The 71,203-nt window shown below is 60.7% G+C and overlaps 1 protein-coding gene across 1 annotated transcript; it reads right to left on the minus strand.

Annotated features, from left to right (window-relative positions):
• Positions 1-4,761: 4,761 nt before the first annotated feature.
• LOC119110843 (CLIP-associating protein 2) lies at positions 4,762-50,154 on the minus strand. The gene is made up of 25 exons (XM_037234721.1): positions 49,636-50,154; positions 37,929-37,969; positions 30,343-30,445; positions 27,737-27,808; positions 22,389-22,543; positions 21,469-21,578; positions 19,028-19,154; positions 18,070-18,323; positions 17,569-17,702; positions 17,272-17,409; positions 16,542-16,902; positions 15,292-15,298; positions 14,469-14,497; positions 13,064-13,172; positions 12,444-12,551; positions 11,517-11,594; positions 10,995-11,162; positions 10,497-10,660; positions 9,844-10,021; positions 9,078-9,209; positions 8,644-8,828; positions 7,919-8,041; positions 7,717-7,860; positions 6,279-6,666; positions 4,762-5,979 (listed from the first exon to the last, which is right to left on the minus strand). Exons 1-25 carry the CDS (start codon positions 49,910-49,912, stop codon positions 5,779-5,781), a joined length of 3,786 nt encoding a protein of 1,261 aa, XP_037090616.1. The 5' UTR covers positions 49,913-50,154; the 3' UTR covers positions 4,762-5,778.
• Between the last annotated feature and the right edge of the window lie 21,049 nt (positions 50,155-71,203).

A 71,203-nucleotide genomic window follows, 5' to 3' on the forward strand; every position in this document is an offset into this window, starting at 1 on the left:
CCGCAGCTTTTTTATTCTCCACCCACCGCACCCAAGGTCGTAATTCACCGTACTTCGCCAAACATTGAGCGTTTTACGACTGATGAACGCAATTTCATGGAATCGCAACAACTACGCCAAAGATGCCGCCAGCTCAGTAACTGCCAACTTTTGGTACAGCATTCCAACTCTAGATTTGATTCCAATTCTGGTATACTTATAGTATGCTTCGATACCTACTAGGCAAACACTTTTGAGAAGCTAGTGCCCTATTCCCCTGCCCAAAACTGGCTCATTCTTACTTGCGGCGGTTTTCTTTATGAGCACGGCTCAGCGCTACCGCTTCCGCCCTGGTATGTAGTGCGTTCCAAGACGCGTTTCTGGGCTGGCGGGTGGAGAAACGGTTCTAAAAAAATATGAATGCTTAGTGTGATACGAGCCTTCGCCTGGGCTGCACCAACCCACGAGAAGACCCTGTCTTGATAATTTGCTGTTGGGTTAAGCGCAAGAAAGGGTTTCATCCGACATTTGCGAAATCCTATGCCATAAGTACAGAATTGTACGGAACTGGGCTATGGGATGCAAGGCACGCCCCCCCCCCCCCCCCCCTCCGGCTTATGCGGACGTGACTTGAACACCAATTGTTCGGTATCGTTCGATCGTTCAACACGCATCCGTCGGCTGCTGCTATATTTTGAGGTTTGAATATCGGGCCAGGAAGAGGACATACGCGTCCTCTCCTTGGCGTCGCTCGCGAGACAACTGCCCCCGGTTACCGGGCGGCGCGGCCCCGCACAGGACACGACACATGTGGCGCAGTTTCCGGGCTGGCCGTAGGGCCGGGGCCGCAGGGCCGGTAAACAAACAAAACAAATCTAAAGGGAAACTCGACAGGGGACCGAGAAATGGAGAAAAAACAGAAGCTCAGAGACAGGACAGCAAAACCGACCTTTCACAAAAAAGGAAACCGTGGTAAAGGCGATTTGTACGGAACACCAATGACTGTTCAGTTTGTGTCCAAATGACAGTTCGGCTTGATACCGAACTGACAATAATTGGTGAATGATACTTGTAAAAGCGGTGAGAAAGTTGCCGGAATGATATTAAGCCGATATGCTGCAATGACGGTGGCAAAACGGGGGGTGCGGCGCTCGTAAAAAAAAAAAACTTCTTAAAAATTTAGTTAATGCAAAACATTTCATCCCCCATGGTGGCGGGTACGACTTCGCGTTTCGGCATGAAGCGCTTGTGGGTTTCGGCACGTGCGTGGGCGTTTCGGCCGGACAACGGACCAGTAGCATCCTTGGGTGGGCACGGGTTCCAGGAGCGCAACCAGAGACGTGGGCAAGGGGGGGCAACAGGGTTGACAAAGGGCCCCGCTGTTAGTAAAAAAAAAACACATATATATGTGTATATATATTATATATATATATAGATATATTATATTGGCTATAATAAACACAAGACTGATAACATATAGCATATATTACCTATTGTTACCTTTTATAACTGAAGTGGAGGTAAAAAAAAACCGCAAGATCAATTCTGCCTGACGTTTTTAAATTCAACGAACCGAAGAAGTCATGCATTAAATGACTGCATGACATAATCGATGGTGCTTTTCGTCTTACGATAGTCTGGTGGACTGTTTTTAAACCGATATAGGACGAAGAAACTTTGCCAGAGTTTTTTTCTGGATTTTACAGATATACTAGGGACCATGTGAATATAGATCATAGCTAAAAATTGGTCAACATCTTTTATTGCCTTGATTAAGCCATGCTTGTCTGCAAATGTTCAGCATTCAGTCAGAATCGATTGGTGGTACAAATTTTGTACGCAGGTTTGAACGTGCCCGCTCGCAAATCTTACAAAAACCTCGACGCCAGGCGTTGCAGCCTCCTCAGGCCGCGCAGCATCGGCCCCGCGACCAACACTAGGCTGTAGCCTACAGGTGGACGAAAAAGATGATGCATTTGAAAGAAGTACCTTTGAGCGCTTTAGGACACAAAATAGCACATATAGAGATATTCCGGGTGCACATTTCACCTATGTCATTTTTAGATTTATGATAATAAGAGGTTGGCTTGTACAACACCGCGAAATGGTCCTGGAATCTGGTGGTGAAATTGGAAGAGTAAAGCTAAAATTTCTTTTTGTCTTGCTACTGTAGATGTTAAGCTGTCCGCAGGACAACCACACAATTGTAAAAAAATGATTTGCTCAGTGTAATCTTTGAACCGTACGGCTTGATTTTGAAAGGAATTTAGAGACATCATTTTGCGATGGTCGTTGTTGCGCGATCCTCTGGCCGATCCGGAACCCCGTAGAGGGATGCATTATATCGCATTGGTCCACTCCCTGACGCGGGGGCCTTCTGACCCGCGCAGCTGACCCCGGACCGACGTATGAACTATCATTGACGCAACAACATCCCTGACAGCCGCAGGTGGTCAAATAATTGGCACATAGATCCGCGTTCGGCTTAACGGGCCCATTCTGCAGTTGGGTCGGAGGGACCAACGTTTGGTACGGGGGCCCTGACTGGCACAGCACCCTTCATTGCCTCAGCATGACCACTCATCAAATGTTTCATTAAATCGTCAGGAGGCCCCAACCAACGCGGGAGGCCCTTAGTCATTCGGGCTCCCGTCCCCGTCCCTGCTCGCAAATCTTCCCCTGGCCGATTCGAGGCCATTTGTTGATACAGATACCCTGTTGGGCACTGTGGGCCCCTGAGCGATATAGAAGTCCCGACTGATGTAAATCGCCCGCCCGGCATTGTCCCTTCTTGGGAAATGGGCCCCCAGGACTCAAATCAATTGGGAGCCCACTGTTCGCTGTTCGTGACTTCTGGCCGAAGTAAAGGAGCGCTCTATCTCAGGGGTCCCTATCGGTGTCAGCCATCTGTTACTAACATCTGAGATCACTGCCCCAGGATCGGGCATTATTTGCCCCGGGACCACCGCCCCAGGATTGGGCATTATGTGTCCCGGGATCACTGCTGCGGGATTATTTGATTGGGAGGTGGGTCCTCAGGACCATACCGACACGGAGCCAACTATGCGGTACTGGTGGTACCTGACCGAGACATGGGCCCATATCGATTTAAGGGGTCCCCGATCGGTGCACAGGGTCCCTGGCCGTTATTTGAGAGTCCGCCTTCATAGGCTGGGGCCTCCGAATCAGACTCCGACTAGCCGTTTGTGCCCTTAGACCCTGCAATCGGGCCCTTGATCATCGGACCCTCTTCGGCCCTCCTCAGTCACTGCCTGTGGCCGACTCGGGGCCCTTGCCAACACAGGGCCCCTGTAAGGCTCTGTAGGGCCCCGACGAAATATAGGCTCGTGTCGACTCAGTGGGACCTTGACCAGTGCGCAGGGCCTTCTGACTGGCATTGGAGTGCCCGGCCCTGCGGACCGAGGTCTCTAGATGCGACCTCCGGCCGGTCTTCCGGGCCCTTAATCGTAGGTTCCGAGGGCGCCGAAGGGCCCCGCGGAACCCATAGCGGGAGCACGTGCCTCCTGTGCCCCCCCCCCCCCCCCCCCGCTGCCTGCGTTACCGCACAGGCATTGCTGGGGTTCAGGGCATCGCTGTATGGAGGCGCCGCGCCCCTCGCCGGCACCGTCTGTCGAGCGATGTTCTAGCCCGTAGGCGACGGCGGGCGCCCCCTCCGATCTCTCCTGTTCGCGGGAATGACCGCCGTTGAGGCATGTGACCTCTTAACCGCGGGGCATGTGAAATCCGGAGCACAGATTTCGAGTCACTTCATGCTGTGGCGTCCCCGGAATAGGTCCTTAGCAATGTTGGCAAAATTCACAAAGAATGGACTCTAAGACGCAGCATGGATTCTGCAATTTCTCCTGGGCAACGGAACAACTTAGCGCTGCAGCACCTCAGGCGACGTCTCAGTTTAACATATATTGTTAATTTCAGTTCGTCATACCCGTACCAGCCTAGTTCTGAGCACAAGGCCAATGCTGGATCGTCCTGGTTGACACCACAACTGGGTAATGACAATACTTCAGTTAGCGGCAGCTCACTCGACGAAGAAGCACTAGGCAGCACCACAAACGGGATCTCACAGAATCCGAACCGGGATGGCGAGGCGCAAGCTGCCTGCGTTGCGGCCGTCACCTGGAAATCCGTCCCTATCGATATCGCGGGAAAGCTCAGAGGGCATGAGGGTGTCTGTTAAAGCGTCATCTAATCTCAACATCGTTTGATTATGGTGTGCGCGTGCGTGCGTACGTGCGCGCGCGCTTGTGTGGGGGAGGTTCTCATGCGTCGTCATCGTTTGCATATAATCACGGAAGTATGGCAAGCTTTTAAGCAAATGTAGCATTACAACTTTACTAGTTCTATTATCGATGCGGGTCTCGCTCTTTAGACAGTGAGGACCGTGTAAACCAGCGGGCCAAATAATTATAGGTGACGATCTCTTATGAAATGCTCTCGGTTAGCAAATAACTCGAGCTGCTTTGCAAATGTGCACCACTTATCTGCCCGATCCGCCGCGTATCTCCCTCTTTCTCTGCGATTCGTGGCCGGCTAACCTGCGCGGAGCACGGCTGAGGCCCGCCGACAGTTTGTTATACTGATCTATTTTCATAATACTCCAAACTTGCATTTCCATCGCGCCTCTCACCGGCTTAGCTGGGCGTATCCGTGTGTTTGCTCTCGGCGGGCGAGGGGCGATGTACGTCCGGAGCGTTCGTCAACGGTCCAAAGCGCTGCACAGCCAAAACTGTCGACTGCTTCCCACTCATGGGAGAAACCGGCGAGTGGGCATTCGGTGTTTATTATTAGTCCATTCGGGTCCGCTACATAGCTTAGCTCATTGAAAAGGGGTAGTCATAACGATCGAGTGCTTCGATCAGCAGATGTAGCGCTCCACGTCTGCGACAATGCTGCCTGTCGGGGTCGGGCACGACCCCTCACACCGAGCCGGCGCATCAACTGACCCTGTCAGCTGATATGTCAAGGCCACCCTGTGCGTCGGCGCCCTCGGCCAGCACGACCGCGCCGCGCGCCTGGACGGGTGCCATCACAGTCAGTTGAGGGCGCGCCACCGTCATAACTCCCGCCCCATCCTGCGCCTCTCTCAAACACTGTCCGAAACACCACCGTCGGATTGCATACTCACAATGGCGCGCTCACACGTTCGTGTTCGCTATCCACACTTCCTTCTTCCATTCGCATAACTTCCACCTGTCCAGCATTACGGGATCATCGAAAGCGTGTCAGGCCGTGGCAAAGTCGCACAGCAACGTTAACGAGTAAGCCAGCAGTTCCCAGCTGCACAGGAAGCTGCCTCGCACGCAGACACCCGCCTACTACGAACAACGGGTCAGCGCCTGCCCCAGCACACGCACATGTCTCGTCAGCCATCGCTGGAGCGGACGGCGACGCGGTGCCAAGCTATCATGCGTGGAATGGAACGCTCCCGCCACACACCGACACGCCGTGTGGCTCTCGAAGGGCCCCCATGTGTCATGTGTGGGTTAGAACACACAGCCGAGTGGGCCCACGGTGTCATGTGTGAGTTAGAACACACAGCCGTGTAACAAATCTCCGCCGGGAATGTCCTCCCAGGAATGTACGTCAGTTCACGCGCACGAAGCGCCTTCGGAATGACAACACCACGCCGGCGCCTCGCCGACGCTGCTGCGGCGACCAGCGGCCGCCCGGCGCTCCAGCGCACACCGGCGCCGTACCTCCGCTCATACCCGCTATGGCAGACGTGCGCTCACCGCGCGCTGACCCGCGCCATGCGCGCCCCGGCGCGGCGGCCAGCCGCTACTTGGGCGAGCCGGGCTGGCCGGTGGGCGACTCGAGCGAGCCCTGAGACCGCTTGATGTACAGGCTGAGCAGCTTCATCTTGGTGGCGTTGAGGGAGGCGAGGTGGGGCTGCATGGCCTCCTCGCCGCACAGCGTGTGGATGGTGACCATGCAGAACACGGCCGCCTTGCGCACCGACGACTCGCTGTTGTCGTACGCCTGCGACGGGAGGCACCGTCAGTGGGCAGCGGGGAATACAGACTCGGTGTCTGACAGAAGAGTGCAGACCATCCGCCCAATGACAGCCCGCTGCTGAAGGTCAGCGTGAAGGCCAGACAACAGCAACTCGAGCGAACGGTACAAGTCCAAGCCCACACTGCGCGCATAAACTCGACCAGGCACCGGGCAAATGAAAACAAGACCACGCCATAGGTAACGTCGCACCCACCTCAGCACACCCGGCCCATCAACCCCTCGTCCTTCCGTCCCCTTCCAGCGCCCACCCCCACCCGCGTCACCTTCAGCAGGCTGGGCATGATCTCGGGCAGGAAGCCGAGCACTAGCTCGCGGTTGTGCTGCTCCACCAGACGCGTCAGAGTCTTGATGGCCGCCTGGTTGACCGGGTAGCGGCCCGTCTGCACCAGGCCGTTCAACACGCGCACCACGCTGTCGGGCGGCAGGCGCCCGGCCATGGCGGCGGCGCACTGCTCGGCAGCGCGCACCACGTCCCGCTCGCTCGGCTCACAGTGCGCGTCCAGCACGCGCACGAACACCAGCTCGATGTACGGGTGGAAGAGCGGCGCCACGCAGTCGCGACGCAGCATCTCGGTGAAGGCCGAGAGCACGAGCTCGCGCGCCGGCCCGGCGCCGTCGCGCAGCGTGTCCAGCAGCGGCCGCAGCAGATACCTGTCGTCAGACGGCGGTCAGGGACGTGGCCGGGGCGCTCGGAGCCAAAGACCGGATGAGACAGGACAGTACGACGAAGGGACACATTGCGGGTATTCTGAACACAGTAGACAGCAAAACGCACTATAGCTAGACGCAACCAAGGTGGATATTCGGGAGAACAGAACGGGATTGTAATGGACGAGCAGTGGTGGGAAAAAGACAGCGAACAGCAAGGACCTCGCATGGAGAAAGGACCGCACCACGCCACGTAGCTCAAAAGAGCACACATTTATCACAACCGGCTTCCAAAGATTGCAACTCGTGATGGCTGCTTACACCTAATGCGGGCCACGCGGCGCTCAAGAAATGACTTGCAACAATACTGCGTTAAAGGCACCAAACGACGCATGAAAACTGTACGGCCGTCCCTCCATCAGCCGCCCACCTGCCCGGCTCCCCAGCCAGCTACTGACGGCCTCGGTCTGTCCTCGGCTTTCAGCCAGCTGTGGACCGCTCGGTCCGTTCCCCGGGCTCCCCGGCCAGCTGTGACCGCCTCGGTTCCGTCCCCAGCTCCCGGCCAGCTGTGGACCGCCTCGGTCCGTCCCCGGCTTCCTCAGCCAGCTGTGACCGCCTCGGTCCGTCCCCAGCTCCCCCGGCCAGCTGTGGACCGCCTCGGTCCTCCGTCCCCAGCTTCCCCAGCCAGCTGTGGACCGCCCTCGGTCCGTCCCCGGCTCTCCGGCCAGCTGTGGACCGCCTCGGTCCGTCCCCGGCTCTCCGGCCAGCTGTGGACCGCCTCGGTCCGTCCCCAGCTCTCCGGCCAGCTGTGGACCCGCCTCGGTCCGTCCCCGGCTCCCGGCCAGCTGTGGACCGCCTCGGTCCGTCCCCGGCTCCCCGGCCAGCTGTGGACCGCCTCGGTTCGTCCCCGGCTCCCCAGCCAGCCGTGGACGGCCTAAGTCCGTCCTCAGCTTCCCAGCCAGCTGTGGACCGCCTCGGTCCGTTTTCAGTTCCCCAGCCAGCTGTGGACCGCCTCGGTCCGGATGCCGGCGGGTGCGGGTGCCGCCTTCTCACCTGAAGTGCTCGCTCCAGAGCCGCTCGGAGCCCAGCTTCGCCAGCCGGCAGACGGTGATGAGGGCGGCGCGCCGCTCGGGCGCCGCCGGCTCCGGCGGCCGCTCCACGTTCAGCTCGGCGCGCACCGACGCCACGAGCGCCTTGCTCGTCGGCCGGCGGCTCGCCGGCGGCGGGCGGCCGGCCGGCCGGCGAGCCGCGTCGCTCCAGCGGCAGCGACATCTGGCTGATACCCGAGTCCTGCGACGTCGAGTCGCGCTCTCGCTTCGTACCGTCCGGGCCGTCCAGGCCGCCGCCCGGTATCTCGGCCGGACCGCGGCGCAGCGACCTGGGCAGTACAGAGAGTTAGGGTGGCGAAAGGTGGGGGGAGGCGGTACATGACCCCGGGTTAGCGGTACGGAGGGTCAGGGGTGGCGGGTCGTGAGAGGGGGCAGTACAAGACTTCGGGTCAGCGATACGGAGAGCCAGGGTGGCGAAGGGTGAGAGGAGGCGGTGCAAGACCCCGGGTCAGCAATACAAAGGGCCAGGGGTGACGAGGGCGAGAGGAGGCGGTACGAGACCGGCGAGTCGGCGGGCCTCCATAGCCTGGATGGGGCTGGGGCCGCATACCTGCGGGCAAACGCTCAATACCAATGAGAGGCGTGGAAGTGGCCAATTCGGCGGGGACAGCACCTGCTGCTCCCTGCCTCTGCTGGTGGCTACAGGTGGTCCACGCGAACAATAGGTGGGCGAGGCTAACCGAGAGGACCGCTAACCCAACCAGCCCAACCCAACTGGCTGATATCAGCTTTCCCGCTAACCATTGTTTGTGTATTACTGCTTCAGGGTGCATCAAATATTTACATACCCCAAGCTGAGCAGGATGGGCGATGACATAAGCACGCCCTCCGAAACGCGCCCAGGCCGGCGCCCTCCGCTCCAGCCGCCCACCTGCTAATCTCCTCCGGATGGAGGTTCTCCGCGTCGCTGGGCGCCAGGCGCGGCCGCGCGGGACCGCGCGGGCCCGGCGAGCCGCCATTGGACGAGCAGGGCGAGCGGGCGCGCATCAGCGCCGCCGATTGGTCCACGCTGGCCCGCCGCCGCATGTGCTGCTGCATGATGTCGGACGCCGTGTCCTGGCCGAGGCAGCCGCGTCAGAGGTGGGGCGGCGCAAACGTTCGCAAGCGCGGATTACGCGGACAGAATCTGAGGCTTGGCAAGCCGTGGACGTTCGCAGGTACGGGTTGCGCGACGACGTAGAGCCTGAGGCTTGACAGCAGCCAGCCGTGGTGAGTCAAACGCTGCCATCAGTGGACATGCCGACCACCCTCTGTTACTTGGAGGGAGAATACTACTGGCCCGTAGCCCCAGCCGTTCCACCTCACCTGGTACATCTTGGATAGCTGCGACAGAAGCATAGTGAACTCGGCTGTGTTCAGGTCGAACATGGCTACGATCACTGCTTTGGCACCGTTGCGTGTCTCCACCGACTTCTGGTCGCTCGTCCAGCCGATGATCTGCCGACAGTAAGCCACTCCGGTCAGGGCGCTGTACACCACCCAGCCCAGTGACACATTTAACCACGAGGAGCCGCCAGTGCTCCTGGTGGTTAAATGTGGAGCTACCGAAATGCTGAAATGCTCCGCAAGGTGGAACTGCCGAAATGCCGGTGTCACTTTCCCGTACCCTAGCGGCAGCCCCTGTCACATCTCGTACCCTAGCGATAGCCCCTGTCAAGCCCCGTACCCTAGCGACAGCCCCTGTCACATCCCGTACCCCAGCGATAGCCCCTGTCATGCCCCGTACCCTAGCGACAGCCGCTGTCCCATCCCGTACCCTAGCGATAGCCCGTCATGCCCCGTACCCTAGCGAAAGTTCCTGTCATGTCCCATACCCTAACGACAGTCTCTGTGAAGTCCCGTACCATAGCGACAATCCCGGTCATATTCCGTATCCTAGCGACAGTCCCTGTCATATTCCGTACCCTACCGACAGCCCCTGTCACATCCCGTACGTTAGCGACAGTCCCTGCCACGCTCCGTACCCTATCGGCAGTCAGCAGCAGTTTCCGCGCCTCAGCGACACCCAGCGACCAGCCCGTGCCTCGGCGACGGCCAGCAGCAGTGTCCGCGCCTCGCGACCAGCCCGTACCTTGGTGACGGCCAGCGGCAGGTCAGCGTCGACAGCGAACTCCGCCGGGTCCATGCTCTCGAGCAGGGCGCGCAGGTACCGCAGCGTGGCCGCCTTCACTTTCGTGTTGGGCGTCTGCGTCTGGTCCAGCAGGAAGCGGCACAGGCAGCGCAGCTGCATGCCGGCCGGAAATGACACCCTGCGACCGCCGGTCCACGTCAGACCCGAGCTGTCACTGTATATGTCTGTCTGGCTGTCTCCAGTCTCCGGGCGTGGCAGTTGTCATGCAGCAGCATCGGCGAAGCACACTGAGTGTCATCGGTGAGTTGTGCAAGCATGCTTTTGGCCGAAGAAGATTGTCCGTCCCCAAATCAGTACGACGCCCAATTTATCACAATGGTGGCGGGTTGAAGCTGATGCCACTGAGCAGCATAACGATCCACCGACGACGCAGACGCTCTGCCGCGCATCACACCACATCCCTGCCGTTTCCACCACCCCTGGCGGCGGCCAAACCACCAAGCAGCCGCAGCACGCCGCCGCCGGCCGCACAGGGCCGTGCCGGGCCGCGTCGGGCCGCACCGGGCCGCGCCGGGCCGCACAGGGCCGCACCGGGCCGCACAGGGCCGTGCCGGGCCGCGCCGGGCCGTGCGAACACACAGAGCGCCGCCCACCTGACTGTGTCGAGCGTGCGCTCCAGCTTCTGCACCACCGAGCCGAGCAGGTCGGCGCCCAGCTTGTTCAGCAGCCGCGTGATCAGGATGTACAGCCAATCGGCCAGGTCGTCGTGGTGCTGCACCACCAGCTCCTGCACCGCCTCCAGGAAGATGCTGAACACCTGCGACGGCACACAGACCGCATGATGATGCGCAGGGCCCACGCGGCACGGGGGAGGAAGGCATGGACAAGGAAGACAAGTATCTGACATTAACAGCAGCATGGTAACGGAACGGGAACGAAGTATGGGCAAACACCGACGTGGCCACAAATAACTTAAGACGGGAGAAACGGCAAAATGAACGAAAAAACTCCACTTTGTGCGTCTCCGTACAGGGGAGCATGCTGTTCACAAAGGCACGCTCGTCGCTTCCACTTCCCTGAACCACCAACTGCGCCAGCTCGACCCGTCAGCGCGTGCGCCCCAGACGCGCGGCCGGCCGCTGGGAGCCCACCTTGGTGTGCGTGTCCATGAACATCTTGGTGAAGAGCTCGGTGACGCGATGCAGCTCGGAGGCGGTCAGCATGCGGTTAGACCGCAGCACGGTGCGGAACGAAAGCAGGCCCTCCTTGCGGTCCGACCACTCGGTCGACGCGATCAGGTTGATCACTTCACTGACGTCCTGCGGGGCGGAGACGGCCGGGGATGAGCCGAGCTGGCCGGCTCGCCGCCCGTGCGCGCGCGTCTCGTACCGCTCGCCGGGTCCGCGGAGGGCCGGCGCTCTGGTCATGGGGAGCACGGGGCATCGCGGCGCGGGTCAACATGCGAGCGCGACGGCAGACTTCACGATCCGCGAGATGGTGCTGTCGGCACATGACACGCCGTTACGCAGCAGCCACTGACAACGCGATGAGCCTGGCGAGTTGTCTCACGGTGTGACGTTCTGTGACCTGTCCAACGCAGGCGGGTCCCGCCACGCTGAAAGAGGCGGGGGTCGGCGGACTGGGGGCCGGGGGTCCGAGGCAGGGGTACGTACCCGTCCGCTGGGCTCGCGCACGCTGCGCAGTCGGTTGGACTGCTGGCCGTAAGGCACCCCGGACCAGCCGCCGGCGTACTGCCGACGCCGCGCCGGGAGGCAGACGAGACACGGTCAGGCGTCGGCACACAGACTCCCGACAGCGGACCTCCGACACACGACACACCGACAACGGACACACCCGCGTCATACGAGAGACGCAGCGTTTCGGTCCGGCCGAGATCGGCCAGAGGACGCAATACAGCGGGCGAGGACTTCCTCTACAAACGGTGGGTGAGCCGGTAAGACCACGCGGATGGGTGGCGACACATTCAGACGCAAAACATTGCACGATGTAAGATGCTCACATCAGCAGGCGCTAATACCTGACGGAGTCAGGCTCAGCAAACGGCACAACCCGACGACAAAAACAAAAACCATCGCGTTAAGACTAGCAACTCGCCTCCATGACAACAACCAACCGTCCGCCGGCTCTGGAAGCCCCAGTCCCAGACAGACATTCGGTGCGGAGCAAGCCGAGCCCGGGAAGCCCAGCACGGCCTGGTCGATCGCCCCTCCCCTCCCGTCCCTTAATAAGGTCAGCACGAGGCAGAGCTGGACGGAAGGACAGAGGGAGGTCAGCACCGCCCAGCTGCCTCTCAGAGGTCCAGTGATCGATCGGCCGCGGCCGGTCCGACTCTGCGCGAGACGCCCCGCCGCCAGCACGGGGAGAGCTCGGAGCGCGCACAAACGACACGGACAGCGAGACGAGGGAGAGCGCGTGGGGGACGGCGAGAGCGAGAGAGGTGAGAGTGAGAGCATGGCGAGCCCGGACGAGAGAAACGGAAGCAATGGGGGCGAGTGGGGCGGAGAGAACATGCAGAGATGGGGCCCGGGTGAGGGTAGCGCCAGCGGGCGGAGAGAGCGAGGGGAGCACGCGCTACTCACATCGCGTCGGTGTGCCGAGTCGTAAGAGCGCTCCGAGCAGACGCTGCTCGTCTCGCTCTCGTCCGAACGGTCGTCACAGGAGCGGGCCGGCCGGGAGCGCGTCGTCGCCTGCGGACACATGGCCGCCCGTCAGTCAGCGGGGAACGGGGGAGGGGAAATGGACTGGGACCCGGACACGGACACGGACACGGACACGGACACGGAAACGGACACGGACACGGACAGGGACAGGGAAAGCGACAGACAGACAGGGACAGCGACAGGGACAGGGCCAGGGCCAAGAGACTGACAAGCGGACCGTTTCATCACAACCAAGGACAGGAACCGTGATGCCCCAACAGTGCGACGAGAGAAATGCTCTGCAGCTGAGTGCTGGGCTTTGACGGATGTGACAGAACATAGCCACAGCACCGCTGTGACAAACGTACATGGTGCGCCCCTGACCGAGACGCAGGTACAGAGCGTTCCCCAACGAACGCCTCTGCCGGCCAGCTCGCGAGGCGCAACCTCCGTAACAGTTGTCAAACAGACGCCGCAGGGCCCAGAGTCTGTCCTCGGCCGGTGTGCGGGTCAGCCGGGACCCGGCCGGGCCGGCGGCGGAGGCAGCGGGCGAGCCTCACCAGCGCGTCGGCCAGCGCAGACTCGGCGTCGCGGCTCTGCTGCAGGATCTTGTGACTCATGCCGGGCCGACCGGTGCCACCCAGGCCGGCCCAGCCGCCTGTCGACGGCCTGCCGACAGAGGACGGGTCACGCCTCCAGCCGGGGGGCGGCAGGTCGGTCATCAACGCGCCACCCAGGCCGACTACAGCGGACGCCGGCTAACGGTATTTACCAGGCGGAGTGAATGGCATATAGAACTACCTACGTCTTTCGAAGCGTGAAGTCGCGTCGGAATATCAAAAAGCCTAGCAGCCACGCCGTGCAGACCCAATACATAAACAGAGTCATCAGACGTGCCTCATCCCATCCGCCCGAGGCCGCTGATGGAAAAACCGGCCTTCGTACGGCCACTGAGGGTCGCAGACCCCATGCACACGTGACTGCAGCATACAAATTGAGCCAATTGGGGCATCCTGTGAGCAACAGGCTGTCTGAACAATCAGCCCACAGCCGTAAGCTGACCGTCGAGTGCTGTAATCGGCGTCATGCCTGACGGCCATCGCTGTGCCGCGGGCACAGCACGCTCCCCAGCCCGCTTGGCGGCAGCCTAGTCCCGCGACTGCACGGCGCCCGCACCTGGGCAGCGGCCACCGCCAGCTAACGTCCCGTCTCCCCTCCGCCGTCCGCCACTGACATCCTGCCCCCCCCCCCCCCCCCCCCCCACCCCACCCTGCCGCCCACCGCCTGCCGCTGACAGCTCGCCTCCCCTCCGCCGCCCGCCGCCCGTTGGAGACACCCAGCCTCCCTCCGCCGCCTGCTGCTGACACCCAGCCTCCCTCCGCCACCCGCTGCTGACACCCAACCTCCTCTCCGCCGCCTGGCGCTGTCATCCTGGCTCCCCTCCGCCGCCCGGCGCTGTCACCCAGCCTTCCCTCCGCCGTCCGCTGCTAACACCCAGCCTCCCTCCGCCGCCCGCTGCTGACACCCAGCCTCCCTCCGCCGTCCGTTGCTGACACCCAGCCTCCCCTCCGCCGCCCGCTGCTGACACCCAGCCACCTCTCCGCCGCTGTCACCCTGGCTCCCCTCCGCCGCCCGCTGCTGACACCCGGCCTCCCCTCCGCCGCCCGGCGCTGTCACCCAGCCTTCCCTCCGCCGTCCGCTGCTGACACCCAGCCTCCCTCCGCCGCCCGCTGCTGACACCCAGCCTCCCTCCGCCGTCCGTTGCTGACACCCAGCCTCCCCTCCGCCGCCCGCTGCTGACACCCAGCCACCTCTCCGCCGCTGTCACCCTGGCTCCCCTCCGCCGCCCGGCGCTGCCACCCAGCCTCCCCTCCGCCGTCCGCTGCTGACACCCAGCCTCCCCTCCGCCGCCCGCCGCTGGCGCCCTGCCTCCAGTCTCTCTAGCCTCCAGTCTCGGCCGCTCACCTGGCGCGCAGTGCGGCGGCGCCGGGCCCGGTGGCGGCCGCCCGGTGCGGCGACGGCTCGCGCGAGGTGCCCGTCGAGCGTGGTATGCCGGAGCGCCGCCGCCGCCGGCCCAGCGTCTGCGAGTCGACCGGGGACGCCGCCGCCGTCGTGTAGGTGGCGTAGCTGAGCCGGGAGGATGGCGAGCCGCTCCGGCTGCCCGCTGCCGAGGTCAGGTCAGGTCAGACCAGGGGGTACGGAGACGCACCAAAGGTGAGATGCGGCACACACAGCGTCCGCCGTCTGGATACATCGGCGTTCTTCCCACTTGGCAACATGCTTGCGGCATGGAGCCACAAATACGGGAGTCGTCTGCTGTACTATTCCGGAAACTTACTTTCCATGCCCGACTAAAGTAACGGGGAAAACGAGCCTTTCGGGTGGCGCAAGGCGCCAACCGACAAAATGCACTGACAGGTAAAACGTACCCGACACGGCATGCTCCAACACGCGGCTCTGGCTCACACCGAGAGTCCCGACTGAGCACAGCCAGCCTGGCATGCTGCCAACGCGCGAGGAGCACTCACAGAGTACACGAATCGTGCTGAAACGACCTATGTGGCCATAACGGTACCTGTGCATCGATGAAACCCTACGTGCGGACTGGGACTCTTGAGCCTCAGGACAGGCGGGGCCTGGCCTGGAGCTGTTTGTGTGACATCAGCGCGCGGGGTGCCGCCGATCAGCGCGGCCCGGTACTCACGCTGACTGCGTCACGTCGGGACGCGAGCTCTCTGCGTGATATCAGACCGCGGGGTGCCGCCGATCAGCGCGGCCCGGTACTCACGCTGACTCTGCGTCACGCCGGAGCGCGAGCGGGTGCGGGGCGTGCGGGCGGCGTCCGGCGAGGCGCCGACAGGAGGCGGACCGCGCGGCGGCGGCGTGGCGGCCGACAGCCTACGCGGCCGAGCTGGTGGACAGACGCGCCGCGTCGCGGTCAGGCGCGCGCGTTGACGTCGCCGCCGGCTCGCCCCGGCGGACGCAAGCGAGACGACACGACACTGAACAGGCTGGAGGCGGCCGGTCCAGCCGTCAAGTCAGCAGTACCAGCTGACAACGAGTGGCTCGGACGTTCAGGCCAGGCGTCGTGCCGAGGGAATTCCTCCAGAAGCGTTCGCCACATCGCACTACAGCTACAGCATAGCTACTACAACCTGTGTTCTGCGAGTGCAAGGAGCCAGCCGAAAACGGCTGGAGGTGCCAAGCACTGGTAGCTCATGCAGAGCGCGTACTTGCAATGCCGGATGGGTACTAATTGGGCGGATAGTCGCAACATCCCAAGGCCCGCATCATCCTCATACACCGGGCAGACACAAACATGAGCGCTCTTGTAACGTTGCGTGCAAGCCGTACGCGACACCAGCTCACATGAACATTCGATACACCATGCATACACGTTTCGCGCACCCACCGTCCTTGCTGCCGCTGTCGCCTAACAATCCCGGCAGCGAGAAACAGATGCATGGATTGTCACGGCACCCAGACGGCCAGCGACACTCAACATCTTTATTAAAAGATCGGTACGGCTCACGTGGACCCTCGATCTTCACAAAAAAGTAAACGGGTAAACGAGAGCAAACGGCCAATTCCGTCTAAAGCCAAGTGCGCATCACAACATTGTTTACGAAACTCATGTGCTCAGGCGACACAAGGCCGCCGCTTTATCGAATTGGGGCAAGGACGGCAGCATCTCGATTGAGGCGGATAGAATCAGCAGATAAGGATGCGCACGGCGCCAGCACAGGGTGGCCTCCCTGCTGGCTGTCGCTCAGAAATTTCGCGAGATTGCTTTGGTCGGGCTGCACAATATGACGCCGCCCTCTGCAGCAGCGGGGAGCCGGACTCCGGCCACATCTCCCACCCAACGGGCCGGAGCCAGGGTTCTCCTCCCGATCCCCTCCGTGCCCGGGCTCTCCTCCCGACCACTCTGACCTCGGGCTCTCCTCCTGACTCTATCTGAGCCCGGACTCTCCTCCCGACCCCCTCTGAGCCCAGGCTCTCCTCCCGACCACTCTGAGTCTGGGCTTTCCTCCCCACCCCCTCTGATCTCGGGCTCTTCTCCAGACTTTATCTAAGCCCGAGCATTCCTCCCGACCACTCAGAGCCCGAGCTCTCTTCGCGACCCCTCTGAGCCCGGGATCACCTCGCGACCGCCTCTGAGCTCGGCCCCTCCTCCCGACCCCCTCTGGGCCTCCACCCTCGAGGTCAACACTCCAGAGTCTGTCGGCCCCGCGTCCGCCGGCGGCGGCCGGGCCCCGGCGGTACTCACGCAGACTGACGCCGGAGCCGACGCGCATGCGCTGTGCGGCGGCGTACTGGGCGCGCGCGCGGGCCCGCTGCGCCGCCTGCAGGTCGATGGCCGACGTGGAGCGGAGCGACGACTGCGACGGCGACTCGCCTGCGGGCCGCGGACACCGCTGACACGCGCGCTCTCTTTCTCTCTCCCTCTCTAACTCTGTCTGTCCCTCGAACGGGGGAGTGGCGACTGAGCCGGTGGGTGTGGGGACGCGGCAGACGGGACAGACAGGCGGAGCTGCTCACCATAGGGGCTGCGTGTACAAGGAGCCTCGCGCGGCTCGCTAGAAGCAGCGGCGAGCAGCAGCGGACACACAACGACCGCAATGGCCGGCGAGCCCTGCGCACCAGCAATCGATCAGCCCGATCAGCAGCCAGACAGAAACACGGGAGCTGTCCCGACCGCAGGCGGCCGCTGGGGACCGTGACGCCACATGGCAGCGCCGCCGCCGGCCGCGGCCGTGCACCGTACCGCGCTCGTGTCGGCCGGCCGGGCTGGCCAGCGGGATGGCCGAGCGGCGCGAGATCGAGCCCGTCCGGCTGAGGTTCTCCTGGCTGCCGGAGCGGGACGAGGTGCGCGAGCGCGAGCCCAGCGCGCTGCGACCTGACACTGCCGAGGACAGAGCGGCTCTGGTCAGCACAGGCCATCACACTACAGTTTGTCCGAGAGTGTGACGTTACGCCGCTGGCGCGGCAGCACCATCTCCCTACGTTACACCACTTCCCCACCGCGCGACGTGGCTTCAGCTCTATTCCGGCGTTCACTCACCCGGCGCAGTGAGCGAGTTGTTGCTGCCAGACTTGCTCATCTCGCCGGCTAGCGTCTTCTTGTGCTGCGCGTCCAGCGAGTTGAGCAGCGAGTCCGCCTGCTCCTTGAAGTGGTCGGCGAATCCCCAGTACGCCCTGGCCACAGCCCCGACTGGTCAGCACAGGCACACAGGCAGCGGGTGTGCCCGCGTCCAGACGGGCTGAGGCAGAAGCGGTTGCGGCCCCCGCATGACCAGCGCCCGAAGCGGTGGCCGCATGACGCAGGCGTCTGACCCAAACCAGACCCGCTCCGGTTAAAAAAAAGATATTTAAGATGAAGCCAATACATCAAGACCACCAGCCCGCACCAGAAGGCTCACTCCACGCGAAAACGACACAATTCAGGCGGAAAATGGGCAACAGGCGACGTCAGTGCAAACAACATTTCCAGCGCCTCAAAGCACGCCGCCGTGGGCGTCAGCAGCACGTAGAAGCCCGTCCCTCCCCGGCCCCGCGCTCCCACCTGCGGCTGATGGCGCGCACTTCGTTGTCCGCGTCGCCGACGCCGCGCCGTATCGCCTCCTGCACGGCGGCCACGTGCTTCTCCAGCACCTGGGTGGGCCAGCTGGTGATCATCTGCTCGAGGAACTCGCTGCAGGCGCGCCGGATCTCGCGCGCCTTGCTCGTCATCTGGTCGGTCACGACCGGCACCAGCTTGGCGTAGTGCGTGTTCTGGATGATGAAGCGGATCGCCACCACGCCCGAGGTCGACATCACCTGCAGGAAGAGGAGGAGGGGGTGAGGCGACAAGGTCAGGTCAGGTGGGATGAGGTGAGAGGGTGGGTCTGCAACACTCAGCCTGCGAGTGGAGGCAACACCTGGCGGGAGGGGGGGGGGGGGCAACACTTGGCTTGCGTGTAGAGGCATCAGCTGGAGAGGGGGGGGGGGGAGTGAAGGGTAGATCTACGACACTCGGCGTGTGAGTGGAGGCGTCACCTGGAGAGGGGGGGGGGAGTGAAGGGTAGATCTACGACACTCGGCGTGTGAGTGGAGGCGTCACCTGGAGAGAGGGGGGGGGGGGGAGTGAAGGGTAGATCCACGACACTCGGCGTGTGAGTGGAGGCGTCACCTGGAGAGAGGGGGGGGGGAGTGAAGGGTAGATCCACGACACTCGGCGTGTGAGTGGAGGCGTCACCTGGCCGGGGCGGGGGAGGCGACACTCGGCCTGCGAGTGCAGGTTGGAGGGCAGCGCTGACGTTGACGGATATGTGGGCCAGCACTTGATGACACGCGCGCCGGAACCTAAACAAGAAGTGCCACGCTGCCGAGTTGTGATATAGGCCCAGCGAGACGCCCCTCGATTCTGCCTTGTGTCCTTATATCTGGATTTGAACATTCAGCACAAACATGGCACGCGTTTGTCTCCAGTTCTATCGCTTACGGCCCCATGGCCGGCACGGTCGGGGCGGTCGCTGACGAACCTTGGCGCTGTTGGGGATCAGCTCGATGAGGTAGGGTAGCAGCGAGTGGCAGACGTGGTCCACACGGTGGCCCAGCTGCTGCGAGAGGTACGCCACTGTGATGCACCCCTCCCGCACCACCTGTGACCTGCGGCACGGAACACAGCCCCGTCAGCGTCACCCAGGTCTGCCTGTGACCTGCGGCACGGAACACAGCCTCGTCAACGTCACCCAGGTCTGCCTGCGACCTGAGGTACGGACCGCAGCCCGTCAACGCCACCAAGGTCTGCCTGCGACCTGAGGTACGGACCACAGCCCGTCAACGCCAACCAAGGCTGGTCGAGCTCTGCAACGAAAGTTTCCCATGCTCAAATCGACGATGCATTTTGTCCAGCCGGCCAGCCCTCAAAATTGGCCTGATGTGGCTCCCAAAATGGACGTGAGTTGAGGCATATTGCACGGTCTTTACTGCGGGTACAGTTCTTTCATAGACTGGACTGTCAATGCATGTGTCCTGCACAAATCGTCATGCATACATCACGTATACACGTCTAATTTGAGAGATAATCCTACTGAGGGTTCTACACTGGGGTTAGTACTAATAAAACGGCATTTCAGCGTCATTTCTGTCACTTAATGGAGTGGCACTCCAGGCTAGATTAGTTATTGATCCAGCAGCGGACATATCAGACGCGTCCCCTGACGCAGCCCGTTCCGACGGCAGTATCAGCCACGGCGCGGCGGCATGGAAGGCTGGCAACATCCCGCCTTACACTGTACGGACCGTGCATACAGCCTTCGACTTAACTGTCAGGTCATACTGATACCAGGCGTCACGTATCGGCGCGAATGGAACACGTCTGGCGAAAGCACTAAAGAGACTGCCCGTCCCGATCAGATGACATCATTTGATTGTTCGGTAATACGGGCTTAATTTATGGGGCGCCAAAGCGATTTCCTTGAAGTCGAGCCACGCGCTTCAAGGTGCTTTGTGATCCATAGATAGGCTCTCAAGTGCTTTATTGCCCTCTTCTCATGACTGCGACTATCAGTGACCAGCTGACTTCTGGGGCGAGGGCTGAACTTGCGTCACACATCTGTCCGTCAACGATACCCAGATTGCATTATGCGTTCAAGTTGCCCTTTGCGGAGCCAACCATGGACTTGTAGTGATGCGCCTTCCTCCGATGCACGAATGGCCCGCCAGAAAGGCGTTCACCCAAGCCGTGCATGCTCAAAACAAACAGCGGCTCCTCTTCCCAGACGGGACCCTCGTCTGGCGCGTCCGGTGACTTCGTACGGTCGGCCCAGCGCTGCATGCTCGATACCTGCTTTGAATACCATTATAAATGCAGTTCAAGCCGACAAAGGCGGCTGACCCGACCACCAGCTCAATGCGAATACGGCGCCAAATAAGGGGCGCCTTCTACAACGGGGCTGAGCCAGACGGCCCCGGGCGCTGCTGGATCGGCGGTTAAGTCTCCTGAAGGTTGCGCTACTAACAATGGCTACTGACGGTCGAGATCGCCGTTCTGAGCCCGCCTTTGACTGACCCAAGATGTCCGAGGTTTCACTAGAAATCGATCTGTACATATTATAAGACAAACTTAGAGCAGTAGTAGTCTTTTACAAGATTTAAAACAGTAGTTTAAACCAAAAGTATATATCATACTGTATCTTTCCTACCTTGCCGTCCGGTCATTGATACGATTCATCGTCATCCTACCCGATTTTCTGCGTGGAATGGGACCAATGGTTCTTCGCTGGCTGACTCTGGCTCTTCGTCAGCGAAAAGCCACGTATGGCCCAACCGGCTGTCCCAAATCCGCCGAGAAACCCAGCGGTCACCAAATGACCCCGCCTTCACACCCACCGTCATCCCAGTCACATAGCAGGGTCAGTATTCTCAGCATTGACACGGACTTATGCGTCTGGGCACCGCCCGCCGTTTCTATGGACCATGGCCCTACCCAGAGTTTCACGAAACGCTGAGGCGGCTGTTACGCGAGGTTCTGTCAGCAACGTCAGCTTCAACCCCGTATTTGCCATAAACAATGAGCCACCACACGACACTTGGGATGGTGAGCTATGTGAGATCCTCATCTCACCCGAACCTGACCTGACCCTGTGCTCTCACCCGATAACTAAGGCAAACGTGATTCCATGCACCCGCATTCGAACACACCCCCCTGCCTGATCCTCTCTCGACAACTCACATGACCCCTGCATCTCTACTGACACTCTGTTGATGCCCTGCGCCCTCACCCGAGACCCGCCCAAAGCTGGTGGTCTGAGCGCTCACCTGACAGCCTGGCCCCACATACATCCCATCCCAACCTCGCTCACCTGATAACCTGGCTCCCCATTCCGATCTCACTCACCAGGTAACCCGGCCTCACGCACATCCCACCCCGACCTCTCGTATGGAGTTCGGACTATGACCCGATGCGCCAGGCGCTCACCTGAGGTCGCGCAGGGTCAGCTGGAGGGCGGGCTCCATCAGCCGCAGGTGCTGGTACAGCTCGTCGAAGTTGGTGCCTCCGGCGATCAGCACGCCCCGGACCTTCTTCAGCTGCGAACGGAGTCAAGCACAGCATCAGACGCGCCGCGCCACACGGCACCGCGTGACCAGCTGACCCAGATTGAAGACCAGCTCACGACCGGGGGACGAGCTTCTTCAGTCGTCCAAACCCTCCAGCCCTGCCCACCTTCTAGACTACTTCTCGTCAGCACCAAAGTCCGTCACCAGAACTGATCTTGTTGTAAGCCGGTACGCGGTCTGGGCGCGCGGCACACCGGCCGCGGTCGCCGCAAGACGCTGCCCGCGGCATGTCGCCAGCCACTGTCCCGGCCACCATCACCAGCCGCTGCCCCGGCCTCCCTCACCAGCCGCTGCCCCGGCCTCCCTCACCAGCCGCTGCCCCGGCCTCCCTCACCAGCCGCTGTCCCGGCCACCATCACCAGCCGCTGCCCCGGCCTCCCTCACCAGCCGCTACCCCCGGCCACCATCACCAGCCGCTGCCCCGGCCTCCCTCACCAGCCGCTGCCCCGGCCTCCCTCACCAGCCGCTGCCCCGGCCACCCTCACCAGCCGCTGCCCTGGTCTCCCTCACCAGCCGCTGCCCCGGCCTCCCTCACCAGCCGCTGCCCCGGCCACCCTCACCAGCCGCTGCCCTGGCCTCCCTCACCAGCCGCTGCCCCGGCCATCCCACCAGCCGCTGCCCCGGCCACCCTCACCAGCCGCTGCCCCGGCCATCCTACCAGCCGCTGCCCCGGCCACCCTCACCAGCCGCTGCCCCAGCCACCTTCCGGTTCGCTGCCTCATCAGCAGCTCGCTCCATCGGGAGCAGCCGGTGCCACCGCCGCCGCCCCCAGGCACTCACCGCCTCCGTCCGCACGTCCCAGGCGTTGCCCTGCTGGCTGATTGTCTCGCGGAGCTTCACCATGATGTCCTCGAGGTCGCGCGGCGAGAACAGCTGCACCTTGGGCACCTGCTCGAACGACGCGATGAACGTGGCCTCGTCGATGGCGCCAGCCGCTAAGGGGTGGAGGGAGCGGGGCGGTCAGCGACGGTGGCAGCGCGGCACGGGTCAGGCAGGGGCGGGCTGTTGACAGGCTGCAGAACGGGTCCTATCCGCTAAGGATGTCGCACTGCAATCAGCCGGTGACAGGAGGAACGGGGTCTCCCCGATGTCTCATGTGACATGAGACACGGGGAAAGGCATAATGTACCGTTTGACACACTAAGTGCGGGGAGGGGATTACGTGCAACTAATTTAGGACTGGAGAAGGCCTTTGTTTGCCAGAGAGCACCAGATAACGAGGCATTTAACCGAGCAAAGGAAGCGACAAGACAAATCGAGACAATTGCATGCAAGATGAGAACACGACAGACGGCCTGCGCATCTGCCAAACAAATCTGTCCGAGCGCGGCTCGATGACGTGGCCACTTCCTCCTCCGCATCTCCAACCGCGCAGCGCTGGGCTACCGTCAGCAAACCGGATGCATGCACAACAGGCGGCGCGTGGGAGGCGGCGGGCGGGCACCATACTCGCCGCCGCCCACGCGGCCGCGCGGTGCGAACAAACGAGCCGGCCCGACACGTACAGCACCGCCGACAGCTCCCCCCAGCGGCGAGTCCCTGACCCCAGCGCCGCTGACGTCCGCACGCGGGCGGGAGGAGGCGGCGGAGGTGCCCGCGCCGCTGACGTCCGCACGCGGGCGGGAGCAGGAGGCGGAGGTGCCTGCGCCGCTGACGTCCGCACGCGGGCGGGAGGAGGCGGCGGAGGTGCCTGCGCCGCTGACGTCCGCACGCGGGCGGGAGGAGGCGGCGGAGGTGCCTGCGCCGCTGACGTCCGCACGCGGGCGGGAGGAGGAGGCGGAGGTGCCTGCGCCGCTGACGTCCGCACGCGGGCGGGAGGAGGCGGCGGAGGTGCCTGCGCCGCTGACGTCCGCACGCGGGCGGGAGGAGGAGGCGGAGGTGCCCGCGCCGCTGACCGCTAGCCACGGACGGGAGGAGGGGGCGGAGGTGCCCGCGCCGCGCCGCGCCGCGCGCTGCTGACGGCTCGCCACGGACGAGGCGGGAGCGGGGGCGGCAGCGCTGCCACCGCTGGCGTCAGGAGGTCAAACGTGTGCACCCAGTGCTCCACGCACTGAATAATTAGCCCAGAAGGATGAGTTCGGAACGGGAGTAGAACCGTAGGTATATAACTGGTGTCTGTCTGAACCTCTACCGCTGTTTTGCATCTCTTTTACCCGCTTACGTACTTTGTGGTAAGAAGAGTAAGATGAAAGGAAAACAAACTATTGGGCCTACGATGATCTAGGATGATTCCAAAACAGCTTTAGTACACAGAATACTGATTATCTTAGTTGCATGCAACGGAAATTCATGCAAAGCTGGATTGGGTTGCCATTTTGACAATGTGCATCCGATGCCCGTTCACGCCCCACCGCTGTTCAACGTTGCAGTTTACCTTAGCTTAACCTGCTGTTCGATACGGGTTAACTATTCCGGTTTAACCAGGCACTCAATGCTATCATGAGCATCTCTTAGCAGTGTTGTAGCGTCACTACGCCCAACACTGATCACATAACTAATTTAACTGGGACTCTGAGCTGACACCATTTAGCTGCATTATGAGACCACCGATGATACAATATGATAATATGAGACGTATTAGCTGAAGCCAATTTAGCCCGCATTATGGGTATGCAACGCAATGAGCATTCACTGCAACAAGTGTTCATTAATGTAGGTGGACAGAGAGAATACATCCAGAGCTTAGCTGCTTAAGTGCTTTATCAAAACTTCGCAGGGTGTTTACGAAGTAGATCAACTATCGTCAGATTGGCCGGCTACCACCCATGATACTGTTAGGAAACTGTGCGCCACAGGTCATGTCAACAACATCAGGCGAAATCACCGGCCGAATAGGCCAATCACATGTCCCCATCGACTAGATCGACGTTGAGTCCGGCGGTCTTTCATCCAGTTTGTCGGCTGCCACAACAGAAGCTCGCTACTGCGTGACTGTTGATGTTTGTGGTGTTTGATACGCTGATCGACGTCGCCCAGTCGCCCTCCTGCACCAGCTCGCCTCTGCGCTGGCTCACACATAGAGGGCGTTCGCTCCCGGCACGTGCCGGCGGCGCGGTGTCCGCCCGCACTGACCGGCCCCTATCCCGGTGGCGATACTCGTGTGTCGGGGATTCAGCAGGCTCGAGGAAGCACGAAAACCCCTCGCTGTTAAACTTCCGGTGGAAACCTGATACATGTCGCACGCAGGCTATTTAAGTAATCCCGCATCTTATAAGAACAAGGCCGGCCACCGTTGTGGTCATCAGACGATATTGCGCCGAAACAAGCATGGCTGAGGCAAAGGTGTTCAGGGCACGGGCATACAGCCTGGATAGCTGAGCACCGGGAGCAGGGTCGCCAGATATGGCGGTACTAATATCCAAGTGAAGTCAGCGAAGATTCTTTCGTCAGCAATCTATCCCCCTGTGTCCCCGGTGCGCAAGTCCGAAACATTCTCACTGGATGTACGATTTGCATGTTTCTTTGCCAACGAAACACAAATACGTTAGCGTCATCCATGCTGCGGGATGTTGGTATAAAACGATGACCTCTTTTCGAGGCGCCCTGCCGGGCAGAGGTCGCCGGGAAGCGGGAGGGGGCGACTAGGGGCGTCGCACCTGCGGACGGGCCGGGCGACCAGACCATAGGCGACCCCGCCGCCAAGGTCAGACGAGCGATAGCATCTCAAGGACTCCGGCGATTCATTAGAGCCTCTGCAGAGGGGGAGGGGGGGGGGGGGGGGGGCTCCTGGCCGTCCCGTTCCGCCAGACACTGCAGGAAGCCCTACCGGGTACGACCACAAACGTCACGCGCACCTGCAGCACTATACCCGACTTATTTTAAACTAATGCTTGGTCATGTCAAGTTCATTACAAATGTGACAACTGACGGGAATATATCGCATTTACCCGGATGTCAGTATAGCAGCTCGACGACCCCTGGGCAGAAGAAGTTCGGTAATGCGCAATCAAAAACCACTGAGTCAAGGCGACGTTGTCATCGTAAAAGTTTCTTGTCACAATGCATTACGAGGTATCAATAAAAGTATGCCGAGGGAGAAATGACGGCCAGGACTTCATGGCCATGTTCCACCAATATGGCGTCGCACGCGACGCGCCGGCAGCCCGATGGCGCTGGTAAACAACCTCCAGCGGGGAACCACTCCCCGGTTTAACAACGGCCGGGGTCCCGATTTCATCATCCCCGAGTCGCAGATCTAACGCGTATCGCTCACTGCAGCGCATATGGAAGCCATGGATGATCTACGCGGCACTACGCGATACCGATCATGGTATGTCCTTTGTTGCCCGCACCTGCATTCATGTCACCAGTTGAATACCTTAAGCCTATGCAATATGTATAGCCCCTCCCCGCCTCTAGCGTCCAGCCAGCCAGAGCAGTCGCAGACATTTCCGGTCTCCTCTCACCAGCCGCCTGACCCATGACGTCATCTGCGAGGCGCGCCCCATCCTGGACGGGATGGGCGCGGGGCGCTCCCCCGGCCCCGTCACCACCGACACCGCGGCCGCGTCTCGGTGATTTATGGCGGCGGTACCGCTGCAACCTTGCACCAGCACGGCCGGCACCATCTCGTGCGTGGCGGCGCACAGCGGCCCGCTGTCAAATCACGGCGTCAGAGGCCATGGTCTTCTCCAGTCACTCGGGAGCCCGCCGGGACCCCCCCCCCCCCCCCCCACCCCCGCCTTTCAAACCACGGAAACGCTTAATCGGGCGTGGCCGTGGCCTCACTGCTGGAAAGAAGATGTAAAAATAATAGCGATTACGAAAGAAATATCACCGAGTTACACAATGTTTTAATCAAATTAAAAACAGATAAGTCAAAATGTACCGAGTCACCACATCAATGTCTACTAAAACTCCCGAAGCGCCCCTAACCGCCATGACAGATGAATACGTAATCGTCACATTTACGAGGAAGGGCAGAGACAGAATTGCCATCTGCACTAATGCAGTGGGCCTGCCATGTTGCTACAGCACATAAGTCATGTCATGTGCACACGAACTGTCATCTTTAAATTCTTGTTCTTTTATACTGAATAAAACGGGGAGTTCATTAAAGTAAAAGGTCATCATGCGCGATACTCGCGGATGATGACCAAGCCCGGTCATCTGTTTGCCAGTTAAAATAACATGGCGCAGTTAAATACAGGGTAATCTACAATCTAAGCCACGCTGTGAAGCAACACTCACAAAATTTACCCCAGGGTTACATCAAAGCGCAGCCGCCCCTGGTTTCCATGGTTTACGAAAAGGGCACAAAAATGCGGCTAAAACCGCAAACACAACCTCACATCCGAGCCTGGGCACCCGCCAGTGGCCCCGCAGACTCCTGTACAACCCTCGTCTGGGGTCTCGAAGGAGGCGTCTAGGACAAAATAAAGTGTGGAGATGACCGACAGAATCAAATAAGCTGAACACGCCGTTACATAACAGGGGAAGCACCTGGCGGGCGCCGCTGCCTGTGCCGCACCGCTCCGGCCGGCGCGGCGGTCACGGGCCTCGGGCCTCTGGAACGGCGTCAATTGAGGCCGGCGCCGTGAGCCGCCGCCCAGACGACGACGGCCGACGCCCCGCGACGGCGCCGTCCGACGCAAGGCACGCCGACTCCCACCCACCGCCTCGGCGGCTGACGGGCCGGAACTGGGCGGCCATTAGTCGTGGAACGGCGCCTCCGAGGCGCGGCACTCGGCCTTTGCTGAAGCCGCCGCCACCAGCTCCCCGACAGGATGGGTGGAAAACAGGTGCATTGAAATGTAGGTGTGATGCGTAAAATCGCCACTTTACGATTTCATCAAGCGCTTTTTGGCTTCTCTTTCAGGACGATTTGAGTTCCCCAACATTCAAGCACGCTGAGAGATCTTCTTATACAGCGCATAAGATAGTGCAGCACAGTTGCAAGAGAATCGTGCAACTTCTAAGCTGGTATTCATGACCAGTAGGCTTGGCCGAAGCAAGCTTCACCTTCCCTGGCGGCGGTCATAGCTGAGGTATGCGGCATGACCGGGGCAGATCTGCGATCCCGAAGTCTGCCCGGCAAGCTGAATGCCCGAGTCTGCCGCCGAGCTCAAATTGCCCCCATGACCAAGACTGCTTGGCCAGCCCCAGTCCCCCCCCCCCCCTCTGCTCACCTGTGCCTGAGACTGATGACGTGGCAGACGACTGACGTGAGACGAGAGACGGCGTACGGCGCACACGGACATCTGTATGTGGCGGGCACAGGCAGTTAGTTGGGCACATAGATGCTGGCGCCGTCCAGCGGCGACACCGGCAGACACAAATGCGTGGCGCAAGCGTTAGGCGCGCTGTTCACATGAGCGGGCGGATCAGAAGCGCTGCGAGCTGACAAAACTGTAATACAAGCATATCATGGAGGATGTCTGGTTAGAGAATGTCGTGCATTTTCCCGTACCATCATGCCGCTGTTTAGGACGTTGCGCAAAAACGGCCACTTTGTTTTCAAAACAAGCATTCGCTGACCGAAGATTAGCACGATCATGCGAGTTACTCGCAAGAACTGTACGACGAACGATTGCAAAAACGAAAACCGAATTAATGATCCCCATTAGCGGCGCTGAACACCGTGCTCATGATCCATCACACCTGCGACGCGTCGAGTTCGAATTACCGTCAGTCAGCTTGTAAAAACTAGCCCAGCGCCGAACCGGCCCGTCGAGACAGTGGGAAGCAGGACGCGACGGCATCGCTCAGCGGGCCGGCCATGTCGCCAGCACACCCGGAGTCCGTCAGCTGACCTCATAGCACAAGCGGCATGCGGGAGGGCGGCGACACACGGGAGGCAACTCCGCAGGCGGCATCGAGCAGCACAGGATCACGCGGGAGCGGGCAGGCAGACAGACGCCAGGACTGGCGAGGGGATCGCCAGCTGCGACACGCTCACGGCGAGGACCTGGTCCGGCGCAGAAACCCGCCAGCAGAATCATGCTGCGGTTGAAGTCGGCGGCCGTCGCAGTCCCTCGCATAACTAGTGTTAATGACTCCTCATGGAGTGGAGGGAGCGCATCGATCGACATCGACCGGGACCGGCGCCGTCTGCGACCCCACCCAGCGGGGCCCTGACTCGGTCCATGGGCAGCTGACTCAGCAGCACACCCCAGCCGCTCGCCAGCGCACGGTGGGGACTCCCCGGCCGGCCACGCTCGCCAGCCCGCTAGCTGGAAGAGTTCTTCCCCGGAAACCGGTAAAGCGCGATGAATCTTCGCTGATGCGCCCCATTCCATGCGTCACCCACAGGCCCGCCTCTTCAGCGCTGACGCCGGGTCGCGCCTCCGCTCTGCTCTGCCACTGCCGAGGTCGGGAATGAACCCCTCACCGCGCTCGCCAGTCCGGGCCCGCGGGGTGCGGTGGACTCGGACCCCCTCCTGACGAGAACGCTCGGTCCCCAGCCCCACCGCCCCCGCCGCCCGAGCAGCCGCGGCTCCGCGGCTCCGCGGCGGCCACGGCGCAGCGCGCCATTAGTGGCGCAGGTGATTGACGGCGGCGCGCCGGCCGGCCGGGCGGCGCGAGCGCACGCGGCCGGCGGCTGACGAGCATGACAAATGGCCGTCTGCTCCACTGACCGGCGCCGACGCTCCTGCGGTCGGCCGAGACGCCGCGGCGGCGCTGAGCGCGTCACCCGCTTGTTGCGTGGGAGTAGGGGCTGGGGTGGGGTTTCCAGCGACCTCTACAGTTCGGCACTGATTCACTGCGCATGCAAAGCTGAGTCCCTGCTGGTGTAATAGATAAAAATTGCGTAAAAGACTCAAGCGGCAAGAGGCACTACATGAATAAATACATGAATCGGTGCACAAGCGTCGGACATCGGCACGAGCCCCCAGTGTCGGCACGAGACGACAGCGACATGACACCGAACGGAGACGCTCCTGGCCAGCGCCAGCAAACACGCGGGCAGCTCAGGCGTACACACACACAAACACAGCGCGGCAAGCGCATGAGATCGCAAGCAAGCGCTGAGGACGGCGAGAGGCGGTATGCAGCGTTAGTTTACCCGATGGCCTGCGGCCGGCGCTGGGCGACCTGGGGCGTACCCTGACCTGACGACGGGACGCTGAGGGCGACACAGGGCGGCGGAGCGTCACCGCAGGCCGCGCTCAGCCGCCGCCGCCACCCGGGCTCAGCAGGCACAGCCGGGTGACGGCGACATTCACAGGCAGGCGACCAGCATGCCACGACTACGGCACGTTCATCCAGGTTAATATTCGGCCCGGGCGGCCTCCGGTTAGCATTCCGGAGGAGACGGAGGAGGACGGGGCGGATGGCGCGGCTGCGCACAGTCCGTCCCACATGCGCACTATTCAGCTCACAGTTAACCAGTCGAGCTACCGGCACAGCACCACCCGCAGCCCGGCACCTCGTGCGACGACAATCGCAGCCCAGCTCTGCCAGTCCAGCGCCGTCCACAGCGTTGCACCGTCCCCAGTAAATGTGTGTCCCGTTAGCACCGAACAAGCACCCAACCCCATGCCAGCTTTCGTTCCAGCCACCGTAGGTTCGAGTCCAGCGCCTGTCGACGGCGGTGCGTCATCTCTCCACGGCCCTCCCGGCCAGCGGGCCAGCGCCGCTCACGCGACCGAGCCCCGCCCAGCCGGGCGGGCGACACCTCGCGGTCATGCCCCTCGCGCAGACCACCGTCAAATTAATAGCCAGCCGCCAGCCGGCGTCAGTCTAGCGCCGCGCGCCGGGTGACGGCGCCTCATTAGCGGACAGGTGCACTCACTGGTGGTCGGGGCGGCGCCGTTGGCCGCGCCACCGCCCGCCTTCTGCGGCACTGCTCGCCGCGCTGGCGGCGCGCTCGTCGACCGCGACACGGACGTCTTCGCCTGGAACGGAGCGGCGGAGTCAGGCTGGCGCCGGCCGGTCGTTTGTCGAGGCGTGTGAGCGCGCACGACGGCAGCGCGCTGGCTTCCGACAGTGGCTGCTGCGTGGCTGACGAGTTTGTTGTCTATTGAAACGGCGGCGCGCCGGCTTCCGACAGTGGCTGCTGCGTGGCTGACGAGATTGTTGTCTATTGAAACGGCAGCGCGCCGGCTTCCGACAGTGGCTGCTGCGTGGCTGTCAAGTTTGTTGTCTATTGAAACGCGCATTGAGCGAGGAAATCGGGCTCAAGAGGTCTCTACTGGGATTGACGAGATCTGACGAACACGCCAGTTTGCCTCCAGTTCGGACGGCCGCCGCCGGCGCCCTGCAGTCTGACCACACGAGCAGCGCACATCACGCACCTGAGGAATTTAACCGCTGCCGCTTCCTGTAAACACTATTGTCACCCGGCCACAGCATGGCTCCCGACCGCGACTCGCCACTCGGGGAGAGATGCAGATCCAGGCGGCGAAACGCCGTGGCATTCCGCTTTCGCCCGGCACCTCACGCGTCAGCGACGGCGCCGCGCTAATAGCCCGCATCCGCCTGCTGGTGCCCCGCGCCGAGCGGCCGGCCTCGGCCCAAAAACTGGACAACAACACAGTCCGATTGAACGTCACCTATGCATAGCCAAGTGCGCGAACGACACAAAGGCCTAGGTCGTGGCGCACTATGAACGCCTTCAAAAGCGTCCCTCGCGCGCCGCCGAGTTCGGCCACTCGAGCGTTCACACTCGCGGCGGGTCGGGCGGCCACGCGGTGAAAAAGGCCGGGCGCCGTCTCTGAGTGAGCGGGCCGCGTGGCCGGCGTGGCACGCGGCACGCGGCTGCCTTTGTCGGCGCACAATCGCCGACCCACTCGTGCGGTGGGGCGGCCGAGGCCGGGCGGCGCGCGCGGCCGCTGTGTAGCCCCCGGCGGCCAGCGGAACGGTGGCATGGAGGCGGGCGTATCCCGCGCTGGCGGACCGGGCAGGAGCTGCGTGGAGCCCGATGATGACAGATCGTCGCGGGGGAGTCACAACCGCAGTTTCCATGTCACGAGGTCACGCCGCGAATGGAACACGACCGAAACACGCCACGCTGTGCATGTCTCTTCCTGGAGGTACGGGGCGGCAGCAACGCAGACAAGGCAGCAAACACGGAAATGGTGCCGACAATAATAACTTTCATGGGCAAGCAAGCGAACGTGATTTTCAGAAACCCAGCGTCTTGGTTTCCAACTACGGGCGAACAGAGACTATACTTTACTCGGATTTCAACCAGGTGGTACGATAACGACCGCGATCGGTGTCTCCGTATGGTCTCCACGAAATGAACGGTGCGCAAATGGAAAATGAGGAGAGAAAAATGGACCGACAGTTTTATGGCGCCTCTACTCGCCGTCTTCACCCACGTAACTTCTACGAAATCTGAAAACTCTTTCGCGAAAAAATGCCGCTAGAAACGTCATCAGCAGCGCAAATCTCTTCAAGTGATATGAACTACTATATTTGAATGTACACAAGCCTGACCTGCACGCAAACACCCAGTGCTATGGCCTATGGTCGTAAGTTATCCAGCCTGCATGCGCTTCACTTCCACTTGAACTTGATATAATCCTTCAAATGGTTTACCCCACACGCCAAACCCATGGACCTGGCCAAAGCGCTAGCAGGCGACTATGTTCTGCACGCGAGGCGATACCGCCTGTTTCTATGTTTGAGCTGTATGGTGCTGTGTCTTGTGCTTCTAGTGTGGCATCACATATGACGCCCCATGGCGGCTACATGGTGTCGCTCATAGCGCCGCAGCCACCGACACCACGCAGCGCAGAGCTCGCCGCCGACAAGGCACGTGCGCGGCGTGACGCGGGTCCGTCCTATGAGTAGATAGGCCACAGGCGAGGTGGGCGTAAAAAGTCAACAGCCGGGCGACGACGGCGCGACACGTCGATGCGATAGCACACCCACTGTTTGCAGAGACGAAAGCGTAGAGGGAGTGGGGGCGGGGGGGGGATGACCTCGGCCACATGGGTGTGCCCAGAGCGACAGCCATGCCCCCCTCCCCCCCCCCCCCCCTCCTCCCACCAACACCACCACCACCTACGCGCACAAGGGGATTCCGGCGCATGAGAGATGAAGTAGACAGTGACGCGCACGTGGCTAGAATGCAGGAGCGCGTACCGTGCCTTATCACACTACACACTCCGAACGTCAGCCGTGCGGACGCGGAGCACGCGCTTTCGTAACTCGCTCCAGTCTACGCGCATCGCCATGGAAGTCACGTGGCTTACAACGGCGTGGACCCATGCCACGAACAAACGTACTCAGGGCATCCCTCCAATGATATGGAGCCCGCTGTCTGAACGAGACCGTCAGCTTGGGGCGGCTGGCGCAGCTGTCGGCCCCCGGGTATCGCACCAATCCAAAAGGGCATATTGCTCCAAAAATGAGCATCTCAACCGTCTTTTCCGGTCTGCTTGACAGAGCGTGCTGCGGCGCAGAAAGCCCATCTCCAATCGGAGCATCGAGCGGCTCCCGTCGGCTTCAATCGAACAGGTGGCGGAGTTCTCCCACCGTCTCTCCAGCGACAGACAAGGGAATGATGGGAGTCAGGGGCACTGACCCTCCACGTCTGCGTGACAATCACACCTCTCGTGACGCATGACAGGAATAGAGTTGAAAACCGGGTTTGGTCGCGACGTCTGCCACCGTCGCCGGAGGACCGGACCAGACGGGCCAGAGGACCAGCGGCTCGCCGGCACCGTCTCCGGAGGACCGGACCAGACGGGCCAGAGGACCAGCGGCTCGCCGGCGCCGTCACCCAGCAGACTGGGTCAGGTCGACGCAGTCGGCGGCAGCCACGCTGGGCGGACACTGGCCCACCTCAAAACAACGGGCTTGGGCCGACAGTACACCACCGGTGACTGGAGGCGTTTCCCGCACCTTGGGACAGATTGGTGAGCATGAGCGGTGGTTTCTCCTCACTGGCGGCCACGCATGAAATCCTGTCAAATGGTGGCTCCATGACACGACCAGGCGCCGAAGGAAAAAGAAAGGTTTTGGGTGAAATAACAAATGAAGCGGCCTTGACAAGGTAACAAATGACAGGTGCCACATCAAATGACATGGTCCAGGCTTCTGGCGTCGAAAAGATCGATTGATATGAGTGAAAAGATGACGGGAGACTGGCGAGGAAGATGAAAGGGAAAAGGAACGAGAGGGATGCTGAAGAGAAACTGATGAAGCATCGAGAGAAAATGGACGGCTTGTGTGGACCTGAAATAAGCGGGATAGCGAAGAGACCAGGTGCCCAATAAATCAAGCGCCGGAACACGGAACATTCGCGCGTGCGTGCGTGCGTGCGTGTGTGTGTTTGCGTGTGTGTGTGTGTGTGGATGATGCTCGATCTCTACAAAGCGCCCCTGGTTTTCAAATATGCACATCTGTCGGCTATATGCCTGTTTTATTCGCGCCACAAATACCTAAAGTAACCGCTGACCGGTACACACTACACTACAGCCGTAACACGAGGTGCGGATTTTTGTGGCGTGCTGTATCAATTTAGCGTCTGATGTTTTCACAAATTATTTATCTGAGAAATATAATTGTATTTTCCCAATTTATTTAGGGCTACACCACGCTCACGTTAATCCAACTCCTGGCACACGAAATTTATAAGACAGATGATGTTCTCTCATCGACTACTCATTATCACTTTCACTCTGGTTTACCGCTAGTTTATCTGTACGAACTTGACGTGCCAGTAGTCTACTGTGACTACCCCCCCCCCCCCCCCCCCCGGGCGACCGTGACTGGACGCCGAAAAATAAGAATTCGAGGGGCACAAAACGACAGTTCATCATTAGACTTGCTCTCCTCACTTTTTCCAGCGGTCTTTTTCACATTACATGGGCACGAAAAAACTGCTTTCGTATTCCCTCCTTGTCACGTCACATACGAGAACAAGTTTACTTCAAACATCAGTCGTCCTGCATTTACGAGACTGCAGAACAAACTGAATTGCCTGTTTTTGTCGTCCATCCCCACTGCCTTGGTCCTACGCCGCGGTCGTCGGCGCGAGCTCCTCGGGTGCCACACCTGGAGCCGGCCGCCCCCGGCGAGGCCGGCTCCGGCCGACTAGGCCGCTCCAGCCGCCGCCGCCCCGTTACAAACGCCGGCGAGCGCGCGGGATGGCTCGCAGCCGGACCGTCCTACGGCGCCGTCCGGACCGTCCGGACCGTCCTACGGGAAAAACGGACGGCTCGTCGCGACGTTCCGGGAAAACACTACTGCAGCGAGCCGGCCGAACCCGGCGGCCGCGCCGACTGCTCCGGATTTTTGTGCGGCCCATGTCACTAGCTGTGGGCAATGACGCCGGCGACGGAAGCCGAGCGCACGGCGGTCCGCTGCTGGGTTGTGCAAGGCCCTGGGAAACGGTTGCGCGGCGACAAGACGGCCGCTTTTCAGAGCGTCCTCGGTCCCATCGGAAAACGTGCGCGGAGCCGGTGCGCCGGCCTGAGCCGCGCCCATGATGAGCGCACGACGGTCTGAAGGACATCTTGGACGTGACACGAACAGCGCCACACTCTCACGGAGCTCGCCTCGAACTTCGCCAACAAACGTGCTCCCGAGTACGGCTGATCTCCGCCCTGGCCCGGCGGCTCTCGCGCTGCCCACAGCGCCCCTCCAGCCGCAGTCGGCCGCCACGCCCGGCCGTCACACACCTGACGGACAAAGTGTGACGGATGGCCGGGGCGTGCGCGTCCGGCGGCGCCGCGGCCCGGCCGCGCCACCGGCGCCGACAGCCGCCGACGCTGGGGCGTGTCATCGCCCGCCACCTGACAGGCGGGGGTCAGTCCACCGCCGCCGGCTGACGGGCGCGCCCTGCCGAGGTGCCGCCGCCCAGCCAGTCAGCCAGCGGAGGAGGCTGGCAGCCGCGGTACCGTCTGGCCACGCGCGCGCCGCTGGCGGAACGCGGTGTGACGCCGTGCCCACCGTCCCGCTGATGCGGCGACGGAGCCGGTCGAGTTGGACAACGGCTCCAGCCAGCCGCCGACAGCGGACCGGCGCGGAGCACGGCGGGAGTAAATCCGGAGTCAACCAAGACGGCTGTCAGTCATGTCAGTCCCGTGATTCCATGTTCAGTCCGAGTCACCCGAGTAACACTGGGGGGTTATCAGTCAGATCAGTCCACCCGCAGGCCATCTGGAGTCAGCCCGGAGGCCGGCAACTGGAGGCAGAACGCCGCGCCGCCGGAGTCGTCCTCGACCTTGCCGGGAGCCCGCTCGGGCCGGCCCGGCGCGGCCGCCCCGGACCTGACGAATCGATACGGCACAAAGCCGCGCCGAGCGCCGCTTCAAGCGGCCCGATCGGCCCGCTTCCGGGCCGCGCCATTAGCCTGTGCGGCGAGCTGCCGCCGCCGCCGGAAGCCGCCGCCGCTGGCAGCTCGCGCCGGCCGGCCGGGGCCAGCTCGCCGCCGTCCCCCGAGGCGGCGAGGCGTCGCCTGCCGCGAGTTCACATGGCGCGGGCGGTGCCGCGTTCGCTGCGCCAACACACGGCGTGCCATCAGGCAATCGACACCAGTGCCGCCGCCGCCACCGCCAAATCGGCCCGCAAGGACGGCGCAAACGCCCGCGAGCCGGGCCGGTCGGCCGCAACGCGGCGAGCCATCCACGCTCGGCCGTTTACTGTAACAGCGTACCTGTCGATCATTAGTGGGGGAAACAAAGCAGAACGCGGCCCACATATTGCGCAGCATACCCAGCCACGTCGGGCGCGCGGGCGGCCACCCGGCGTTCCGAGCACCACCAGCCGCCGTTCGTCTGCTGTCTCCACGGAGACGCCACGGTCGGCATCAGCGCCCATGCTTCGCTTGGTGAAAAGGGTAAAGGCGTGACGTGCTGGCCGGGTCTGCTGTGTTGCCTATTTGGGATGATTGCTGCGTGAAGAGGCGCCTGGGGTACATGTTCGTGCACGGACAGCCGTCACGAACCGCAATCGCGATGCAATCACACCTGATGGCCGTCCGTGGCAAGCGGCAGGGTCGTGAGCACTGGCTGTGGTCTGGTTTGGTTGGGAATGCGGTTTCAACGTTAGAAATGCGCGGTATCACACACTGTTGACAATTCTCACGAACGCTACGTAGCGCTTTTGTGGTCGGGCCGAGCACTTTCCCTTCCGACAGGCGTCAATAAATTTACGGTTATGCATCCAGCATTGCCCAACACGGAAAAGGCCATGTCGGATCCGGCAGCGAACGCAGTCTATTATCTAAATGGCTCCATTCAGCCTGTCTCCGATCGAAAACCCGGCTGAATGCGGCGCTCTCGGGCCCCGAGCCGATTAATCTTCGCCTTTCTCAACAGCCGCGGGCCCGGGGCCGGGCAGCGAGCGGCCGTCATTCCCGTCCAGGGGTCAGTCGGGTCAGATACGGCCAGCGGATCGGTCCGACCGGCTGAATGGAGATATCGTTTCGGGTGCCCGCGCCGACAGGTCAAGTACGAAATCACAGCATCAGCACCATATGTTTGAAATCGATGCAGGCGTTCCATCACGTTCGCACGCGAGCCATTTACTCCGAATTCACATGAAGTGTTGTGCCATTAAAGCCTGGCGCGTGAAGAGTTTCCGATCAGGGGGAGCGGTGTCCGGGTGGCAATCCAACAGCAAAAGTGTTCCCTGGCTCCCGCATCACAACACGAACGCTGCCCACAGTATCACGAGGCGGTGGAATGTGAAGTCCTTGCACAGCGACTAACAGAGATCAAGTCAGTTCCCTCGCTGCCGGGTAGCCACACGCAAAGTCAGATCGCCACCCGCAGTCCAACATCACGGGAGACGCCTACCGGTCACGACGACACCTACAGCCGGCACCGGCCGTCCCAGGCCGGCCGGCGCCTGCGCTGCCGGCCGGGCGGCACGGACCGCGCGGCCCTCAGCGCCGACAATCGGGCCCGGCCGGCGCCGGTCACGAGCTGAGATCACATCGGCGCGGACGTCACGCAGGGTCACCGTCGGGGCAGAACGCCGCCGCACCAGTCGGCAAACCGGCACACGGAGTGTACACAAGACTGTCAAGGTCAGGCGGTCGCCCCATTCTTTGGTGAATGTACACAGGCCGCTTATTATTCCACACCGTGCTCAGAACCGCCGTGTACTGTTGGTCGCGCGTGCAAGAAATGTCTATGGAAAGACTTGTATGTGACATTCTTTACTCGCGCATGCAGCGCGGCTCAGCTGCTGTGCAACTAAAATGCGCCATTCAGATCACTTACAATCGAAAAGCTGTTCGTAACCATTTCATGTATCGAACCTTGCAGTCCTGACACACTCATCACACCGTGGTAAAACGCATGCACACTGGTGGCAGGATGAAAAACGTTCCGTGCCTTCACAACGAAGACAACACTTCCGAAAAAGGGAAGGCCCGTTTGGCTGGAAGTCTGAATGTTCTCGACAGCAACTTACCACAGCCTCGTCCACTTCATCGTTGGCGTCTCTCCGAGCACCTGCGGACACAGAGGATGCGTGTCATATGACGTCATACTAACAGCGCACGAGTGACACTCCCAATGGCGGTCACTCAGCTTGCTGGTTAACCCGTTTTAAAAATTGGTTTGAAGACGGCAGTTGATAAATTAGATATGTCGCACCACCTCACATGCCTTCAAAACATCACACAAGGCATCCTATGGACTAAAATCGAGATGCTCCAACATTTACCACCAACATAACCAGGGAAACGAACTGATACACAGGCTAGTGTACTGTCCGCCAGGAATATTGCAGTAGACGGTAGCAAAGCTGGCACAATGACCTTCAAAGGTACCCAGCACAGGAGGAGCCATGCAACCACCGGCTGCGTCTAACGTGACAGCACAATGACCGGGCTTCCAAGACTATGACTGTCTCCGATTCCGAGATCACGCCACCACGGCCTCGCCGTCTGACCCGACACGGAAGGCTGGCGCGCCAGAGTTCGCCGAAAGTAACGCCTCGGACAATCCCTAGTCTGCATAGCCGACGTCCGGCGGCAGGCGGTCGAGACACGACCTGGCCTGACCGGGCCGGCCGGCTCCGCAAACCACCGGGCCGCAATCATCAGCGGGACGGCATGAGCGTCACCGCGCGTCCCGTCCCACCGCGCTGGGCCCCACAGACGGATGAGCGGCGCTGGGCGCGCCGACTGGGTGCGGGGTGGAGAGGCGGTGCTGGGCGTGCCAGCTGGATGCGGGGTGGAGAGGCGGTGCTGGGCGCGCCGACTGGACACGGGGTGGAGAGGCGGTGCTGGGCGCGCCGATGGTGGTGGTGGTGATTTGGTTTTTAAGGGCGCGTCGGCATCAGGGCCATTTTGCGCCCACTCGATGACGGTTATCTACCTCTGCGACGACGCGATAAGTATGTTGTCAACTAATAACAGGTAGTATCACTGGCGCACTTACACTGAGGGGTGAGTGAAAAAGACGTCAAAGTCAATGTGTGCTAAAAATGCGAGTATATCTCCGAGATCACCACATGGGTCTCGACCGAGTAACCGATGAAGGGGCGCTGGAGGAAAAAATCGTCGCCTCTCCGTCTCAAGGCGCCGGCATGAGACGAGCACATGTTCAACAGACAACCGGTCCCCGCATCTATCACACCGTGGCACATCCCTACGCGTCAAGTAAAACGAGTGTGTTGCATATGTATGACCCAACCGAAGCCTACAAAGGGCGACTTCCTGGAAGCGGCTTCGGCGATGGGAGGATTCCCAATCACCCAGTTGGGGCTTGATTTCCCTGAAAGCGTTAACATGTTGGTCGAACATGTGCTGCAGGGCGCGCCGACTGGGCACGGGGTGGAGAGGCGGTGCTGGGCGCGCCGGCTGGATGCGGGGTAGAGAAGCGGTGCTGAGCGCGCCGACTGGGCACGGGGTGGAGAGGCGGTGCTGGGCGCGCCGGCTGGATGCGGGGTAGAGAAGCGGTGCTGAGCGCGCCGACTGGACACGGGTGGAGGCGGCGCGGGCGGGCCAGGCGGCGCCTCCTGGGAGCCGGAGGTGCCGCCCGCCGGCTGCCACCCGTCAAGCGCGGCCGGACCGCGCCGCCGAAGGCCGAAGCCCGCTCCTCCGAGCCAGCCCAGCGTCTGGTGGGCGGATGCCCGTCACGGTGCCCTATCGCCAGCGGCGGCAGACGGACGCCCTCGGTTCGGGGATCGCTGTCAGTATCTCGGATCAACAGCCATCACCACGTGTGCCACCCCGTGCGCATGCGCAGTTGGACGCGAGTGCAGAAAACGCATCACGCTTGCCCACGATGACGGTTATGCATCCCGGTGCCTCGGCAACACGGTCAAAACCGCCGGCATGGTAGCATAGCAGCAGTCAAAGCCACCGCGTCTCTGAAACACCCACCTAGCCAGCAATCGCCCTTACCCCGAGGAGGCCTGTGGCGCTCCCCTCAAACGTGCGTACACCCAGCCCTACGGCGCTGCCCGAGCACCGGCGGTGCAGCGCCCAAGCACCGGCAGATATCACCGTCCAGCGCTCGTGTCGACGCGGTCCAACGGACCAAACCACTCCGAGCCATGGATGACTGACACCCACTGCGGCGACTCGCTGACACCCACTGCGGCGAATTTACGGCTTGCCGACCGCCGCATCTCTGCCTCAGTTCGGGAGCACAGTGACGACTGGAGCTGGGATGGTTCTGGCCACGGACGGTAACGAGGAACTCGACACGTAACAACGCCCGATACGGCGCTGACCTTTCGAGACAGACAGAAGAGGCATGCCGAGTCTAATGGCTTTCTCGTGCTCACCACCCGACATCAGCAGTAACGCATGCGCTCGATTTGTCCCCTCTGAAGACGCTCCTGCTCGCTCCGCGACCTGGCCACGGCTCATCATCCTTTTGCGGAAACTCTCAGCAGCAAATCTCCGTCACGATCCCGCGAGTGGCCAATCAACGCCTACACCAACGGCTCGATGCCAGCTGTGATCAGGCCGACATCGCTCACACGCTCACGTGACGAAATGGAGGCGGTGCCGTCGACCGCGGCCCGTCACCGAGTCAGGCGCGCTGCCGAGCGTCAGCCGTCACAGTCGCACGGCACGACCACAGGTAATGCCGTGGAATTTCCCAGTCCGTCAAGTGTGGCAACACGGTGGGGGAGCGGGCGCCCAGGTTGGCTGCCCACTGAGCGACGTCGGCAGCGTCAGAAGGAGCGGAACCCACAGCGCGACGTCTGCAGCGTCAGTAGAAGTGGCGGCCATAGAGGGACGTCGGCAGCATCAGCAGGAGCGGGAGCCACAGAGACGTTGGCAGCGTCAGCAGGAGCGGGGCCGCAGAGACGTTGGCAGCGTCAGCAGGAGCGGGGGCCACAGACATCGGCAGCATCACCAGGAGCGGGACCCACAGAGGGAAGTCGGCAGCGTCAAGAGAAGCGGAACCCACAGAGAGACGTCGGCTGGGATACGCACGCCTGCGGTAGTGTTCCGTGCACACCAAGGAGTTTAGTGGAGTTTAGGCGGACGCATCTCGTCAGAATTAAAGCCGGATCATGCTGTTTACTCCGAACTCTACCACAGCACACCCTCTGCTCCCGATACCCTCAAATCGTGCGTTAGGTCTGCACCCGCCGCCTCCTAGATCACAGGGGATGCAGATATGAAAGCAAACGTAGCCTCGAGGAACCAACACCTTCGGCCGATGCGTCTAACACGCTCTGCCCGCTTCCGGTCACCACTCCCTCCTGCAGTGCCGCCGCTAGGCCGGCCTGACCACACCCTGCCGGCTTCCCGGGCCAGGTCACGGGCGCCGCCCCGCCCGGCCCCGCCTGCCGTCGGCGGCACGCGCTAAACACAGAGCGGCACCGGCGGACAAAGAGCCGCCGTCGCGGGGACAGGGCTAGCGGGCCTCACCGCGGCCGGGCGGAGCCGATCGAGCGCGACGTGTTCCTGCCGCGCTCTGCATCACAACCGGGCGGGCCGGACCGGGGCGCCGCCGCACTCCACACAGAGCTCTACATCACAACCGACCGGGCCGGGGCGGGCCAGGCCGGGGCGCCGCCGCACTCCACACACAGCTCTGCATCACAACCGAGCGGGCCGGGCCGGGGCACCGCCGCACTCCACCCAGCGCTCTACATCACAGCCCACCGGGCCGGGCCGGGGCACCGTTGCTCTTCACACCCGGGAGAGTGGGGCGCCACGTGCGTACGACGGTGCCAGATTGCGCTGTTCCGTTGTGAAGCCGTCGGGGGAGGGGAGGCTAGAGGGCTGCAGAGTCGAACCATGATAAAGGTGAAGCGCTTGTACATGTAGGAAGATTGAGGGTGGAAACACGTCGACAAACCTAACGTTGCGAAATAATCTACTAAGAGCAACTTCGATGCATTCAAACTTGCCACTTGAGAGAGTGGCATTGTGTTGTGAAATTACGTGCCCAACACGCACGAGGCCAGCACAGGCGGCTGACAGCGTTCGGATGGGCTGGACGGTACGTGCCCACACATGACAAACGCACGTACGCGACAGAGTGTGGCAGAGATACCGTCGCCTCAGCGAGCCGTTCATATGGTCGTCCGATGTTCACTCGCGTCACACTGGGAACTCGAGAACAAAATGTCGGCTTTGCATTAAATATTCGGACGGGCACGACAGCGCGGTCTCCAAAGCTGCCGAAACGCAGTTAACCATCTGCCGAAATCCAGCGAATGCTGATATAAATCAAAACCAACACAATCGATGGACTTGCCCCAACAGACGCGCTGCCTGACACAACAGCCCACATTCACAAATATTTGTGAATATCCAACGCGAATGAACAGCGCACCCCGGAGAGGAATGGGTCTTGACCCACCTCTCCGGGTCCAATCCCACTGTGTGCTGTTCCGGAGGCGGTGGCCCTCGAGCGCTGACCAAATATGCTTGTCAGTCACCTGTCACCGCGTCCGGAACACCCCGGATCCGACGGGGCCGACGCTGGGCGCCCAGCAGGGGCCTAGATTAGCTGAATGAGATGGGAGTGGGGGCTGAGCAGTGAAAAATGACGCAACCTGTCCCAAAACACGCCAACGGACGGTGTTTTCTCCGAAGTTGGTTCCCTTCCTCCTCGAAGATGTGGGGGGAGGGTGGCTGAATTCTGCATTGGGAGGGGGGGGGGGGGGGGTGGAGCCCACCCTGCTTAATAGGAAATTACAGCCCTGGCGATCATTCTCCAATCCCACACCGGAAGTGGATCGTCGATTGGCACCATCCGTGGGCCACTGGCGCCCCTGCCACTGCCCACGCACTGCGGCCACGCATAACCCGCTGCTATTTTGCCAGCGACACCCGTCGGTCCGTCGGGCTTCATGTGACACACAGCGCTGATGTGACCTGTCACGGCAGCGCCAGCCGGCCTCGCTCGCAGAGGCTCGCCGTCCGCCGCCGGCGCCACGTAACGGGCGTCCACCCACGTCGCCGCCGCCCCTCCCGGCCGCGTCTCCGTCCGCCGCCGCGGCGGGCGGTGACGCGGCGAGGGAGGAGGGCTGGAGCGGGCAGACAGCGCGCCCCGCCGGGCCCGCGGCGGGGGCCGGTGGGCGGGGCTCGGACGCACCAGTGGGCGGCGGGCTCCGGCGGCGCTAACGAGATGGGCCACTGCGTCCCCGCGGAGCCGGAGCCGGTCGGTCCGTAGTACCGCCACGGAGATGGGCCACTGCGTCCCCGCGGAGCCGGAGCCGGTCGGTCCGCAGCACCGCCACGGAGATGGGCCACTGCGTCCCCGCGGAGCCGGAGCCGGTCGGCCCGCAGTACCGCCACGGAGATAGACCGATGGCTCTGACAGGGCGATTGGTCGTCGACAACTGCGCGCGGGATGCGCGTCGCACCGCGCAGCCGTCCGCGGCCGCGCTCCAACGCGGCAAGCGCGGCGAACGCAGCGCAGCTCGGACGCGGCCCGGCCAACGGAGCGCTCGGCAGCGGCGGAGCGCGCGCGCTGAAACGTCGCCGACAAACAAGGCCATCGATTTCGACGCCGCCGGGTTTGCAGACGGCAGAAAAACACCTGGCGCCGGCCGGCGCCGGGATGAGCCGGCGGCTCCAGCGGCGGTCGATCAGCTGTTCTGGTCCGGAGACAGCGGGGCGGGGAGCCTCAGACGTGTCCACGCGCCGCACGGGGGCGACGGAGCCGACATTTGCGAGACGCGCGGCACGCTGCCACCGACGCGGGGCGTGACATTTGACGACCCTGGCAGAAACAGACCGGCAAATGACTGGCTCGTTTGCCAGAGCGGTGGACAGCTGGCCCGGTAGAAGCGACCCCTTCTGGGTGGTTGCCACTGTCGGGCCATAACCAGCGAGTGCCTGCGATCCTTTCGAAACATTTGGCGAGGGCGTGACGTGTAATGAACGATTCTGGAGGATGCAACTGCACTAACGTTAGCGGCTTTGCGCATGTTTAGATAAAAACAGTCATGGAGTTTCGAATCTCTATCCGTGATATCCTTGCCCCTTCCCATTTTTGTCTCTGCCCTTTCAATGCAGGCCCATGTGATCAACATATCACCATAAACAATTCAAACTGCACAAATATCTCCACTGGTCTTCGAGCCCCTCTGAATTTTGCAGCCCCGCTTATGAAATATGCGGAGCTGTAATATATATATATATATATATATATATATATATATATATATATATATATATATATACTAAACGGTTACTATGCAGCGCGGCCAATGCCGGGGCTGAATCCCCAGCCCATAAAATATGCCCTATTTTTGACGAGCTCAGTGAGAAAGCATGACCGAGATGGTCGAAATATATCGTAATGAATCTCTGAGAGAGAGAGCTAGACAATGGCGGATTAGGAAACTGAGTCACCGCAGCGTAAAGAAAAAGATACGCGGACTGATGGATGGGCATTGTCAAGGGCTCCTTCAATTAAGGAACATTCCAACAATTTGCATCCTCTCCGTTGACTTACGCCGAAGTAACAATATAAAGGTTAAGAACATCACATACCGCAAGGCTTGTCAGGTAACCGATTTTAAGTGTGCTCGCAGTGACTCGGACGACCGATTCTCTACGGTCGACGTCGTTCATGGCGTCATATCTCCATAAATTCTGCGCCTTTCGGTGTTCGTAGAGACCCGGACGACAACGACTCAACGCGACGTCACGTGGAATATTTGCCCGTTGTGCAGAATATTTTTAAGGATACCTGAACATAGGTAGACAGACATGGCGCGGCTGGTTCATATAAAAACAAGACAATATGCGCGCCCAGGACCGACGGGTGAAGAAAAGGTGTGTTAGGCGTTACAAACAGGACAATTTGCGGCTTCCGGTGTTAGTAGTAAGCGAAGTACGTACGAATGTAAATACTCATGCCTCGCATGCGCAGTTATTGTCGCGAAAGCTACGAAGATGTAAAAAGAAACGAGTCGCGCTCCGTACACGTCTGGCGAAAAGTATAGGTGACGTCACCAAGCATACCACATCCTTGGTGCGTTGCGAATACACCCTTTGTCTTTTTTACTCTTTTCGTTGAGCTAACGCGCTGCACTTCCACCCTATTTCCCAGCCGACGCCAGACATGCCTTCGCCGATCTCGACGCCGTCCCTGGCGGCACGTCAGATCTCCAGCCGTTCCCCCGTTTACGAGCGCACGCGCCATAAACCCCCCAGGTTCATCGTGTCCAGATGCACGCGTTAAGAATGTGGGCCACGTCGATACCATCTCTAATTCACAGCCAATAAACGCGGCACGGCGCGAGACGACGGGCGGCCGGTCCCCTTATGTGCAGCACCGTGGCGAAATTCGCCCAGCCGCGCCCGAGAGCCGGGCGAAACTGCGCCAGCCGACGCTATCATGGGACAGTACACAGATGGCCGGTATCATGAGACCTCCGAGCGAACTATTTGCCGAGATAAGCCGGAGCAGCACGTGCAGCTATCCGAAACGTCTCCACTCATGAAGCGCTTGCAGGCTACAGACGCAACGGGCCAAGGGGCCCATCAGGCTTCACCTGCACATGTTCTTCAAGTTAGCTCATCGGTGCAAGCCCGCCTCTCCACCTCGACTGGCATGGCGCTCTCTTCCGAAACTCCCGACGGGCTCCGTCGTGCTGATGATGGATTGCCGATTCCCACTTCGGATCATCACGCGTCCATCGATCAGCGTTAGTCGGACAATCCTCCAGAGGCGCTTACCGTGTTCCAATCCAGCAGACCACTCCTTCCGCACGCTAAAATCCCGCCAAAATTTGACAGAAGACATCCGACTCGCGGCCTCCGAGCCGGGCGCCCCGCACATTGGACAAACATTGTTCTATGGAGATGAGGCGAGCTCGGATTCCGAACCGCCGCTCGCCGTCGGAGAAAAGATGATGGATTTGATTGTATTGGACGTTAACTAACCTACATTATCGGTCCGGCTGTCGGGCCGGTGCTGATACCAGGACCGGCCTGAATTGCCGATGGTCCGACCCGGCGATGACGCCGGTGTGCGCCGGCGTGGCACACGCACGGGCTGGCCACCGGAGTTTCTCTTCACGAGGCATCCAGTAAAATGATGCCACGTTGTGAAATGACCGCCGGCACAGGAGAGGATCAGAGGCTGGGCACGAAAGGTCCATTCTACTCCATTTCAGTGATCTAGAGGGCTAATGCTGTCATACATAGATTGCAAATTCGGTGTACTATGCGTAAAGATGGGAACCGTGCACACGGGTTCGTTAAGTAACGACACGATATCTTAAAATTATCAGAGAGCAATGCTGCGACATTTCCGGGGAAACTTAACCCGGAAAAGGCTCTCATGTTCGTAACATATATCTGAAACAGTTAGCTAATGACAGAGCTGCGCAGAATCACAAATGACGGGCAAACAAGGCCTGACACCGATACGAACGACGGGGCCGGAAGACAGCACCATATGGTGGCTATTTGATCGAGTTCCGAGCTGGTGCGACAAACGCCACGCGACGGTCGGCCTGGCAAGGTACAGTCGGGCAAGCTGATTCACCAGTACTTACACTGGTTTAATGAAACACACACAGCGAAAACAGAACAGTACGGCTCCGCGACTCAAAACAAAGACCCTGTGCGCATAGCAAAGCTCCACCTTTCCAAAGAAAGCATGGTAAAGCGCGCCCTCCATTTGTAAGCGGTCCTAACGTCGCCCCCCCCCCCCCCCACCCACCCACCTCGCCTCACCTCACCTCAACTCACCTCACCTCACCTCACCTCACCTCACCTCACCTCACCTCACCTCACCTCACCTCACCTCGCCTCGCCCAACCTCACCTAGCACCCGTCATCCCGCCGCGGGGTTTGAACACACGAACCGGAGGAGATCACCAGCCACGCCAGGTGGCGTGTCGACCACCCGTCGGACGGCGACGACGGCCTGACCTGCCCCAGACCACTGCGGCTCGATACGGCATCACGGATCAGCGGAGGACGTCACGGCAAGCCCCGCCGGCAGCCGCCCCGCCCCGCCCCGTCCGGCTAACGTTTCTTGTACAAGATACAGTTAGGAGACGTCCGCCATCCGACCAAATGACGCAACCACTGATTTGTCTCGGAACGCCATTATCGATTGTGTTCTCTCAGATGCGTCGTCTCTACTATTCTATACCGATCCCTTTCCCAAAATTCAATTCAGAGCAATTTTCGCGCCCCGTTTTCCCGCCTCTCTTCTCACACGTCGCTGGTCGTAGGCTTGAGTGACCTTCAGCACTGCCGGAGGGCGCCAGACGAAGGCGGTAGTCGTCCATCCGTCGCCCCGCTCGGGCGTCCGGTGACACCGCACCGGTGCGGCCGCCGACCGCCGGGTCCAAAGTCTCTGGGCCAGAGCCTCAGTGTCCCGCGGACATAAACAGTTCTCGGCACGACCGTCCCGACCAGGGGAGCAGCGGTACGAGCTGACCATGTCACGAGCCCAGGACGGGGGTAGATAGGACGCAACACGTGACGGCCATGGGAGTGGCCGGCTGCCGCCCGTCAGCGCGTGCCGCGCCGGCGGCAGGGAGGCCGACAGCCGGTCACGGCTCGGCTCTGGTCAGGCCCGGCCGGCGACCGGACGTGACCCGCCGCCGGCGCCGGGCGTGGACGGCACCGGCGCCGACTCCGAAGACGTCAGCGGCGACGTGCTCCGCTCCCGTCTGCACGTGCCGTGGTCCACCCCGCCGCGCGGGCTCGGCACGCAGCGAACGGTGTCACGCAGCACTCCGAAGAAACCGCATGCGTCTGACTGGGGACGAGCGATGCCCAGACCGTGCCGCACGCAGGTCACAAACGGGGCCCGTCAAAATCCAGGCCGCCGATGGCTTTCTCTCCGGTCACGGGATGACGACGACACACGGGAGGCAGTGTGGCGGACCATCGCACGCAATGTCACCCACCCACGTCTGCACGACCTCGATAATGTCCCCACGTGCTGTCGTTGAACAAGCGGCTGCCCTTTACCCTTCAGCTCCAAACCAACGTCAGCCCTCGCCATAATCGGGGCTAGGCCACGCAGCAGGAGAGCTCAGGGCAGGCAATCGCGTCAAATGCCCGCATTACGTCACTGGTACACAAGCGGCCTTACTGTCAGCAAGCCGGCTGCGGTGTGTCAAGCCTCAAAGCTGACGACAAGCGCCTGTCACCACCACGACGTGAGCTCACTGTTTTCACGCCGCCGGTCCACTAATCTCCTGCCCAGTGCTGACGCGCCACCGGCCAGGTGCTGGTCCGCGCCCGTCGTCTGACCTCTCCGCGTGACGTCACCGGCACCGGAGACGCCCTCTGGCCGCTGAGTCAGTTGTGTCGGCGAGCTCTGGCGCTGATCAGCACAGCGACGCCCCCGGAGATCGGCTGACTCCGTCCCCTCCCCTCACTACGGCGGCTGGGCGCGGCTCCAGAGGTCACCCAGTCCAGCGAAAGCACCGGTCGACCAGGCAGCCGGTAGCGTTCGGTGCAGTTCGTCGCTACTCAGAGTTAGAGTGATGGCGGTCCTGCATGAGCCGCGGCGCTGATCACGGTCAGTGCTGCCCGACAGTTCACTTCTGACAGTCCCCAACAGTCCCAGGCAGCCCCAAACAGCCCAAGACAGTCCCGGTCAGTCTCAGACCGTCTCAGATAGTCCCAGGCAGTCCCAAATAGTCCCAGACACCCCCAGACAGCCCCGGACGGTCTCAGACTGTCTCATATAGCCCCCGACAGCCCCAGACAGTCCCAAGACAGCACCCAGACAGTCACCCAGACAGTCCCAGACAGTCCCAGACAGCGCCAGACAGCGTCGGACGCCATCGTCATGCGTCAGCGGCGGCCCCGCCTGGTCGTCCTCGGAGCGACCCCGCCGAACGGCCGGCCGGGGAGGGACGGGACTGGACTCGACACGGGACGGGACGGCGGCGGCACCTCCGGTCACAGCGCGGCGCGGAGCGGGCCGGCCGGAGAGGGACGGGACTGGACTCGACACGAAACGGGACAGCGGTGGCACCTCCGACCACAGCGCGGCGCGGAGCGGCCGGCTGGGGAGGGACGGGACTGGACTCGACACGGGACGGGACGGCGGCGGCACCTCCGGCCACAGCGCGACAGGTGCCCGTCACCACCAGAACTGGCCCAGGGAATACATGGCATAGAGGCGCAGACGCAGAGAGCAAGCAAACGGCCGGCCGGCAGGTTCGCTACACCACTGCATAGCTGTGGACTGTCGGACATCTGGTGCAAGATGTGTTGGAAAAATAAACGGCTTTCGTAGCGGCCATGGCCCACCACCCCGCCATAGTCATTATGACAGGACGACCGAAGTCAGACGCTGCTGGAACACCACTGCCATTGCTAGCTCCGACAAGTGATCTCAACGACCGACGTCGATGACTGTCTGCACACTGGGGCAAGTTGAGGACGTCCAAATTACGCCGAAGCATCAAGTTGGGATGGGTGACGGGCAGGTCAGATCGACATCACTGTTCAAGTCGCATCCGTTAAGCCCAAGCCTGATGCGGATGGCAACAATCCGAGTATGTTCAGTGACGTCAGATCAGGCCGTCTGTCCTGTCAGCCGGACCAGACCAGACCGGATCAGACCAGACAAGATCAGACCATATCAGAGGAGAACAGAACGGAACAGAACAGAACAGAACAGAACAGAACAGAACAGAACAGACCAGCCTAGCCCAGCCAGGACGGCACCGGATCAGGTCACACCGGGTCACTCACATCTGGTGTGGCGCGGCGCAGCTGTCTCGCCCCCACCCTTCCCAGGGGTGTTGAGCAGACGGTCGAAGATGAGGATCCACTCCTGGTCGTCATCCCAGAGCATGCTCGGGCCGCGGTGGTCGCGCGCCTCTCGACTCAGCCGGCGGCTGGCCGAGGCGGCCTTCCCCGGCCGCCCGTCGGCCGACTCCGACTCGGAGCCGGACTCCGGCTCGGGCGCCTCGTCCATCACGACACCCTCGTCGCCGTTCGACGCGTCGAAGTCGGGCTCGCGCGGCATCGCGGCCGGCCCCGGCGGCGGCCACCACACCTCGCCGTCCGGCCCGGAGATCGATCGGCCGTGTCGCCGCGGCGGCCGGTGCCCGGTGCAGGGCCGGGGTCACACTCCCGCTCCCGCAGCCGGGTCGTGCCACACCGACCACACGCCCTGTCGCAGTGGGCCAGCGAGCGGCGGCGGCGCGGCCGGACGTGCGCAGCTGTCGCGAGGCGTTCACCTCGCCGCCAGAAAGACAGCCGACGCCACCCTAAACGGCGTCCGTGCCCCGGCTGACCTGCGTGCGGCGCGCACAGTCCCCGCACCCGCGCGCGCGCGGCCGGCGACGCACAGTGGCCCCGCAGCGGCGTCCGGCGGCGTCGGTGCGGCTCCAGGCCCGGGCCGGGGTATCGATCGTGTCACGCCACCGCCGCCGCGCCGCCGCCCTCCACTGCTGACGGCCGAGCGCCGACTGATCTCCCGAGCAGGAGGCCGGCCGGCCGGCCGGCCGGCCGGCCGCGCCGACGCCGTCGCCGGTCACGTGGTGTAAACACGGCGGCCGGCGGCGGCGGCGGCGGCGGCGGCGGCGGAGCGCCGAGGGTCGTTGGAGTGCCACCGGTTGCCAGCAGTGATACGGCGGTGAGTCCACATGGCAGGCTCGGCCGACCGATGGCCCTGCTGACCTTCGCTTCCCGCAGTAGAGTGTCGCGTAACGCGCACGCGTGCCTAATGGTTCCGGCGGCGGCCGCCCCAGTTCCGTTTGGCGTGGCGCGGCGCTCGATTCACTTTTCCCGCCACGCCACGCCCCGTGTGCAATAGTACAACCGGATCAGGGGCGTGCGGCGGCACGACCGCCCGCGGCGAGCTAACGCTGCTGCGAGGGGAACTGTCTTACTGACATGGAGCTTCGTTGGAGTAAGGGAGGATGGGGATTTCCCATCCTAGCCCCGGTGAAAACAGGGCCATGGAATGATTGGAATATACACATATGCACATATGTATATATACATGTATATGTGTGTGTGTGCGCGCGTTGATATATATATATATATATATATATATATATATATATATATATATAATATATATATATATAACATATTGGCATATTGATATGGATGTTCGGATATTCATCCTTTCAGCGGCTCGCCGCTTCAGACACAGATAGAGGAAAACCAGGCAAATCGCCTCGACTATTTAGGAAGTTCGAGGACACCGAGCTCAGAAGCTGTGAGCGCATCATCACGGAAGGCAAGCTCTCTCCACCCAGAGGACTGCGGCACGGGCTCCGTAACAAAGGGATGGTTCTAAGCCCGACCGTGCCGCCACACCGCCCTTCCAAAGCCAGTCGGGCCGCTCGCAGCAGCGGCCTGCGCGGTGTTGTTCAGCCGGTCGTGGGCAGCCGCCGGCAGGCGGAGATTACAGTAGTGCCCGCCTTCGAGCCACGCAGACGGGTGGTGCTCGCAGCGGACCTACACTCACGCAACCTCCCTCTGCAGGCGGCGCCGGCCGGAATGTAAGGAACTACTGCAAACGATACACGTCACCCGCCAAGTTACATTCAACGTGGAGGTCGCGGCACGCGTCCGATCCGCGCCCCTACACGAGCCGCTAGACCCCGGTGACGCAGACCCCGCCCGAAGCTGAAGCTTCCCATCCCCCACCCCCGTCTCCACCGACGGAACGTGGTGGCAAATGAGATGGCCACATACACAGCCTCAAGGCGGACGTCACGACACCCGCCTGCACAATGGATACTTTGCAATAGCATGGGCCGCTGGGCGCGGCCAGGAACTAAGCAATGGTGGCAGTAAATATCACGTGCCAGCAGCTCGCTGCCTTGAAACAGCACACCATCAGAGCCCACTCCACTATGGCTGGCGAGACATTAGTGTTATCACGGGACCCCAAGCATGTGAAAACGTCATGAGCAATCACATCAAACGGACGAGCCACGACATGTCGGACGTGCCGCAGGACCCTAAACATTCAGCATCCCGTCTCGGAGAGCGTGTGCCCAATGCGGAAACACCGGGCACATTCCGGCGCTCCCCGGCTTTCTCAGGCGGCGCGAGGCCGCCGCGCCGGTCAGCCGGCCGCCAGGGCCACGCCCACCGCGACCTCCCGAGCCGAGTGTGTCTGTGGCTCGCCGGCCGTCTGCGATTGCACCCACGGCCTGACTGTGCCCGGACCAGGCGGCGGAGTCCTCCGAGACGGCCTGACCGCGACCGGACATGACCTGACTCGGCTGGAGCGGAGTGCGGCACGAATCCGGCCCGAGCTGAGCGGAGTGCGGCACCAGCCCGGCTCGGCTGGAGCGAAGTGTCGCACCAGCCATGCTCAGCCGCAGCTGAAAGCGGCACCAGCCCGGCTCGGCTGGAGCTGAGTGCTACACCAGCCATGCTCAGCCGTAGCTGAGTGCGGCACCATCCCGGCTCGGCTGGAGCGAAGTGTCGCAACAGCCCGGCTCGGCCGTAGCGGAGTACGGCACCAGCCCAACTCGGCTGGAGCTGAGTGCTGCACCAGCCATGCTCAGCCGTAGCTGAGTGCGGCACCAGCCCGGCTCGGCTGGAGCGAAGTGTCGCACCAGCCCGGCTCGGCCGTAGCGGAGTACGGCACCAGCCCAACTCGGCTGGAGCTGAATGCTGCATCAGCCATGCTCAGTCGTAGCTGAGTGCGGCACCAGCCCGGCTCGGCTGGAGCGAAGTGTTGCACCAGCCCGGCTCGACCGTAGCGGAGTACAGCACCAGCCCAACTCGGCTGAAGCTGAGTGTTGCACCAGCTCGGCTCCGCCGTAGCAGAGTACGGCACCAGCCCGGCTCGGCCGTAGCGGAGTACGGCACCAGCCCGGCTTCGCTGCAGCGGGGTGTTGCAACAGCCCAGCTCGGCCGTAGCGGAGTACGGGACCAGCCCGGCTCCGCTGGAGCGGAGTACGGCACCAATCATGCTTGGGCGGAGCAGAGTGCGGCACCAGCCCGGCTCGGGCATGACGGGCCGGAGTGCGGCACCAGCCCAGCTCGGCCCTGACGGGCCAGAGTGCAGCACCAGGCCGGCTCGGGCCTGACGGGCCGGAGTGCGGCACCAGTCCGGCTTGGGCCTGACGGGCCGGAGTGCAGCACCAGCCCGGCTCGGGCCTGACGGGCCGGGGTGCGGCACCAGTCCGGCTTGGGCCTGACGGGCCAGAGTGCAGCACCAGGCCGGCTCGGGCCTGACGGGCCGGAGTGCAGCACCAGCCCGGCTCGGGCCTGACGGGCCGGAGTGCGGCACCAGTCCGGCTTGGGCCTGACGGGCCGGAGTGCAGCACCAGCCCGGCTCGGGCCTGACGGGCCGGAGTGCGGCACCAGTCCGGCTCGGGCCGGGGTCGGCGACAGCGGGGCCATCAGGCCGCACATCACCAGCGATCGGCCACGTCACGAGTCGGGCCGCTCTGGCCGCTCCGCTTTCACCGTCAGCGAGGGCGCTCGGGAGGCGAAGGGCGTCGCAACGGGCTCAGGGAGGGCCGGGGACGGAACGAGACGGGTCTGGGGAGCGCCGGGGATGTTACGAGACGGGTCTGGGGAGCGCCGGGGATGTCACGATATTTCCCGCCGGCAACACTGGAAACCTCGCGTCTGTGGAGGGTCGAGGTCGGGCCGGGGTGGTGCAGACAGGTATACGCTGCCCGTGTGGGAGATATACAGCAACGAACGTCACATGTCGCAAGCTGCATACCTGCGACAGGCTGCTATGTCCATTCCTGCAGCGCTGACCGCAGTGGGGTGAAAGGCACCAAAACGGGCGTGATCGCACATAACAGCGACCTGATAGTGAGTCGTAAATTTGCATAAACAGACGAGAGTCACGCTCTGAAATGCACTGACTTCATTATCGCCGGTTCAGCATGGGGAACGGCGGGAAAACGGCGGAGAAACATGGATCGCCCACGAACTCCATCATAAAAAGGCGCGTTGCGGCTTTACCGTGCATGTCTTTCGGCTCAAGCTGCTGGCAACAGGTCGTAAATTCCGCCAACTTGCAGAAATGACTTTTGCGCATGTATCTGAATGTAACGTGACTCCTAGAACAACTGAAACGCACATTTCAGTTCAGGGAGCTTTTCGGGAATTCGCAAGCAAACTGTGATCACGCCTTGCAGCTAATGTGCTTGAACAGTGAGCTGATCAGTGAGCACGTAGCCAGCGTTGAGTCACGCGCGTGTGCTGGAAGAGGAAGAGGAACGGGAAGTCGTCAGAGGAACCCTGCAAGTTGAGGAGGTCGCACGATATTGCATAAATTATTGTTGCATTTCAATATCCCAGGAACAGTATCCATACGTTTTTGTTTTTTTTAATCCGTCGGGCGCCTTGGGAGGGGGGCGAAGCCGCTTCTTTCGCCTCACCCTCCCCCCCCCCCCCCCGCCCTCCCAGCTACGTCTGTAATCATAAATCAGACACATTGAGGAAAAATAAGCGATGTTCAGAAAGCTCAAATGTCTGTGCTGTTGCCATCTCATGCTAGTCAGCCTTGTCAGCATTTGTTGAGGGATAAAAAGCTTCAGAACTTGCCAACAAGTTTGGGGGATCGACATTTGATAGTGTTTTACCACGCGACACCACCTCGCTGACGTCAAAGTCGTCCGATATTTGAGGGTCGGAGCCCACTTTCTCCGCACTCCCCCCATTCCTACGCCACTGTCATTTTCACGCACACTTGCCGAAGATTGTGTCGTCATTGCTCCATTGTGCTTGAGCATTGATGCACACACGTAGCGAAGTTCGTGGCCGAATACGGTGCCTAATCCACAGCTGATTCTGAACCGTAAGCACGACAGGCACCGGGCCGGCTACCAGAAGCTGATGTCCCAGTCGCCAGTCGTCCCCGCGCCACCGGCCGATGACGTCACACACCGAACACCGCGCCGTGGTGAGCGGGCGCAGCGGCCGGCTGGTGACGTCACACGAGATCCCTGTGGTTAGGGGACGGCAGAGCGCCGGTGACGGGGGCGTGGCGGTGTGACGGTGTCGTCAGCCGCCGCCGGCGCCGCCCCCGGAGACTGCCTCCGGCGCAGCACAGCAGGGAGGAGCCGCTGTGCCGGGGGCGTTGGCACAGCCCGGGATGAGGTGGGGGCTCGCCGCCCGTGTCCGACTATTGACTGGTGCTGAGCGATCGGTGTGCCCACCCGAGTTCCAAAAGATGATGAGCAAACGGCGAGATAATATATATATATATATATATATATATATATATATATATATATACATATATATATATATATATATATATATATATATATATATATATGATGTATGTATATGATGTAGATAGATAGATAGATAGATAGATAGATAGATAGATAGATAGATAGATAGATAGATAGATAGATAGATAGATAGATAGATATATATATATATATATATATATGTATATCATGATGCAAGCGGAATGTTCGCTGAAACTGGCTGTCTGTCTCCAGGGCTGTGAGAGCATGGGTGGCAGCCCGCGTGCCATACTGGCCGACCGAGAGGGTCTGACGATACAATAAAACATGACCATCAGGCCAGACCACTCGCAAGGCAAGCCGCCTGGGGAAGTAAGCAAAGATGTGAGGAGCTAGCCGCCAGTGAAATACCCTGTTCAGCAATGTCAAACGCAAGTCTTTTATGTAGCTCTTTGGTGCATGGCCGATACGGCCAGTCCAGCACTGCAGAAAAGCCCTCAACTACCCATCCACTAAGTAGCCGCCAAACCAAGAGACGGACACAACGTTGTAGGGAAGTCTCGCCCCAACCTCACTACGCCAGTGGAGCTGGTTGAAGGCTGCGGGTCTGAAGGCATTTGGGACGATTGCGCAAACCAATCATCTGTTGCCCCAGCACCATTACGCGCACGCCGGTAGCAGCGCCACACGCAGGCCGCTCACAGTGCGCGGCGCCCGACTGGCACACTGGCACCACGCATTCACTGTCATTGCAACAGCGCCTGGGTGACAGCGCCTACCTCCGTGGTGGGGAGCGGACGCGGCGCGAGACCATGCGCCACCGCACGCCCCGAGAGTGGCTCGCAACGTGGACGGGCGGGCGGTGAGCGGAGGCCGAGGCAGCTCACAACGACCTCGAGGACGTGCTGAGCCGAACCAGCAGCATAAGAATATTGAATACGCCAACCGAAATCTGTCTAGCCAGCTTTGCAACCTTAGGATACGGTTGAAGATTGAAAAGACCAATGGTTTGGTTTGTTCGATTACAAGGAAATTGAAAGCCAGGCCATCGACACCCACTCCTGACACCTGGCGGCGATTATGAAATGTAAAGCTTACGGCATCCAACTTCGATCGGACAGAGCTTCCAGCCGCAAGATCTCGGTCGACGGAGAACTCTGTACGATGAGACCAGAGGCCAATAGAAAAGAAAGCTACACCACTCTCAGATTTTAAAAATCAAAGTCCCAAAAGCGCCCGAATGTATTCAATTTTGTCAAAAACATCACCAGCATGTGTTGTGATGACACATCCCAATATGTCCCACACGTTTAAGTGTGGGGTTTATGAAATCGTATTCCTGGCCGACGGAAACCATTTCAGTTTTCTCACCACAGTGTCCACGGAGACTTCGCCGCATTCCCAACACATTTTAACTCCCATATATTTACATTTCAGGCCCTCCATCGTCGGCCTCGGATGTCCTATTCCCCACAAAAACAAATGTGTACCTACCCCAAAGTTGAACAACCTCTGCGCCCATCGCCCGCCCCAACTTAACCGACCACCTCCAACCGCCCCCACACCCCGCCCGCCAGCCCGTTGCTCCAGTGTGCCCGGTGCTGTGTTGGGGCCGGGCGCAGGCGCGGACCTCCCCGCCGTGGACCTACCGTCAGCGCCGGGCGGCAGCACGGAGGCGGTGGGCTTCATGAGGCCGGAGTCGCGCACCTGGTCAAACATGGCCATCAGCGGCGGCAGCCTGCAACGGATGGACAGCAGGGGTCATGTCGGTCTGGTGCAGCACAGGGACAGCAGCACAGGGACAGCAGGGGTCAGGTGTCAGGTGCAGCACGGGGACGGCAGGGGTCAGGTCAGTCTGGTGCAGCACAGGGACGGCAGGAGTCAGGTCAGTCTGGTGCAGCACAGGGACAGCAGGGGTCAGGTCAGTCTCGTGCAGCACAGGGACCGCAGGGGTCAGGTCAGTCTGGTGCAGCACAGGGACAGCAGGGGTCAGGTCAGTCTGGTGCAGCACAGGGACAGCAGGGGTCAGGTCAGTATCGTGCAGCACAGGGACAGCACGGGTCAGGTCAGTCTCGTGCAGCACAGGGACGGCAGGGGTCAGGTCAGTCTGGTGCAGCACAGGGACAGCAGGGGTCAGGTCAGTCTGGTTGCAACGCATGGACAGCAGGGGTCATATCAGTCTGGTGCAGCACATGGACAGTAGGGGTCAGATCAGTCTGGTGCGGGACAGGGACATAAGGGGTCAGGTCATTCTGAACTGGCACATGGTTTCATGGGGTCAGGTCAGTCCGGTGCAGCGTACGGACAGCAGGGGTCAGGTCAGTCTGGTGCAGCACGGGACGGCAGGGGTCAGGTCAGTCCGGTGCAGCGCACGGACTGCAGGGTCGGCAGAGGCAATTTAGTCTAGCATAGGCACTGTCCACCGGTGCAGCACGTGCACGACAGTGGCCAATACGGAGTCTGACACGCTCCACAGATCACGGAAGACAGGAACGGCTTCTCGAACTTTATCCGCACATCACGGCACCACACGGCAGATACAGACAGCACGGCATGGCACGTGGACCTATTGGTACAAGACACTGGTAACAGATGGCAGGAGCGTCGTCCGTTCGCTGCAGCGAGCTCCGCTGACCGGCTGCAGCACAGCCGTCCAGTCGAAACTCCTTCATGTCCACAAAACAGTGGCTGGAACTGAAGATACCCTGGAGGACCGCAACCACCAGCACTGTTGTCGAGAATCAGCCCCTCAATTTGTTGCTGCGATCGTGTTCGGATGATCTTGCAAACAATTAAGTCCATACACATTTTCCCACATCCCTTTATCATCCAATTTAACACAGCCGACCATTTACTTAACCATCCGACTAACAGACGGTTATCAGACTACGGAGGATGCCCTTGACCATCCACTTGTCGTTAACAAGGTCGCGAGGTCGCTGTGGTACACAGACGTACTGCTGTGGCCGCATCAAAAAGGAGCTCTGTTCCAGACATCGCGGCCACAATGACATGCTGGTGGTTGGACGAGAAAACAGCCCAGCTTTTTACAAATCCGAGTGCCACCATCGTGGTGGGGGAGCACACAGGAACTGGAAAGACAAGAAAACTCAGAAAGAGATGCGCTAACACAAAAGAACAGACGTGGTCCGTTCGAAGACGAAGATTCAGCAAGGGGCCGTGTACAAGCCGCGGACTGCGACAATGCAGCGGACCAGTACTGCACGCGGCCGGCCACTTCCCGGCGTCGGCCTCAGACGGCTACATCGCCGGACCACCCTGGCAGCCGGCGCTAATGAGGCGTCTCACGCGGGCGCCCTGCTCTAATAAGGCTCGAGCTGCGCCGATCCATCACGGCGGCGGCCCAGCTAGGCGGAACCTGCCGGCCGGCCCGAGAGGGCGCGACGCGACCCGCCGGCGGGCCCGGGCACGGACGCGTCGCGGTCCTCAGGCGAGGGCGGTCCGCGGTCTCCGGTCCCCGGGCGCACCTCGGCGAGGGCGGAGAGTCGGCAATGCAATGCGTCATGGAAGAAGGGAAAAGCAGAGCAGAAGTCGGTGAGCGGGAACGAGTTTTGAGAAAGCCGTACGCGTCACAGCTTGGTTGGGGCCCCGACGTACATGCCTGAGACGTAAATCCCACACTGGCTTGGGCAGAGCACAGCTACCAAGATCGAGCGCACTCCCGACCGCGAAAACAGCGAAGAGTGTGTGAAGCCCTGGTATGTTAAGCTCTGTGATGAAACACAAGCACCAACTGCACACAAAATACAAAACAACGATTGCCCCATCAATCCGTGGCGCACACTACACAACGCCAAAACAAACGAGCCAATCATCGCATCAGGCGCCAAGTGGCAACGGCCATACCAGCGAAAACACAACCGCCAAGTCGCGCAGTCGCCCAATACCGCGGTGTCTCGACCGTGACCGGCCGACCGCGACGCCGCCTCGCCTCCTACCTGGCGGGCGGCACGCTGTGCTTGCGCTGCAGGTCGAACCTCAGTCGCTCGCCCACGTGCTTGTACAGCTCCACCAGCGTGTTGAAGGCGGTGTCGCGCACGGGCGCGGCCGGGTCGCCTGAGGAGTCGCACCACAGGGCCACCAGCGGCGCCAGCAGGAATCGCGCCCGCGCCGTGACTGTCGGTAAAGGGGTCAGAGGGTCACGGAGGGTCATCACGTGGGCTACCGACGGCGTCAGCAGGATCGCGCCCGCGCCGTGACTGTCGGTAAAGGGGTCAGAGGGTCCACGGAGCGTCATCACGTGGGCTACCAGCGAAGCCAGCAGGATTGCGCTTAAACCATGCAGGGGGAGGGAGGGTACAGAGCCGCAACAGATAATCATCTTAACGCGCGCTCGGGTGGCCGGCTAGATACCCTTCGCTCGGGTGGGGGGGTCAATTTGACCCCGAGATCTCGGGAACTCAGAGAGCTAGAGACACCAAATTTGCAGGGTGTCTTGACCTGTAAATGACTCACCTAGGTCCAAGTTTGAGCTTCTTAGGTCATGATCTTCAGGTCAAATAAGGTCAATTTCTAGGCTGGTCACCAAAGTGCCCCCAAAACCTTGAAAACTGTTTCTAAGCAAAATATCACAGCCCATTTCAGATCAGTGACCTTGTTTGACCTACTGAAGGTCATGGTGACAAAATCATACAAGACTGCTCTGATTTTTGCATTAGAATAAGCGACAAAGATTACGCTAGGCAGTATGTTCATAAACCAAAATGTCGACCCGGGTCGTCTTAGGTCAATGACCCTTTCTGACCAATAAAAAGCCAATGGACGATTATAATGCGGTTCCCGCTGTCAATGCATTCGAAATGAGTACCGCAAACTGCCCCATACAGCAATCCCTAAAGTAATAAGTCAGCTGGTTGTGACCTTGGTCTGAACCTCATACCTAACCTTAGGTCAACGTAATTTGCTCATTCAATGATTGTTGTGCCTAAGAAAGCATCTCAGAGATGTATGGCTACGTCAAACACTCCGTCATTGTATCAGATTGGACGATTCCCTAGAAATTGCCTCCGCTGAAACCATGGCCCGGCTTTGACCTGTCATAGGTCAGCGACCTTACAAGGACATCTAAAAACTTTATGTAAGACGATCCGCTATTCAATCGTCTATAGCTATGCAAAATTTTACGCGGCTACGCCGCGCCGTTCGAAAACCATTTTGGAAAAACCTTCGGTGGGGTCAATTTGACCCCCTACCCGAGCGCGTGTTAAGGCGTGACATTCATACGAACATGGGCATTGTCAAATCAGTCTGCTGACAAGCAAGCTCCCATGAAGAGCCCCGGCATATTCAGAGCTCTACAGTCGGGCTCCGTCCCTGACCCTACCAATATAGGTCGGACGTGCGAGTCCGTCGAGCGGAAACATGCGGACAGCATTAAACAAACCGTCAGTTTCCGCCACCAATTGGGTACGATGGACCGAAGCCCCGCCGCAGCCCTCTGGCTCGAACTGGCCGTCACCAGTCAGCGAGCCTGCCACCGAAGCTGCAGCGGCGCGGCTGCCAGCAAGCCGCACCGGTCCTAGAGCCGGCGGCCACGACAGGGGATCGATGCACCATGTACATCACGCGGGTCCGATCCCCGACCGAGCCGTCGCTCCTAACCAAGGCATGCAGCGCCGAGCTTGCCTGGGGCGAACTAAACCCATAGCCGGGACAAGTTGTGCTGAAGGGGAGGCGCCCACCCGACAGGGCAGCTTTGGTCAGGACTCCCACTCCGGAATCATCACAGCAAATGATCCAAACCGACGAGTGGATCTACATTATAACTTATTATAAATAGACAAAACAAGCATGTCAATTGGGTATGCGCAGCCCAACATGTGTGGAGCCTGACATAAAGCACTGCAAGGAAGGACATGTTTCAAAAAAAACACAATTGTTTCCTGGTTGCAGTATTTTTGGCAAACGTTTTGGGACCGGGACAAGATACTGGACAGCCAAGGGCGCTCTGAAGAACCACAAAGCTCAACCCATGTGCCCCACCTTGTCGCAGCCAATCACAGCACCTCCAAAGGTTACCGTATGGTTATCGCCACCGCCACGCGGCCGCAGCAGCTTCCGCCTCCTCCCCGAAACGTCCCAAACTGCGGCGCGCCGGAGCCGTCGACGGCCGCGTGTCTTTGTTGTCGTAATGGGGGCGGGTCCGCCCGGCCGGTGGGCGGTCCTATCGATCCTGCCGAGGCGCCCTTCGCCGGGGCCTTGCCGGGCGCGTGGCCCGGAACCTGAGCCGGCTGGCGCCGGGTGGGCTGGGTGTCTGACGCACGCTCGGCGTGCACAGTGACCAAGCCGGTGGGCAACGCCGCTCAGGACGTCCCAGGTCGAGCGCCCATCTCCCGCCGGCTGTGTGGCTGTCCGCTTGACGCTTTGCTCGCCGCGGAGGGGAAGTTCATTTGGCCACTGTGTGGGTGCTTGTTTCCGCCGCCATGTTCTCGTTTGGTACTTTCTGAGCGATGTCGGTCAAAGCCCCGCGGTTTCCCTGGCAGCAAATCGCATGCAACTAGCGCTGATCTTGCTATAGCACTCAATGAAATCCCTTACATAAGCGAATTCTCAGTACACAGCTCACAACACGGCACTCGTGTGGTATTCTGTGATGAGGAGAATACCGGATCAGACAGCAGTTTGCGAAGGAAAACACTATCAGGGCGCTTCAATGTCCTTCACAAGCCGAGCAACTACTTAAGTTCAGAAGTCATAATATTCCCCGTTAGTAGTCGGGGGCTTGCTGACCTTTGACGCAAAGGCAAACTTAATGCAAACTTAACGCAAACTTAACTTTAACTTTAACGCAAACTTACAAAAGTCATTGCCGGAGTATAGCCACGCTATAGGCCTGCAAAGTTCTGGTAACTTAAGTGAGTGAGGCAGATTCTGACTAGATGTCGTTCTACAATGCATTGAGCTATGCGCCTATGCACCCTTCATGGCACGTTGCATTTCGGCTTGGGCCACAGCCCGTTGCAGTTGGGGCCGGTTTTAGGAAACGTGACAATGACAGCTTTCCGGTTCATAGCTGGCGTATCCGTGGGCCGGAGAGCGTTGAGGTCGCAGGGTAATGTGCACACTGTACGTTCGCCTCCAGCATGCTGTCAGCTGCACGTCTCTGCCAATGCTGGTTGCCAAGGTATGACAAAAATTAAAACACCCCAAACAGGCGGACCCATGGCTTTAATACGATGGGGCGTGATAGTGTACACGCATCGCTCCACGTTTGTGACAATACGACCGACCCTTTGACGTTGAGTACTACTCAGCCACATGTCGCTACGAGGCTTGGTCGCGGTCATCTGAACTCGTTTCCGAACTGCCTTCTTCCGCTGTTTCGCAAATTGGAATTGTTACACTTCACTTGCTAATCGGATGGGAAGGCAGAGTGGTAGTCATATTACTACGCTGCAGAAAAAGCCATGGGGTACTAGTTGCTGTGAACTTTCTGTTGTCAGTAAGATCTAGGCGGTTACAAAACAGCACAAGATATCAGCCCATCTAAACGCTGGTTGGCCACGTCGGGACGGGTGGCGGGCTGAAACTGAACAAATGAATGTAGTTCACGTTAAACTCTCTCGGATGCATCCTTACTCGTTACCACACATCGGCATCGTCGCATCACTGGAGCGACGTGAGGTGAGCCAAGTGCTTCCGTCCGTCATAATAAGCCGCGTCCGACGGTAAAGCGACCACCTGTGCTGGGCCGTGCCGATTCGAACGCTGCAGAACACGCGACAGCGTCAAGCCGCGCGGCCGCCCGCCCCGGCCGACGTCCGAGTTTGGCGCGAGCGCGCCCCGCCCCGCCCCCCGGACCCGGAGGTCACGGCATGCAAATGGGGTGACCGCAGCACGGGAGCGCAGCGGCGGCCCGCTGTTCCCACACCACACACGGCTGGCTTCAGACGGCCGCTCGGGCGGAGGCGAGCAGCGAGCCCTGCGAGCAGCGAGCCCAGCGAGCCCGGCCGTGTCCGCTCAGGCGCCGCTGAGGTCGCTCGGGTCGCCATGTGTCAGGCGGTGGAGGGCGCGTGCCATGCGGAGCACTGTCGCGTGATTCTCGAACACTTCCACGAAGAACGAGCTTGCGGGAGCGAGCCGCTCCTAAGAAAGTCCGCCGCCCAGTGAACACCACCAGCCACAACTGCATGAAATGCATCGCCTGATATCGACAATGACATCTGCGGTTACACGGCTGGTTGGGGCCTGACCGCTTGTCACTGCAGCGGAGCCACGTGACGCGCCGGGCCTCATCACCACGCCCGACAGCCCGTGTCGCGCGACCGCGCGGCTGGGCCGGGATCGGCGCGGACGAGGCCGACAGCGCGGCTCACTCCCACGCGCCCGGCCCGAGTCATGTGCAACGCGTCTGACGTAGAAGTGTAATGCGCGCGGGGTCAACGCCTCCGCGGCGGGGGTGATGCTGCGGGGTGACCCGCCGTCCCAGCGCCGACCCGGGATCGCCACGAGGCTCGTAACGGCCGCGCCGCTCGGGTCGTGGCCTCACGGGCCGCCCGACGCCAGAGGCTCTAGCGCCGATCAAGGCCGGTACAGGTTCTGGTAGCGAACAGTTCAGCGTATGGGGAAACCATCGTTCTGATGTCATGCCTGCCGGGGCTAAACGCTATCCACAAGGTTCGAGCATGGGCCCCCGGATTTGCAGCAAGCGCCGCTCAGCGCATGTAGGCGTCGGAGCATGTTCGAGATATTCTTCTTCAGGCCGCCCGCGGCCGTAACAAGAGGCGTGCGCCGGTCACCAGCACGTCCTCTGGCCACTCCCAGCGCTTGACAAACAACAGTCCCCCGCCGCCATCCCCACCACCCCGGCCGCAGCGTGAAGTCTGACTCACTCGGCGAGGGCGTTCTGCAGCAGCACCATCACCTCCTCGCGCACCTTGGCGCTCTTGTGCGCCAGCGCCGGCGACAGCTTGTCGAACAGCTGCTGCGGGCTGACGGTGGCCAGCATCAGCTTGATCAGCAGGATGTGCGCCTTCTCGCGGACCGACTCCCGGGCGTCGCCTGCGGGCGGGGGTCGGACCGGCTGAGATCGACTGAGGGGGTGATAAGCATGGCATCCCACACATGTCTCCGGCCAGACGTTCACGGGTGACAACGGTCAGACACCAACAGACGATAAACACTACGGCAGACGGGGGGCAGTTACATGGTCGCAGCATCACGTGGTCAACGTGACGGTACATGTGCCACAGATGGAGGGAAACGGCTGACATTCCAAACACGATGTTGCGAGGAGATAACATAACGACAGAGTGTTCGATGGCATGTGAGCAGAACAGACACCGCGGTTGTCGATCATATAAGACTCAGCACGCTCCGGCACGACACGACGCGAATGGCAGCACGTGACCAGAGATCAGGCAGCCCGTCTCCTCTCCGCACGTGACGAAAGATTACGCCGCCGTCTCCTCTGAGCACGTGACCAGAGATCGGACGGCCCGTCTCTTCTCAGCACGTAACGAGAGATTACGCCGCCGTCTCCTCTCAGCACGTGACCAGAGATCAGGCATCCCCGCCTCCTCTCAGCACGTGACCAGAGATCAGGCCGCCACCCTCTCTCAGGACGTGACCAGAGATCAGGCCGCCCGTCTCCTCTCAGCACGTGACCAGAGATCAGACAGCCCGTCTCTTCTTAGCACGTGACCAGAGATCAGGTCACCGTCTTCTCTCAGTACGTGACCAGAGATTAGGCCGCCTGTCTCCTCTCCGCACGTGACCAGAGATCAGACAGCCCGTCTCTTCTTAGCACGTGACCAGAGATCGGGTCACCGTCTTCTCTCAGTACGTGACCAGAGATTAGGCCGCCTGTCTCCTCTCCGCACGTGACCAGAGATCAGACAGCCCGTCTCCTCATAGCACGTGACGAGAGATTAGCCCGCCGTCTCCTCTCAGCACGTGACTAGAGATCAGGCCGCCGTCTCCTCTCAGCACGTGACTAGACCAGGCCGCCGTCTCCTCTCAGCCCACACCTCAGCGCGCCGCGGCGGGGCGTCACGGTTGTGACGTTAGCGGAGCGGCGCGCGAGTCGCGTCCGTTAGATCCGGCGATTGACGGTCGGGGTGACACTAAAGCCCGTTCGACAGTGCGTCATCACGGTATCCATGGAGCAGGAGAGCGACGCCTGCTCGACGCCTATTGTAGCGTAGCTGTCTGATGGCGTTGTAGGTAGACTACAAACTAAACGCCAACGATAGCGGTGCGGGTTTTGTTTAAAAATATATAATCCGAACCTTTGAGTGGATGGATTTCTGTGATCGGAGACCATGCTAAGCAGTGCTTTTTGTGTGGGCCCTGACCCCTACCATCTGATCGCGCAATTCCACGTCAAGGGCATAATTTGGAGGCCAAAGCTTAACGTGCCGTAATGCTCGGCGCGGTCCGTCCTGCCCTCTGACGTCATCTGACCTTCGTCACAGCGGCTGCCACCCGCTGCAAGCTTTACCTGTCAAGGGCAATCCCAGATTTTGTAGAGATTAAGCCGGGATTCCGGGATAATCCGGAATGCGGCAATCCGGGAAAATACGGGACTGAGATTAAATATATAAACGCTCTCTGGGCGGGAGTTATCTTCACGCACGCCATCGGCAAGAGGACAGCAGGCACGCTACGTCAATTAGTCCTTAACTGAACACAGATTGTTGAACAATAAACAAAGGGTAGCCAGGTATCTCAGGAGTCAAAATTCGGTGCGACCCCTTGACACCATCCGGTGACCCTTTCGCTTAACATGGTCTGAGTGCTTGGAGGCACAAGATAAAAGGTGATATGTTTTCGTGAAAAGGACAAGCTTATTTCTGACCACAAATGCACAAATTGGTGTGCTGAATTCAATTAAGAACAAAACAGCGGTCTAGAGCTCACCTGATGTCAAACAAGATCATCAAATGTCACCGATCTCAAGTTTGTAGACTACTATTCATAAACTGAATTCGCACTTATGAGGGCACAGATTCACGTAAACAAACACACAAAAATGCACGGCACTTGTCGCAAACAGGCCTGCGCGCCTCGAGATGACGTTACCAGGACGCTATTCGTACTACATGGGCACAAGGTCATGGTCTGACAATAAATCGCTTGGCGTAGCCTGAGGTCCATTTTGTGCGGACCAAACGGGTGCAAATGTGCCCACGTGTCAACAGCTACGCTACAATATTTCCACGGTCTTGCCCCTTATCATTTTTTCGTGGTCTCGAGCACGTCGCTGGGGTAGGGACCCCCGACGGCAAAGAAGCCCAATATGAAGCCAAATAAGATGCTCTGGACAACGTACTGCGGCACACTCCGATGTCATCGATTTTTGGGCCTTAACGCTACCACGTGCATAGCATCTGCATACCATCACGCCTTTGACGACTGCATTCCGCAACAGTAAGTAATCTATAAATACCCACCTGGCCTTGAACCCAGCCTCGCTATGAGGCTTGATTACAGCAAGCTTCCAAACGACGACACAAACGACCCGTTCGGCGCAAATTCCATTCCCACCAGCGCCAGCATCAATCAATCGCCCTCGTCGACCAACCATTCCTCGCCTCAAAAACGCCGCGCGGCCTCACGTGTCTGTCTGCCGCGCATGCGCGCCAGTCGGCTGCCGCGGTGGCACGTCCACTCACCGAGTCTGTCGACAGCGTGCGGAAGCACGGCGTTGACATATGGCCTGAAGTCGGTCTTCATCCGGTCCACCAGCAGGCCAGGATCTCCAGGCCATTCTGCGACACCTGCCGGATGGGTAATAGACTGTTGTCATGTTCACATCGGTTGTCGTCAAGAACAGATGTTAATTTAGCGAAACGCCTTGCGTCAAACCTTACTTCAGTCAGCGCAACACTTCAACCCTACTGACACTAGCATTGACCAATCACCATCCTCTTCCTCTGCCACCACCACCACTACCATTGAGAACTCCCGCAGAAGACGGAATGGGCGCACTTGGCGTTGCCGCTGATACGGTGTTAAAAGCGGAATCCCCTTCAAGCATCCGCACGGCTTCAACATCGAGCGAGCTGCGCTCTCACTCCTAGACATGCGTCCGTCGGCTCGCACTAACGGCGAAGAGCGTGGGCCGAGCGGACGGCGCGGTGACCCGTGCCGCGGCGTGAGCGGACGCCGCACGCCCGTTGACGGCGGGCCGGGGTGCGGGCCGTCACCGCCGAGACGGAATCGGGCGGCGTCGCGGTGAGGGCGCGCCGTCACAGCACGGGCCCTCGCCGCCGTCCGCCGAGTGCCCGGCCAGCCGTGTTCGACCAGCCGTGCTGGTGACACTGCCCGACACTGAGGCCGGCCCAACAGCCCGGCCTCATGTCTCTCACCACCCCGGTCTCACGTTTCTCACTAGCCCGGCCTCATAGCTCTCACCAACCCGGCCTCATGGCTCTCACCAACCCCGCGTGACGTGATGTGTGGTCATGCTGTGTGATCAACATGGCTTCCGGCCCGGGCTCCCCACGCAGACGGCCATGCTCGACGCGGTGATTCATTTTTCGGAAATCATCGACGACGGAAAAATCCCTTCACTAACGGCGCTGGACACACCTAAAGCCCTCGACAGTGTCAAGCATGGCTAGCTCCAGAAGAAACTCGGGGGGTATGGCACTGACTCCGATGCGTTCAGACTGGCCTTGCGATCGCAGGCAGTGTGCGCGTGGTGGAAATGACGTGTTGACGCTAATTCACGGTGTGATCCAGGGCTCGATATAAGGGCCGATTTTAGTATTACTATGACATGACTCTCAACCTTACATCACTGACTCCAAGCTCGTCATCGATGCGATCGGCGCGCAGTTCATTTATACGTGTTACCCCAAACATTTCAATTCGCCTTAAAAATCGCACCAAGGAAACTTTGGCGGTAGCTGAGTTTCGGTTCGCGCAAAATAGTTTGCAGATGAATCCGACGGCTGGTTTTTCCTGGTACACCTCACGTCAGCGACGCTCGGTTGGTACGGGTTCCATTCTGATATTTCGTTCTTTATGTCTCCCATAAGGTCAAAATCCTTGATATTGCCGCAGGGGGTCTCGGGGTCGCATTCGGGGTCACATGTGTAAGAAAGAGCTGAGACGCTGTTACGCACGCATCTGCAACATCTCAAATTTTCGCCGGCGCTGATGGCGAACGTTAAAAAAGGCCAATTGAAGCTGTAGTCCTTCCCACTTGCAGTACTGCTCGACTGTGTGGGGAAGTCGCAGCAGCGATGAGTGGCCTCACATTCAAGGTTCAAGGTTCGCGTGCCGTCATAGGTACTCGCTGCTTTAATAATGCGTCTCCGATCTCAGCCAAGTTAAAATGACAAAAACGTGACGCACCTTTAGTTAAATGTGACCTAGCGACAACGCATACAATCCCACCCAGGTCTCGCTCACCGAATCTCTGAAATCGCGTGTGCTGTGCGGCGATGACGTGTCAACCCGCGTCTCGCGTGGAACCGCCGATAGCCTTTTACAGCTGTCGAAAGTGCGCACGGCGATAGCCCGCCGCAGCTCTGCCTTCTGGACTGCGTTCACATGGAACAGGTTCCTGCAGCGGCACGGCGGTCGGCGGGCCCGAGGGCCTCTACTCGGCGGGCTCGGCCATCGCTCAACATACTGACGTGTGACAGTCCATCATGTGTTGTATTGGCAAAATCCGCGCGTGTGTGTGTATTTGCGTAGGTGCATGTGTGTGAGAACGCCAGTAAAACTTGCCGCATGGGTGGAACAGCCACATTGTGGAGGTTACAAGAAAGATGTTGGTTGGTTGGTTGGTTGGTTGGTTGGTTGGTTGGTTGGTTGGTTGGTTGGTTGGTTGGTTGGTTGGTTGGTTGGTTGGTTGGGTTGGTTGGTTGGTTGAATGAATGATCCGGTTTATTTTATCAGCCGGATCTAGTTGCGGAGCCAGATCCGGCGTCCGCTGCACCCGTTCCATCGTGCTGTATTGTCCCTAAAGCACAGCAACAAAGCCACTGTGCCGACACGTCCCGTGTGACCGGACACTGCAGTGCCGGCGTACGCTGCAGCCGGCGCATCACACACCGATCAAACCCGACCAACCCGTTCTTCACAGCGCATCATGCCGGCGCGCTGCGGGCAGAGCGTTGCGTAACCGGCGCGTCGCATCTCGCACCAATCAGCGGGTGGCCGCCAGCTCGGCCGCCGCACGCCGCGGAGGAGGAACGCAGCGGGGCTGGGCATACAGGGCAGTGGCCGCGCAGCAGCCGCCTCCGGCCGCGCGGTGCAAGTCGCCGAGCTACAGACACAATGCTGCGCGTTCCCACGTGGCGTTCTGATCCACGGACGCGCCGACGCGGAGGCAAGCTCTTTGACTGCAGGTTTTGTTTTGTTATGCCAGGGTGCGCTTAGCCTGGTGTTCCACCTCTGCCTGTCGATCACCTTATTTACGGACACATCGGAAGCACTAGGAGGACATCAGACCAGACACCGACCAACTTGACGGCGCTAACCATCCACCGTTCAGTTATGTTTTGACGTCAGCTGAGTCTGCTGACCAGGTTGCGCCTCGAGGAGCTCAATGTCGAGGTCAGACTGCCGCCTCGGCCAAGCGGCCGTCGTCGGTGGAGCCGGGCACCTGCGCGCCGGTAAACAACCGAGCGGCACCGGCACCGCGCCAGGACCACAGGTGCGTCCGCCCGGCGGCACAGGTGGTCGGCCGCTCCCACGGGCCCGAGGACGCCGCCGTCCGGTGCCGCCCGGGCGGGGGATCGGGGTGACGCTCGGCCGGTGCTGGCGCGGCGCTGGCTGGTGAGTCAGTCGCCACGGCCGGGCGGCGCCGTCCGCTCCGCACCGGTACCGCGGCAGCGGGCCGGCCGCACGGCAGCGCGGCGCGGCCGTCACGCGGCCCGGCCGTGCCGGCGCCGCCCCCGCCCGGCTGACGGATGCGGCGGCCGACCGGACCGAGCCATCGGGCCACAGTCAATGTCAGTGTCAATGTCACGCTAGCTAGCAAGAAACTGGTGTCACATTTTAAAATCGCACGCAGACGGAGTGGCAGAGCGCGCAATACCTAAACAAACCTGTTACATAGAAGGCCAGCATGTGTGTGTGTGCGTGGAGAGAGAGAGGAGCGAGAGCGAGAGCGAGAGCGAGAGCGAGAGCGAGAGCGAGAGCGAGAGAGAGAGAGAGAGAGAGAGAGAGAGAGAGAGAGAAGAGAGAGAGAGAGAGAGAGAGAGAGAGAGAGAGAGAGAGAGAGAGAGAGAGAGAGAGAGAGAGAGAGAGAGAGAGGAGAGAGAGAGAGAGAGAGAAGAGAGAGAGAGAGATAGAGAGAGAGAGAGAGAGAGAGAGAGAGAGAGAGGAGAGAGAGAGAGAGAGAGAGAGAGAGAGAATCGAGAGAGAGAGAGAGAGAGAGAGAGAGAGAGAGAGAGAGAGAAGAGAGAGAGAGATACATATATACACATATATAATATATATATATAGATATATATATATATGAATATATAATATATTATTAGCACATGGTATGAGTAAAAAACTTTGTGTATGCATAGTGCACTAGCAGCAGTACAGATGGACATACATACCACATGAGCAGATGCCTGGCAAAGGCCATAGAGAGCAGTCGGTGCATAGCACAGCACGCCAGAAAACCAGCGCGGTGCACGATTCTGCCGCATTTATCATGGTGCCACCCAGTGATGTCCGCCGTCCGCTGCAGTGAAGCCGTGTGCCCGGCGAGCGTAGGGCGGCCACGTTGGTCACGCCCTCCTTCCCTGTGAGACGAGCGCGTGCTTGACAGCTTAGGAGCCAAAGAGCGCTTCGGGATGTCTCTCGGCGAATGCGGCCCGCCGGCTCGGCTCGGGCGGAGGCGGGGAGGCGGAGAGCGCTTCGGGACGTCTCCCTGGCGAGCGAGGCCCGCCGGCTCGGCTCGAGCGGAGGCGGGGAGGCGGAGGGCGCTTCGGGGCTCCCTGCGAGCGCAGCCCGCCAGCGGGCTCGGGCGAGAGGCGGGGAGGCGGAGGGCGCTTCGGGGACGTCTCCCTGGCGAGCGAGGCCCGCCGGCTCGCTCGGCGGAGGCGGGGAGGCGGAGGGCGCTTCGGGACTCTCCCTGGCGAGCGCGGCCCGCCGGCTCGGCTCGGGCGGGGCGGGGAGGCGGAGGGCGCTTCGGGACGGCT

This window comes from Pollicipes pollicipes, unplaced genomic scaffold (genome assembly GCF_011947565.3).
Source record: "Pollicipes pollicipes isolate AB1234 unplaced genomic scaffold, Ppol_2.1 Scaffold_7241;HRSCAF=8664_pilon_pilon_pilon, whole genome shotgun sequence".
NCBI classification, from domain to species: Eukaryota; Metazoa; Arthropoda; class Thecostraca; order Pollicipedomorpha; family Pollicipedidae; genus Pollicipes; species Pollicipes pollicipes.

Bases quoted from the DNA above. Each gene is read 5' to 3' on its own strand.
- LOC119110843 (XM_037234721.1), bottom strand. From the start codon at position 49,912: ATGCCGCGCGAGCCCGACTTCGACGCGTCGAACGGCGACGAGGGTGTC. The intron at 17,703-18,069 runs GTGGGAGCGCGG...GGCTGTGGCCAG, and splicing joins GTGCGCGCCATCAGCCGCAG to GGCGTACTGGGGATTCGCCG. The intron at 10,661-10,994 runs GTGGGCTCCCAG...GTGCCGTCGCAG, and splicing joins TCATGGACACGCACACCAAG to GTGTTCAGCATCTTCCTGGA.